Here is a 69,723-nt window from a genome sequence, read left to right as displayed (position 1 = left end):
GACAAAACACACACACACACAAACCAAAAAAACCAATGACCAATAAGAACAAATGGATGAAAGCAAACCCTCCACTGACCTATGGGATCCACCCAGATTCCCAAAGTGTCGTGAGGAATGGTGACCTGGACCGAATCCAGGGCCGGGTCGGCGAAGGCAACGTCCTCGTGAATGACCTTGGCCAGTGCCCCGGCCGCCAGCTGGTTCCCGTTCAGGACTTTGCTCAGAAGCTCTGCCGTCTCCCCCTCTGTCGGGCACAGTCGCAAGACAATCATTTCCCCTGGTGGGAAGACATACACAGAGTTGCGGCATCTCAAGGGAGTCGGGGGGAAGGACCACAGAGGAGTGGGGGAGCAAGGCTGTGCACCTGGGTGCAGTGAGGGCAACAGACCCGTATCCGTGGTCCCGGACCTGGCCCCCGGCCAGAATCGCACGAGGTCCATGGATGGGTTTGGAGTTTAAACCGTGGACCTGAGATGGTCTGCCCAGTTGTGAGGAAGCACATCTTTCTGGGGCATCTGTCACTTCCATTAGATTCCCAAAGGACCACTCAACTTTCCAAAAGGTTAAGTCAAGCCCTGGCCGGTGTTGCTCAGTGGATAGAGTGTCGGCCTGCGGACTGAAGGGTCCCAGGTCGAGGGCACATGCCCGGGTTTCGGGCTCGATCCCCAGTAGGGGGCGTGCAGGAGGCAGCCAATCACTGATTCTCTCTCATCATTGATGTTTCTATCTCCCTTTCCCTTCCTCTCTGAAATCAAGATGTATTTTTAAAAAAGGTTACGTCATCCATTATTTAAATGCCACAGATTTACGTCTAAGATACCACATTTCCCTAAGTTAAATGGCCTGAAGTTCTGAGTGAAGCTTAACATTTGAATATATTGTCGTTTACATGAAAGGCTCCCAAACATCCACTTAAGATGTAAGTTGGAAATTAGAATAGGATATGGTCCCTGACAGTTACAACACCACGTCAGGATCTGTGTACTTACCCAGAGCATTAGTGAACTCGTTCGATTCTTCTCCAAAAATTTTGTCCTCCAAGCCTGGAAACTGAAGAATGCAGGTATGACAACAAACCAAAGCAAGAACAATAAAGGAAAACCCACACGTATGTTCAATTCTAAACAGGTTTCCATTTTCTGTTTCAAATTAAATAGCACAACCAGATCTGAAATTCAGAACTGTACCATCCCAGAAACCCACCTCAGCATAACACCGTGAAGTCCGCGTGGCTCAGTGCTTAGCTTTCGGAGACTTTCCGGCTCCTCGGCCCTTATCAAAAGTGCAAGTCATGGAGAAGTCTGGCTGCCTGCTGTCCTGGTGAGTTTGCAGAAGTATTTCTAGAAACTTCATCTATCTCCTTAAGGACCATAGGATTAGGATGCTTCCAAAGGAAATATTTTAACTCTTGCTCTTAAATAGCACCCTCGTCACTTATATAAGTTAACGTTATTGATCAAGTACCGCAGGTTTTACTTGAGCCTGGATAGAAGGGGTTAGAACAGCGGTTCCCAACCTGTGGGTCGCGACCCCTTTGGGGGTCGAACGACCCTTTCACAGGGGTCGCCTAGGACCATCACAAAACACATATATAATTACATACTGTTTTTGTGATGAATCACTATGCTTTCATTATGTTCAATTTGTAACAATGAAATTGGGGTCACCACAACATGAACTGTATTAAAGGGTCGCGGCGTTAGGAAGGTTGAGAACCATTGGGTTAGAAGATAACATTACTTTCCACCCCCCCCACCCACCCCCATTTTCAAGTGTGTTTTCTGCACCTATTTGAGGTAACGTTCACCTTCAGGGTAGGAAGGAGATACAACCAAACAAGGGGAATATTTTATGAACCAGTAATTTATGCATCAATATAGAATTAAAAAAAAAATAGAGCTGCCCTGGCTGGTTTGGCTTTTGGATAGAGCGTCAGCCTGTGGACTGAAGGGTCCTGGGTTCGATTCCAGTCAAGGGCACATACCTGGGTTGCAGGCTCAATCCCCAGTAGGGGGCATGCAGGAGGCAGCCGATCAATGATTCTCTCTCATCATTGATGTTTCTCTCTCTCCCTCTCCCTTCCTCTCTGAAATCAATAAAAAATATTTTTTAAAATATAGAGCTAAGTAAGAATCTTCTCTCATCTTTGTAGGAAATGAAGCTTTCAGATACATTTTGCTTCTCCAGTAAAGATACGTTTCCCTCAACATATGTGCTGAATTCTGATCTGTGTGATGTTCTCAGGGAACGAAGGCAAGGAAATGCTTCAGATATGTGCCCTCAGCCATTTGCAGGCGGCCAACAGCTTAATAACGCCCACCACCGCTTGGCATCCAATTCTGAAGAACAGGGCGTGTCAGCCAGGGCTGGGGCCCAGCGCCCCGCCTGCTTAAAGCCTGTTCCTGAGGCTGCGGGGAGTGAGTCAGGAAACACAGCTATTTCTTCTCGCCAAAGGTGAACCTCACTTATCCGTCCTCAAGTCCCGGCATCTACCTCCTCCGTGAACCCAGCCTGGACTTGTTATAACGCTCTGGGCAAACATTAACTCATCAATTTTAATGTCGGTACATTGCTAATCCAGTTACAACCAACTATCTTGATCAGGATCAGAAATGAACTTGCTCCATTTAGCGCACTGGGGCAGGTATCACAGGGCACAGAGAAGTGGAGCTTGCAGAGCAGTGGTTCTCAACCTTTAAATACAGTTCCTCATGTTGTGACCCAACCATAAAATTATTTTCGTTGCTACTTCATAACTGTCATGTTGCTACTGTTGTGAACCGTCATGTAAATATCTGATATGCAGGATGGTCTTAGGCGACCCTTGTGAAAGGGTCGTTCGACCGCCAAAGGGGTCGCGACCCACAGGTTGAGAACCGCTGTTGTAGCGGTTTCAAAGGGTTGTTGATTCTTCCTTCCTGTGGTCAGGAATTCACTTAAATGATTCTTTTTTTTTAATGTTTTTATTGATTTTTAGAGAAAGGGGAAGGGAGAGGGAGAGATAGGAACATCAATGATGAGAGAGTGAAATGATTCTTATTGATTCCTATATTTTGAGCATTTCATAGAGAACTATTCCAGTATTATAGTGCCTTCTCTCATAAAGGTCTGTCCTCCTGAATATGTAATTATTAGATCATATAGAAGGCCGCACAGTGATGCAAAGAGCACAGACTCTGCAGCCAGGTGGCCTGTGCTCAAAACTGGCCCGGCCATTCACTTGCTGTGTTACCTCCGGCAAGTGACTTAACCTCTCTGTGCCGGTCTTTCCTCACCCACTCCCCGGGATTACTAGTTCTTCATAAAATTGTTATAAGAGTTGAAAAGTTAAGTAAGCCTTTAGAGCAGTGTCTGGCATGCAATAAGCATTTATAAGTGTCTGTTAGTGTTGTTGTTATTACTATTTATGAATACAGTCCCCCCCCAATCAGTTTAAAATAACTAGAATCACAATCATTGATAGTTATAAACAATATTTTTCTACTAGAATAAAGGGCAACTATAAGTCTCCAGAACTCTACAGGCATTAGATACACGATTATGTCAGAAAGTGAGACTTAATAAATGAAACCATTTTTTAAAGTTACCAAATAGTATTTTCTCATTTCTATTGAAATAAATGATATGTGCCATGCACACACCTACACATAGAAGAAAAACATTCTAACAACACGTAGCCAAACACAGCTGTGGTTTTCTCGAGTGGGGGGATGATATTTGCTTATTTTCCCAAGAACGTGTACTACTTATTCAAAAAGAAACTCAATAAGTGAGAAGGTCTATACCAGCGGTTCTCAACCTGTGGGTCGCCAACCTGTGGGTCCCGACCCCTTTGGGCATCGAACGACCCTTTCACAGGGGTCGCCTAAGACCATCGGAAAACGCATATATAATTACATATTGTTTTTGTGATTCATCACTATGCTTTCATTATGTTCAATGTGTAACAATGAAAAGACATCCTGCATATCAGATATTTACATGACGATTCATAACAGTGGCAACATTACACTGATGAATTAGCAACGAAAATAATGTTATGGTTGGGGGTCCCCACCACATGAGGAACTGTATTAAAGGGTCGCGGCGTGAGGAAGGTTGAGAACCACTGGTCTATACCAACATGCTCCTCTCTAGCTCTGAGAAGGGGGATTTTTATTTCCTTATTTGTTTTCCTGTATTTTCAAACTGTTCTGCAGTGAACATTCTAGAACTATTATAGTCAGAACAAGGGGAGTCAGACCCAGAGGTGTGTGTTTACTTGAATCTGAGGTGCTGGTCCTCTGGGGAAAGGCAGGGGGCGGGAGGCTGTGCTCACAAAGCCACAGCCCCGGCAGGCACCCTGCGGTCCAGGCCATGGCCGCGGCCCCGCCTACCTTGCTCTCCATGTGCCGCTTTATGACTTCCTGCACCAGCACGTCGGCCAGCGTCTTGAAGTCCACGGCGAACTTCTTGTTCTTCTCGCCGCCCTTCTTCTCCTCGATGAGCAGCTGGAAGAGGGCGTCCTGCTGGCGGCAGGCGCGGGCGATGTGGGCCGCCTTCTCGGAGACGCGCAGCAGCTCCTGCAGGATGGCGGACATGGCTGGGCCCTGAGCCCCGCCGCCCGGCCGGGAGGGCGCCCACCCGCTGGCAGCTGCAGAGACACGGGTGCGAAAGAGAAGGCGGCTCAGCAGCGATGCCCTCAGTCCGGCCGCTGCAGGGTGGGCACTGCAGGTCTAGCTCGCGGGGAAAATCACCAGTGAACAGGTACTAGCCCAGGGGCACCCCTGCCACCACTGCCCCTGCGGCCCCCGCCGCCCCACCGGAGACCAGTCCTGCTGCAGCGGGAAGACTGGGCATCACCCAACGGGGAAACTGGTTTTTGCTTGTTTATGTATATTTTATTGGTTTTTAGAAACAGGAAGGGAGAGGGAGAGAGAGAGAGAAACATCGATGATGAGAGAGAATCGTGGATGGGCTGCCTCCTGCACGCCCCACACTCCCCATTGGTGATGGAACCCACAACCCGGGCCTGTGCCCTGACAGGGAATCGAACCCTGACCCCCTGGTTCCTAGGTCAACACCCAACCACTGAGCCACACCAGCCGGGCGGGAACTTGGTTTCTAAATCTTTAAAAAAAATATTGTTAGTCTCAAAAATCCATTAGGCAAAGGATTGGCTTCCCGGTGCCAGAAGGCGTTTGAATGGGGATCTACATTCTATGTACGAACCCCCAGCAGACAGACAGGTGAGCGCGTGGGCACGGAGCTGGACGAAGGCCAAGTTCTCGCAGGGACTAGGATGCCCACTGCGGGATGGAAGCAGGGTTCTCGCTTTTACCCGTGGGGGAGGGGGAGTTGGAGAGGATGTGTCCTACCAGTTCTGGGGCAACTTCCTAAAACACCGAGCACCCGTGAGCACTGTGTGTCCTGCAAGACTGAGGCCACGCCCGGGCCAGCGACCAGGGCAGTCTCCCAGCCCTCCCCCCCTCCCCCCCAGCTAAAGAAGTCCCACTGTGTCTATCTGTGCTGCTCTTCCAGCGAGAAGGCGTTTAGAGAACACAGCGCCCTAGACCATGCTCGTTGCTGGGACTTGAGGGGTTCTGGCTTCCAGGCTGAGAGGACGTCTGCCTCGGGGTGCACATCGCTAGCAGGACAGGCAGCGCCCCCTCCGCCCCCCCCCCCCCCCCAGTAGGAGCCACGTCTGATCGGGAGCGTCAGTAATCGCTCTCACTATTGTGCCGATGGTGGGGGGATTGCCAGGCCCCTTTAAGTTGAGGGAGCTGGAGCTTAGGGAGGGTTAAGTAACTGCAGGTTACACAAGGCAGGCCAGGCGGGGCAGCCGTGTTCTCTGCCATCATCACAAACACTCACTGTCTCTTTTAAAAGTCCCCCCTGGCCGTCAGAGGAGCCGTCAGGGGCGGGGGTCATGGGTAGTTGCCACGGCTGGGCTGAGTTAAACACGTATGCTAAACCAATTGTTTAAATGCTATTTTCTTAAGAGTGTGGGTCACCACCCTGAGAAATATGCCCAGCCTCAACAGTAGTAAGAGGAGAGTGCGCGGAGGCCGCGGCCGGAGCTGCCTGTGAAGCTCACGTCCTTGCAGAAGCGGCGGGAAGCAGCCGGGTCCGGAGGGAAACGCACCAGGGCCGCACCAGGGCCCTGGAGCGGTCGGGCCCTCCCTGGGCAGCCGGCAGCTCCAGGCTGCCCTAAGGCGTGTGAGGAAGTCGGAGTGGAGTGAGCCTACTTCGGGGCAGGAAGGATGGCTGGTCACAGCAGCAAGTGGAGAATAACCTTAAACACGGTGACGTGTGAGATAGACTACTGTGTGGTCCTTAGACGCACGTTCTTGAAGAACAGGTCACCTGGAACTGTGTCCACGCCATCATGCTGAGAGGAAAACAGCCTAAGACTGATTCCTGGCCCTGGCCCGGCGGCGCGGTTGCTGGGAGCATCGTCCCATCCACCGGAAGGTGCTGGGTTTGATTCCCGGTCAAGGCACATCCCAGGTTCGGTTCGAGCCCTGGCCCAGGTGCATGGAGCGCACACCTAGCGGCTGTTGCTAGTCTGACTACTGGAACTCGCTACTTGACACCTGACTCCCTTGTCCTCCCAGGAAAACCTTTCCCAGCGGATCCTGGGCCTCACTGCAGACCTACTGACGTCTCTCTCTCTCTCTCTCTCTCTCTCTCTCTCTCTCTCTCTCTCTCTCTCTCTCTCTCTCTCGCCTCTGGCTGTGGGGCCTCGGGCAAGGGAGGGCTCAGCTCTGCCAAGTCCCCAGTTCCCTTCCATCGCTCCTGGGCTGCCCAACACAATGCCACCACCGGTTAAACTCCAGGATCTGCGTCTCACGGATCTGGAGGCCGGAGGTCCGGGACCAAAGCACTGGGGGTGGTGTCTCCTGAGCCTCTCGCTGGGGCTTGGCCACCTTCTCGCCGTGGCCCGCTGTGGCCTCTCTGCGCTGCGCTCACAGCACTGGTGTGTCTCCTCTGCTTATAAAGACACCAGGCGGGGAGATCAGGGCTCACTCACGTGGCCCCACTTAACGAGTTGCTTCCCAAAGGCCCTGTCTCCACATTCAGTCGCCTTCTGAAGTTCTGGGCTCGGGGCTTCCCCAGACGAACTCTAGGGGAACACACTTCTCCTGACCCAGAGGCCTGAGAACCTTCGCACGCCAGCAGAGCCACTCCTCTGGCCAAGCAGTGAGCTCGGCAGGGTTCTCTTCCCCGAGTAGGTGGTCAGTAAGTCTAATTCCGGGAGGCGGCTTTCCCCGCGTGGAACTACTCTCTCTAGCAGCCCAGTCGTCACGGATGCAGCAAACACTGAAGTCACCTCCTGTCAGCCTTACTTTGTGACAACCTCTTTCAAATCGGCTCTGAGCAGCACAGGTCGAAAGAAGTCACATCCTCCCATCAGAGACCACATGTGCACCCGTCACAACGTCAAGTAGCAAGAGTCTCCAGCTTCTGTGGGACTTCCATGTCCAGGTGGAGACATGGTCACTGAGCTGAAGTAGGTCAGTGAAAAGGGGGTGGGGAGGGAGGCCCTTAAGACTCTTCCGGAAAGCCCAATCTCTCTATACCAGTGGTTCCCAACCTTGGCTGTACATTCTAATGATTAGAATCACCTGGGACTCTTTTTAAAATCCTGATTTCTAGGCCTCATCGTCCGGAAATTCTGTTTCTTTGTTATGGGGTGAGACCACAACATTAGCAACAAAGAAACAGAATTTCAGGAGGATGAGGCCCAGAAATCAGGATTTTAAAAAGATTCCCAGGTGGTTCTAATGTGCAGCCAAGGTTGAGAACCACTGCTCTACACAGATAAAACTCTTCTAATTTCTGACCATCCTATCATCTCGCCCGAACACCAGAGGTTTAAAAGTCATCTCCGTATCGTTTACACGCACTTCAGGTGTGAGCAACAGCAGAGGGGGGGAGGCATAGGCTTTGGGATCCGATAAACCTGGGATCAAACCCAGGCCCTGCCATTAAGGAGCTGTGTGGCACCACGTAACTGACTTGCCCTCTCTGGGCCTCCCTCCTCATCTGTGAAATGGAGAGAATACGCACCTTGCAGAGACTCTGGAGGTCAAGTGAGACATTTCTGGGAAAGGACCCGCACAGAGCTTCGCCCAGAGCCCACAAGTGACAGCGGCGGCTGAGAAGCACCGAGCCCAGCCCCACGCCCTCCGTGAGGAAGCCAGAGGCCTGCAGCCGTCCATGGTCACTGCCCGCTCTCTGGAATAGTCACTCGCCCACTAAATCCCAGAGGCTGGGCACCGCTGGTGATTCTGAGCGGCCGGAACAAAGTTCCTTGGTGCGGCCAGATCTGATTGCACAGTTTCTGGGCGTCGGGCGGAAACTTGGCTCGGGGAGCGGTGACTCCCCGGGTGGAGGAGGCGGGCGAGGCCTCCGTGGGATCTGGAGGGCCATTGTCCTGTTGGGGGATGTTCTGTCAGGCCACGGTGCGGAGATCCTGGGGCCCGGGGTGCCCAGTGCGTGGAGAGCGGTGGGCCAGGGCCGGCCAGGCCCTCTGCGCAGGGACAGGGGCGTGAGGACGGGAGCGCCAGAGAGCAGCTGTCTCTAGGAGCAGGGAAGGGGGTCAGGCGCCCGTGGGCATCCCTCCCGCTGGAGAACCACGGCCTCTGCAGCCCACAGGCCGCCTGGATTCCAGCAGCCCCTCCACGGTTTGCCTCCAGAACCCGGCCTTCCTCCCACCTGCTAAGCCCAAGGGCCTAGGCGTGGCCCTGACGCTGCTGTAGGCGGCCCTGTTGGAGAGGAAAGGCCGCACCCAGGAAACCGCTGGGTGTCTGTCTCACACGAAGGTGTCTGTGCCCTCTCTCCGGGGCAGGTGCTGAGGGGCTGGCCCAAGGCTGGATTTAGCTCCCCCTGCCCGGGAGGGTCCGCCCAGGCCTCGGCCTCCTTCCCCGTGGCCCCATCTTAGGGCTGCTTCAGGGAGTGGGCGAGGGATGGAGGCAGGAGGGGCGGGGAGCAGGCGTGGGCACAGGTGAGATCTGTGGGGGCTCGGGCTGCTCAGCTTGCGCAGCGACCAGGGCTGGTGAGGTGCGACTGGCCAGCAGACGCTTCCAGGACGCCCCAGCCACGCGCTCCCCAGCCAGAGGGACACTGGCGCCTTTTAGCTCATTGGAGATGCAGTCCTTCCCGTGAACAAACCTTGCTCGGCTTTCAGAGTGTGGCCGTCAAACTGCCTGACTTTCGGGTGTTACCTTACTCCAGCGGTTCTCAACCTGTGGGTCGCCAACCTGTGGGTTGGGACCCCTTTGGGGTCGAACGACCCTTTCACAGGGGTCACCCAAGACCATCAGAAAACACATATATAACCAGTGGTTCTCAACCTTCCTCACGCCGCGACCCTTTCATACAGTTCCTCATGTTGTGGTGACCCCCAACCATAACATTATTTTCGTTGCTACTTCATCACTGTAATGTTGCTACTGTTATGAATCGTCATGTAAATATCTGCTATGCAGGATGTATTTTCATTGTTACAAATTGAACATAATGAAAGCATAGTGATGAATCACAAAAACAATATGTAATTATAGATGTGTTTTCCGATGGTCTTAGGCAACCCCTGTGAAAGGGTCGTTCGACCCCCAAAGGGCTTGCGACCCACAGGTTGAGAACCGCTGCCTTACTCTGATCTGCGTGAGATGGCTGTCGTCACGGCCCAGGCTCCGATTAAATTTAGCGTTTTACTAGTAGTAGCTGATTTCCCACTATCTGTCCATGTTCTCCCACACTCCGTACACGCCATTCATTTGCACGTGCTGTCCCGTCTGGTCGGCGTGCCTTCCCTCTGCCGTCTACACTGCACGTCCGCTCTCCTCTCAGGGTCAGCTCGAGGGCAAGAAACTTGAACAAGCTCTTCACAAAGGCGGGCATGCGGATGACCGGGAAGCGGAGGGAGAGAGAGCCTACCTCCTTAGGAATCAGGGAAACGCAACTGGAAATCACAATAGGATTTCAGACTGAAAACTCCAAGCGTGGGGGAGGAGGCACTGCTGGCAGTCAAACCGGCACAGCCCCTTGGGGAACGAGGTGCAGTGTGGAATATGGGCATCACCGCGGCCCAGCAGCTTAGCTTCCCTTGCCGGGCCGGGCCGGGCAGAAACTGATGCACATGTGCATGAAAAGCAGACACAGACATTACAGCATGGGCAGTACCCAACCCTAGAAGTAGCCCACATAACCGTCAATAATAACACGGAATTAACAGTGAAAACCAAAGAATTCCTGCCCTGGGCAGCGACATGGACGAACCTCACGGGAAACACGCCGCCCAGCGAGAGAAATGTGCTGGGCAATGTCATTTATTTGACCTTCAAAACCAGGCAAAGCTAAGGCTCTAAAGAAGCAGCACATCGAGTCCGAGGCCGGGCTAACCCACGGCCGTGCTGGAGGGGGTCCTGGGTGTGCTTCCTGGGGGAGGGCGTTGAAGGGAGGACCCTAAGATTCACCGGGAAGTCTCTCTGGAAGGTCTGGAAGAAAGAGCTCGGCCAGTCCTGATGGTGGTCAGCCTCGCTGAGGCCCGCCTGGCATCAGGAGCTTGGAGTGACCACTGGGGTTATGGGTTTTGTTTGGTTTTCCTGCCTTTGCACTGAACTGGACATGTTGTCCTGGTGGCTGGGAGCTGGTCTTACTATGTTGTTGTAAATCAGGGTGTTGCCTGTTCAAGTAACTATGGAGCGTTTGAAGGGAAGCACAGTACCACCTGCTTTGTATATTTTAAAAAAAATCTTTACGAGGGCCCGGCCGGCATGGCTCAGTGGTTGAGTGTCAACTTATGAACCAGGAGGTAACGAGTTCAATTCCTGGTCAGGGTCAGGGCACAGGCCTGGGTTACGGGCTTAATCCCCAGTGTGGGGCGTGCAGGAGGCAGCGGATCAGTGATTCTCTCTCACCACTGATATTTCTCTCCCTCCCTCCCCCTTCCTCTCTGAAATCAATAAAAATATGTATTTTTTTAAAGTGAAAGGGCTTCTGAATACGAATGCACTGAAACAATGAACTTCCATTGTCTCTGTGTCCCCTATAGTCCCTGCTTAGAAGGCGAGGATGAGGTCGCCGTCCACCGCAGGTGGGGGACCACTGTCATCCTTCCACCGACCGCTGTCACTGCGGGGCACCTGTCCCTATGCGTTTCTTGGGGTTCAAAGCTGCGCACCGCGGAAAGGGGCCAGAAACGTCTCCTTCGGCCTGAGGGACGCAGGTCGCGGACCGTCCACGCAGCCCAGCCCGCTGTCCTTCTGCATGAGATGCCCCTCCCTGTGGGCAACTTCAGGACCAGCTTCAAAACGAGCTTTAAAAGTGGACGCTCGGCCCTACCCCCGGCTGCTGGCTTACGCGTCTTCCTCGCAGGGGCATCACTAACCCGGGGCTCGCGCGCTCTGCGTGGTGACAGCGCCCGGGATGCGTCCGCGCCCAGGACAACTATGTTCTTCCACCCACGGCCCGGCCCCACCAGCTGCACGTCGCACAAACCGCCTTCCACAGGCAGAGAACCGCAAGCCGGGGGCACGACTCCCCTAAACCCAGGCCCGTCGTGTCCCCGTGACACCCTCCGGGGGGTCAGGACCGGGGCCGGGGCCTGGACACGGGCATCGGGCAACGCGAGGGCCAGGGCGCCTGACAGCCGCGCCACCGACCTGCCGATCAGCCGGGGCCTCCGCTCGCAGCCTCTCCCCTGGAAACGCGAGTGACTCCCCCGTTAAACAGAGGCGGTTCGCTCCCCTGTCCTCCCGCTCGACCTCTCCCGGCGGCCGCAGAACCAGGGCCCGGGGACCGCGAGCTCCTCCGCCCGGCGGCTGCAGGGACCCGGGTCTCCCGGGCCGGGCGGCGGCCTCGCTGCAGGGACCCCAGGGCCCTGGTGGGGCATCGCGGGCCGGGCGGGCACCCAGGAGCCCTCCAGGCCGCACCACTCACCTGCGGTCCGCGGGCGATCGGGAGCGCGCCGCCCGCCGGCTCGGGGCGCAGAGGCGCAGAGGCTCAGGGCGGGGAGTCGTGGCGCCGGGCGAGGGCGCAGGAGGAAACCGCGCTACCGACGCGGGGATGCGGAGCCGGGGAGGCTGCAGCCTTACCCCGAGAAACGGAAGGGGCGGGGGAGGAGGAGGAGGGGCGAGGGGCGGCGGCGGGAGGCCGGCCTGGGGGCGCGGGGTCGGCCGGGAGGGCGGGCGCGGAGGGCGCGGAGGGAGGCACCCGGCCGCCGCCTCGCGGGCGCTGCTCGCCAGCCTCCGCCTCCGCTGGGCCGCCTTCCCGCTCCCCCCGTCCCCCGTCCCCGGGCCGCGGCCGGGAACCGCGTGGCGCCGCCCAGGCTCCCCGGGCGGGTGGCACCCACGCCCGCAGGCGTCACAAGCGGGCCGCGGGGTCAGCGGGGAGCGCCGGGGTTGGGGGGGGGAGGGGGACTCCAGTCACCGATCCACCGCGTTTGCCCTCGGGGCTGCCCCCAGTTTGCTTTATTTTATTTTTTTATCTATGTTTTTATTGATCTCAGAGGGGAAGGGAGGGGGAAGAGAGAGAGAAACATCAACGACGAGAGAGAGTCATGGACCGGCTGCCCCCTGCACGCCCCACGCTGGGGATGGAGCCCGCCACCCGGGCCTGTGCCCTGAGCGGGACGGAACCGGGACCTCCTGGGTCATCCGTGGATGCTCAACCCCTGAGCCGCTGCTACAAGCCTCCCCCCTTCTTCTGGGCGCTTTGGGGGGATTGTGGGCCTGACGGGGTGGGCCGCTGGGAAGAGGGTCCCCGGTTCGAATGGAAACGCGGGGTGCGCTGGTGGCGGCGTCTCCTGGGTGCTCGCCCCTAAGGTGCGGGCCTCGCCCCCCGCCAGGGAGCGCGCCCCGGGTGGGAGCCCCCTCTTGAACCCTGTCACCGGTGGCGCTCGGTACACCTGGAAGACGGCCTTAAACCGGGGCGAGGCTCGGATTGGGCGATGCTGGGTGGGCGGGGCAGTAGACATTTTTAAAGGGCAACCGAGTGTTGAGAGGGCGGGGCCAGGCTGGGGCAGGTGGGGGGCTCCCTGGGGCGCAGGGGCCGCCCCTGGCCAGGCGCAGGAAACGGCAGTGTCTGCAGGCGCAGCCAGGAGCGGGGGGGCTGCTGCGGGAGCGACGGGGAGAGGACCCCCGCCTGCAGCCCCTCCGCGGCGGGCACGGGGAGAGCTGCTGTGCCGCCCTGGCTGCAGGCTTCTTACCTGCGCGGCTCCAGACCGCCACCGCCGCCTCCTGGATGTCCGCCCGCGGTCCCCGGAGCAGCGAGGAGCCCCGAGGGAGCCCGGGGCGAGGGGCCTGTCGCCGGAGATGGTGCTGAAAACTGGACCACTGGCTCCGTGGTTGAGCGGCCACCGATGCACCCCGAGGTCAGGGTGCCGTTCCCGGTCAGCGCGCATGCCCCCTGCAGACTCCATTTCCAGTGGGGGGGCGTGCAGGAGGCAGCCGATCCGTGATTCTCTCTCATCCTGGGTGTTTCTGTCTCTCCCTCTCCTTTCCTCTCTGAAATCAATAAAAAAACTTTTTTTAAAAAAGAAAGAAAATATAAGTGAATTGCTCTTACTCTCAAAGTAAGCATGACATTAAGGGCAAAATTACAAAAAAAAAAAGTGGCAGACGACTATAGAATTTTTAACTTCTTTCATCAAAAAGACCCATTAAATAAAATTAAACGATAAGTAAAAAAATCATCAAAATTTTCCAATATATATAAAAGATAAGAGAGTGACATCCTTATTTAACGAAGAGGCCGTACAAAGAAAGAAATATCCTGTGTGTTTTAATGGGCAAAAATGTCAATTAGTTAAATCAAGAAAGAAAATGGCCAACCCTGTTTTTAAGGGAAGTGACAACTTAAACTGCTCATGCAGCTTCAGGCTGAGAACAAAAGAACTCGCAGAGCCAGCTAACCTCTGGGGCAGTGCCCCCACCCCCACCCCCAGGCAGGTGCCTGGCGAATGGCCACTCCCGTCCTGAGCAGGACAGAAGTTGCTTCAATGTTTCCTCAATTTGGCAGAGTGCAGTCAAAGCCTCAAAAAATGTTCACATTCTTTGACTCAAAAATAGCATTTCTTGGAATTCATAATGCAGGAATTGACAAATGTTTTCTATAAAAGCCCAGATAGTAAATACTTTAACCTTTGCAGGCCACATATGTCTTTATTACTTTTCTTCTTTATGTGTGTCCTTTTTTTTTTTTTTTTTAATCTTTAAAAATTATGAAAGCTATTAGCAGCTCGGGGGCTGTGGTCTGAAATGGCCTGTGGGCAGAGTGTGTGCAAAGAGTAGAGAGGCCACAGGAACACGTGCGCCCACAGTGCCTTTGGTAATTGCCCGGAGAGGGAGCAAGCCAAGTGTCTGAAGACACAAATGAATTACCAGAGAGGAGGAACCAAGTTTGTTTGTTTGTTTGTTTTGTTTCAGAGAGGAAGGGAGAGGGGGAGAGAGAGAGAAACATCAGTGATGAGAACCGCTGATGGGCTGCCTCCTGCACGCCCTCTACTGGGGATGGACCCCGAACCCTGGCATGTGCCCTGCCCCGGAATGGAACAGTGACCTCCTGGTTCATAGTTTGACGCTCAGCCACTGAGTCATGTCAGCCGAATGGAAACAAGTTTTTTTAAAAGTTTTAACAAGTTACAGATGATGTTTATTGCATGAGAATTTGTGATTTGAGTGGGAAAAGACAGTTTACCAACAAATATTGTCATTCCAAAGACCGCATAATCATATGTGTATACTGTATATGCATGGAATAAGAGCTAAAGGATATAAACACATTAAGTTGTTGATTGAGCCCTAACCGGTTTGGCTCAGTGGATAGAGCGTTGGCCTGCGGACTCAAGGGTCCCAGGTTCTATTCCGGTCAAGGGCATGTACCTTGGTTGCGGGCACATCCCCAGTGGGGCGTGTGCAGGAGGCAGCTGATCGATGTTTTTAACTCTCTATCCCTCTCCCTTCCTCTCTGTAAAAAATCAATTAAAAAAAAGATGTTAAAAAAAAAAAGATGTTGATCGAGGGCTCAGGCTGGAGCGAGACTGTAAATATTTGTTTTTTTGTTGTGTGTTTGCATTTCTTAGCGTGACTACATATTGTTTTTGCATTCAAGCAAAAATACAAGACACTTTGCTTGGGCGACAACGAAGCACCTTAGTTTTCAGTCTGAGAAAACCTTTTCTGAATCTACTCCCCCAGATGGAGTCGGTCCCGCTCCCTTCTGCGTTCCCCAAGCACGCGCAGGTCTTGTGAGCACCGCTGTGTGCATAATTGGGGAATGATTAATGCCCTCATGCGGTTATGCTTGCCTCCAGTTTGGGGCCTGTGGGCCCCCCTACTGCGTGTTATAAACATGCTGGTCTTTCCAACCTGCTCTTCACCAGAACTGTTTTCCGTCCTTCCTGTTAGACTGGCCCCAAGGGCAGAGCTGCGTGGATTATTCTCTGGGCTCTCGCCAGCTGGCTCTCAGGTAGGACTGGCCAGTGGGAGCCACCAACAGGAGGCTGGAGGGTCAAGGAGAAAAGTCGGCCATTCCTTCCCACCTTTCCTCCTGCTCTCGCTTGATCTTGAAGGCACGGGCAGCATCCCCTGTACGACTCGCTGATTTGACTCCCTCGCCCTGAGCCTTCGGCCCTCGTGGTGGTCACAGCTTCTTACTGTTGTGAGAGCCCGAACACCTCCGTGTCTCCTGTCACCTCCATGTGGAGTTGTTTCCCTTCACCCAACCCAAACCCCGAATCTAACCGAAATTTCTGTAAGTAGTCCCTTCAATAAAAGTTATTCTGCTGAGCCCGGCTAGTGTGGCTCAGTGATTGAGCATTGACTATGAACCAGGAGGTCAAAGTTTGATTCCTGGTCAGGGCCCATGCCCGGGTTGTGGGCTTGATCCCCACTAGGGCAGCGTTTGGGAGGCAGCCCATCCATGATTCTCCTCATCATTGATGTTTCTGTCTCTCCTCTCTTCTTCTCTAAAATCAATAAAAATATATATTTTTAAAAATCTCTTTTGTTGAAACATCTGAGTGGACATGGGTTCTCGTTAGGAGAGATGGAGAGATTGAAGAGCCTGGCAGCCATCCTAGAACACACATTTTTTCTTTATTGTGCAGCAGGCCCTGGATATTCTCAGATTTTATGCCTGAGGCTGTGACTACTTACAAGGGAATTGTAGAGTGACTTACAAGTTTCCTGAGCAGGCATTTGAGTTACTGCGAGGCCAGAGTTTGGGAATGGAACATGCTATGCATGTTCTTCACTTCTCCATTGCACTTTATTTATTCATACACTACAGGACAATGGTGTTCAAATTTTGGAATTTTTAAGAAAATTCTTAAAAATTGAGCCTCACATGTGAATGAGATAAAAGTCACATGCAGGTTAGGGGAGCCTTCTTGCTCATCTTTGAGGCAAACGGTGGGACACCCGTGCAGACCCCCAGCTCCTGGGAACACAATTTTAAAACACAGCTTTGGAGCGTCACAGAGTCTAGAAGAGATGTCCTTCAGAAGTGTCCAGTGCCCTGACCGGGAATCGAACCTGCGACCTCTGGGCCAAAATTAGGTCAATATTCACTTATATTACTCCTAATAATTTTACTATTTTATTTTTAAGATTAAGTCTTCAATACTCTAGACATTATTTTGAGAAGCTCTAAATTGATTTCTCCCCCAAATAGCTAGCCAATTTTATTTTTACATCCTTACTGAACACACATCTTTCCCCCACTAATCCTTTTAAAAAAAGTATTTTATCGATTTTTTACAGAAAGGAAGGGAGAGGGATAGAGAGTTAGAAACATCGATCAGCTGCCTCCTGCACACCCCCTACTAGGGATGTGCCTGCAACCAAGGTACATGCCCTTGACCAGAATCAAACCTGGGACCCTTGAGTCCGCAGGCCGATGCTCTATTCATTGAGCCAAACCGGTTAGGGCCCCACTAATCCTTAATGAACAGCGGATCATGTATTAGGTCCATCTATGCACTAGGCCAGTGATGGCAAACCTATGGCAGAGGTGACATGCGAACTCATTTTTTTGGTTGATTTTTCTTTGTTAAATGGCATTTAAATATATAAAATAAATATCAAAAATGTAAGTCTTTGTTTTACTATGGTTGCAAATATCAAAAAATTTCTCTATGTGACACGGCCCCAGAGTTAAGTTAGGGTTTTTCAAAATGCTGACATGCCAAGCTCAAAAGGTTCACCATCACTGCCCTAGGCCATAGTTATTTCTAGGTCCTTCATTTTCTTCTTTTCATCCTCCTTTAGTTACTGTGCCAATGGGATATCCTTTTTAATAGCAATAGGATAGCTCTTTGCCAGAATTCACTTGTTCAAAATATTTTTAATATTTATACTTTCAGGTGAAATTTATTATCTATTTTTAATTTCTTTTTTTCTGGTTATAAAAGTAATGCATTATGAAGAAAAATTTGTAGAAATTTTGAAAAAAAATGTGAATGTAAAGAAGGAAAAAACATTTTGGATTATAACTTTCCATCTTCTCTCTGTGTGTTACTAAACATATTGTTTGATAATCTGTTGTTTAATCATCATCTATGAGCATTTTGCCATGTATTAAATATTCCTTTGAAATCTGATTTTAATGACACATTAGCCAAGGCCTCTGCAAGGGTCCACCATAGTCGTCTCAGAGCCTTCCTAGACTCAGTCACATCCTGACTGTTATAAACAAGCCTTGAAGTCACCAATTGAGGTCACATAGATCACACCGCATGGCAGCCACTGACATCGGCCCCTGGAACGTGCACTTGGCTTTGATCGTAGCTCACTGGGTGAAAAATAGCTCCGCAGCATTTGCCACCTACAGCTCCTCTGTGAGGCCTGTGGAAAGCTGACCAGGTGGCTCAGGAAGAGGGGACGATGTGGGCCACCCACACGAGGACTGGGTTTGAACTGATTTAGTTGTGAGCGATCCCAATGAAAGGGCGAGGGCTATGCCCTCCATCTTGCCCCGTATCCTCCATGTTGGGGCAGCAGCCATGTGCTCAGGAAAGTACCTTCTTCCCGGAAGCCCAGGCCTCTGCTGGCCACGCCCGGAATCTTTTCCCACGGGCGGTCTCTCTCGCCGTGGCATCGGTGGAGGCTGGGAGCCAGACCTGCGTCTGTGATAAGACTCTTTGCTTTTGCATCGGACTCGCTGGCTCCCTGGTGTGGTCTATTGGGGATCTTGAAATCTGGGCATAACACCCAGCACCACCTTGCACAATCTTACTTTTGTGTTTAAGTCATTAACTTAAGTCATAGAAATCATTTACACTCGCCTTAGGAAAGATTAGATAACTCTCGTGAAAACAAAGCTTAGCTGTGATTTTTAAAAAGATGTAGGGGAGGAGTCTTTAACATTTGTGATCGAATATGTAAAACTCCGAGTTTTTCTTAAGATAGAGTGCAAGTTTACTAAATTATATAAACTAGGGGGAGTTGCATGTGGCATAGAGGACCACAGGTAGCCGAGGTGTCTAAATCGAATGGACATTTCTAGAGCAAGTCATGCAGATATATTTACAGTCACTTTGCAAGGTGTGGGACTATAAGCTTCTCTCTCACAAGTTTTCACTGGACCTGAGTCATTTTCTTTAGCCTATCACCCCCCACCACACACGCGCACACACACAGTGTATATATCTTAAACTTCATACAATTCGAGCTATCTTTTCCCCCACTTATCTTTTCCCAGACAGTATGAAGTATAATACAAGCCTGGAAGTACATGGATCCTTAGGATCTGAGTTTTCCCCTAATTCGGGTGAATTGAAGGCTGGAATCCGGGAGCAAAGAGGTCAGGGAAGGGCCAGTCCCGGCCCTTCATCTGAACATTCTTAGTAAACTCCCCGCCCAGTGCCTGCTGGGTGGGCGTACAGCTCTGAGCTGTTGATATGAAGGTTACCCTTGGGAGCAGGCACATTATCAATGAGTCATTTCCTTCCATTCTTAAGCTTTCCTGAATATTTTCTTGTTTAGCGATCTATGGAAGACCTTAGAATCAACTTATTGTTGGATCCTCCCTGATGACGCCCATTTGTAAAATCATTCTATTGCATACTTTCTTATCTCAAACGTTACATCCTGATTGCTTATTCCTTTTGTGTATTTTGTTTTGGAATGTTTGCCTAGCCTTATGTTCAGAACTGTTAACACTTTCATAATCTGTCTTTTGGATACCACGTGACCAATGTGAAAAGGAAATTAAACAGGGAATAGTGTACTAAGGGCTTTTAATTTCTTAAGCATTCAAAATACAACTTTTAGAGGCTTCCCTAAAATTTGTGATACACAAAAATCCATGTTTTCTAAACCACACCCGTTGTATCTCCACGCCTCACATCACCAAGCCATTCTGGTGAAACCTTAGGCCACAGGAGAGTGGACAGGCGAGAGGAGAGCACATCTCATTATGCTGCGTTTTTTGTTTGTTTTTTTAAATATATTTTATTGATTTTATTGATTTTACAGAGAGGAAGGGAGAGAGATAGAGAGCTAGAAACATCGATGAGAGAGAAACATCGATCAGCCGCCTCCTGCACATCCCCCACTGGGGATATGCCCGCAACCCAGGTACATGACCTTGACCGGAATCGAACCCGGGACCCCTCAGTCCGCAGGCCGACGCTCTATCCACTGAGCCAAACCGGTTTCGGCTATGCTGCGTTTTTAACTCATTAAGCGACTTCCTCCGCGAAAACTCTCTGTGTTGGATTAGGAATGTTGCCGAGGCATTTCATCTGCTTGAGTCCTCAAAGACAAGACTATGAAACTGACCTTTTTAAAAAGGTTAAAGTTCCAGAAAAGCTTTCCATGTCGAATTCTGCTAGTGAAAGGGAACATACCAAGCCTCGACCACGTGGGCTTTTCCCCGAGAGCCTCTGGGAGAGAACCTCTCTCCTGCCAATCACCCCGCGCCTGCTCTCCGCCCCCGCCTCCGCCCCTCCACCGCCCAGACCCCGCCCATAGGCCGCCCTAGACCCCGCCCATCCCTGCCCCCAGCCTTCGCCCCGCCCCCTGGCCGTCCGAGACCACGCCCCGCTCCAGGTCCCGCTTCGCCCCGCCCCCCGGCCACCCAGTCCCCGCCCCCGCCCCCTCCTCCCGCCCCCACCCTCTCTCACGCAGCTTTTCTCGCCCCGCCCTTAGCGCGGCCTCACGCGAGATCCCCGAGGCCGCTCTGCCCCTGGAGAACTGTCATCTGCTTCCGGGGCGCGGGGCGGCCGGGGCGGCGGGGGCGGGCCCGACGGGGCGGAGGAGCCTGTGGGAGCGCCGCCCCGGCCGTGTGGTCGCTGGTGTTTTGGAGCTCAGGCTGCGGGAGATGTCGGGCCTCGCGTCAAGGTGAGCGGGCGGCGGGCGGCGGGCGGCGCGCTCGCGGGAGGAACGTGTCGGCCTGGGCCCTGCGGCCTGAGGTTCCGAGTCCCCCGCGGGGACGCCACTCGGCCCCGTCCCGTCGCGGGCGCCCCGGCCGCCTTCGCGCCCCTGGCCCCTTGTTGAGGCATCACCTGGACCCGGCCCTGAGCCTGCAGCACCTCCTTCCCTGGCCCGCGCTCCTCCCTGTCCGAACATGTCCGCCCGGAGGAACGGGGCCGGGGCGCGCAGGCCGCACTCGCGCGTGCTTGGCCGGGGCGCCCCGGGCGCGAGGCGGGACTTGGCTCAGCAGCCGGTGGTTCCGGGCGCCCGCCGGTGCCGGGAGCCCGGGGGGCGGGGGGGCGGGCAGGCGTCTCAGCGGGGGGGCTGCGCCCTCCGGCCCCGCTCCCCCGGGAGAACCGGCTCGTGGACCGGACAGCGGAGCTCGGAGCTCGGGTTCTTCGGCCTTGGCGCCGCCCGGGGCCGGGCGGGGGCGTGCTCTTGGCCTGGGGAAGGGCGTTGCTCTGCAACATTTGTTGGAGGATGCCCGAGGAACTGCGCTCTTGGTGGTTAAATGCCCTGAAATCAGCGGCCCCGCCTCCGAGCCGCTCGCAGCGGGTTGGCGGCTCTGAGCCTCCAGCCCGTGCTGTCCGCGCTGACCCCCCTGCACTTGCCGGCTAACGGGGGGGGGCGGACTGTTCTTGACAAAGTGAACGGCCTGGGAGGGAGTTTGTCCTTCCCAGCGGTCAGGTGGGCTGTGTCCCACCCTCATGTCAGGGCAGACTGGCCGGGTGAGCTCTGGGCAGTGGGAGGGCTCCGGGTGGGGCCCTAGCAGAGCGGAGGCCGGAGCCCAAGGCCACATCCTGACCCCCAGATGCATTCAGAGCGGGGGCCACAGGCGCGCTCCCCAGAGGAGCCAGGGCTCTGCTGTGGTTGGGTGGTTTCCCGCGACCTCCGGCCTCCCCGATGCCCTGGGGTCTCCCCAATGCCCGGGGGTCTCCCCGATGCCCTGGGGTCTCCCCGATGCCCTGGGGGTCTCCCCGATGCCGGGGGCCTCCCCGATGCCCAGGGGCCGCCCTGATGCCCGGGGGCCTCCGGATTTCCTACCCCACTGCCCTGCTGGGGGAGCCTTGGTGCCACTTCAGCCCTGGGACATTCCTGGTCTTGTTCCCAAATAAAGCACCTCTCTCTGATGATAACTTCAGCTTTTCTTTCTGTAAACCTTGGTGTATTCTGAGCACCCGTGCTAGTCAGACCATCTCGCGTTGCAACCTTTACTTGGCACCCGCACTTTGAGTTCCTGGGCACCTTCCTCCTAGATTCCCGAAGCGGTGGGAGCTCTCCCACATCCCCACTTCTGGTCTCTTCCTGCCGATTGGGCTCAGGCAGTGCTCGCAAATGTGTCACTAGTTCCCGGTTACAGAAACCTGGCTGCTGGCCGTGCCTCTTCCCGTGCGGAGTCCGCACCCACCGCCTGCCTTAGCAACTTGCTCACGTGTCCTTTGGCGCCTGCCGGTCCTCTGCTCGGAAGCTCGCGGAGAGGCGCGCTCCTGCCTTTGGAATGAGCTAGGACGTCCCCGCCTGGGTTTCAAGATTTGGCCCCAGTTTGCTTCATGAATTCAGCACTTACTGATACGTTCTTGTTTCTGAGAGGCACTGTTCTGGGTTCTGTTGCTATCCCCTGGCCCACCTGGATTACTGGATATTCTTTTGTTGTTGTTAATCCTCACCCAAGGATATTTTTTTCATTGATTTTTTGGGGGGGGGCGGGGGAGCATGGGAGGGAGGGGTAAAGACAGAGAAACATCAATGTGGGAGAGACACACTGACTGGTTGCCTCCTGCATGCGCCCCCACCAGGGCAATGGAGGTGCGTGCCCTTGACCGGAATTGACCCGGTGCCGCCAGGACTTGTATGCACATTAGAATCACCTGGAGACTTGCACGCAGCCAAGACCAGTGAAGCCATACACTCTGGAGGTGGGCACAGGCAGAGGTGTTTGGTCCCAAAGTGCTGACAAGTTGTCATTAAAGTCAGTGCTTTTAAAGACGTGTCATTCCCAGAGTTCAGGCTGAAGTGACAGACCCTAGCCTCTCTTAGGACGTTTTCTAAGTAGGGTTTTCATATGGACATTTAAAATCTGAACTACATTTACCCGGGAGCACCATTTCTAACGTTTTTAAAAACTTAACTCTATCTTTTTGGAACCTGTTTTAACCAGCAGAAAATGTAAGTGCTCTCTTCCTTAAGTCCGAACAACTTTGAATTCCTTAATGAGGCCAGTACCCAAATGCCCGCGCAAGGTTAAAGATGTGCTGCCAGATTGGCAAGTTTTATGTAACAGTTCAAATACTTCCTGCAGCACGGAGAGTAAACAGCGAGAGCAGGTCTAGCGTCAAGTCCCAGTTTTATTTGTGAGACAGAATTTTATTTCATTCATAGGAAGTTAATAAAAACCTACAAATGCAAGTGTAACTCACTGAGCGCTGCATTCGTAGGTCACAGAAACCTCTGGACCAAAGCAGAAAGCAAACAAACCAAACTACCACTAAGTTCCTCACCAGATTTTATATCATCATATTACTTCTCTTCCGATTCATACTCGTATTCAAGGATTCAGAGTCCCCAAATAACTCTGAGTTTATGGTCTTCTCCTTCCTTCCCGTTGGCTCCAAACCTGGCACGTGGTTGAGGGGAAGCAGACATACATATCCCAGCCTTCATCACTCATCCAGGGGCAGCTCCACACCTTGGCGTCCACGGCTGTAGTACAAAGGAGAAATGGTAACCCCCTAAGAGACCCAGTGCTGGTCCCAGGCCCCACAGACCCCACATCCCCACCTTGCCCCGCACAAGAGAGCGTGCTCATGCCCTTTGGGGATCTGTGAGTGCGTGGACATTGTCCTCTAGAGTCACTGGGACAAGTTCTGTTTTCACACTCATTGATGGTAAGTGTGCCTGCCTTCTCCACCTCCAGTTGTACGGCCCATGGTCTTCGGTCGGGGACTTGCCGCAGGTGGTCTGCGTCCGCTCATCCTACTGGCCCTGGCCCAGTGGGTGCCCCGAGACACCACATCCACCACCTTGAGGTGGGGACCATGCGAGAGTGGTAGGGTAGGGTCCAGCCTTGTGCTTTGGCAAAGTTCAAAAAGGCAGGGTCCTTCACTTTTAGTTCCTCTGGTATTTCTAGCCCCTCACAGCTCCTAACACAGCTACAAAGAGCAAACAGACTGACGTGCAGGTCGGGTTCCTTCTGTGATGCCTGCTGTTGGGCCTCTGTGCAGTGTGTCTCTGGGAATGACACTTGACCTAGGGCAGAAAAGTAATTTTTGATTAAAGAATTGGCACTGTTTTCTTAGCTGTGCAGGAGCGAACCCTCACGCCTCCAGGCTCCCTCTCACTCGTTCTGTCTTTCTGATGAACGAGTCAGTATTTTCGTGATGATGAAATGTTCGCTGCTGGACATCTGGGCCTATCTGGATGCAGAGGACATTTTTCCGAACCAGCTGAACAGTGTGTCCTAGTGGATGAGTTCCATCTTGGTTTCGTTTAAAGTCCAGCTGCTCTCTCCACCACTGCAGCCACACAGACTCCTTTCACTGCCCAGGCATCCCAGGCATCCCACCTCTTCTCCCCTCTTGCCGGCAGCCTCTGGTCTTTTTCTGTCGCCGTAGTGGCAGTAAAGCGGGACATACAATACAGTGCGCATCTTTTCAGAAAGACTTCTTCTGCTTAGCAGTACGAATTTAAGGTTCCTCTGTGCCTTTTTGTGGAATGGCAGTTTGTTTATCCTTTTATCTACTGAAGGACCTCTGGTTACATCCGTGCTTAGGCTCTTGTGAATAAAGCTACCATAAACACTTAGGCGCTGGTTTTATTGTGAAAATGTTACCAACTCATCTGGGTAAATACAGGGAGTGGAATTGCTGGATCGTATGGTGGAGTATGTTTAGCTTTGTAGAAACTGCCAAACTGTCTTACAAAGTGGCCATACATTTGTTTCTACCATCAATGAATGAGGCTTAAGTCTTTTTTTATTTTTTATTGAATTTATTGGGGTGACATTGCTTTTTATATAATTTATATAATTTATTGGGGTGACATAGGCTTCAGGTGTACAATTCTTTAATACATCATCTGTATATTGTACTGTGTGTTCACCATCCCAAGTCCCAAGTCAGGTCCACTTCGGTCACATTTACCCCCCCCGTTTGCCTTCTTCTACCTAAATCTTTAAAAAAAAACAAAACACTTTTTGTTTTAATACGTTTCAGAAGTGACTAAAGCAATGTGTGTAGTATTTATACATTGAAAGGTGACTTCTCACATTATTGTGTTCATTGTACTCTACGTTTGTTTCAGGTTTAACTCATTCAAAAGGACTAATGTCATCCTGCAACATTTGGTAAGTTTGGACTTGGCTTTGCTGGCATTATTAGATATGAGGTGTAACTTAGAATGCCATTGTTCGGGCAGAAGAGAAGTACTGGCAGGTGCCTTTGACCTTGGTACACCCTGGTTCCCAATCATACAGTGTCAAGATGTGACCAACATAGCTTGCAGGAGGTGGCCTGAGGCAGGCTGTGGATAAGAGCACGGGTCTTCGCGTTGGAATGCCTGGGTTTCATGGGCCCCCACTTAATCGTGGGCAGAGCACTTGGTCTCTCAGCCTCCTCTTGACCATATATAAACTGAGGATAATGGTATCCACCGTAGCGTGCTTATGGATAATAAATACTATACTTCATTTGAAAAACTAGCCTAATGCTTGGCATATAATGAACCAGTAGTTTTCCGATTTTTAAAAAGACAGGAACTTTTCAAGCAGAAAAAAAATCACTCATTTCTTTATATCATTCTAGTGGCATTAACGGTAGAAGATTCTGTAATATTCTTTGCTCAAAGTCTCACCCTCTGTAACTGTCCGCCAAAAATGCTTGGCCCAAGTGCTTGAAGATCCATGCTTAAAGATATCCCTGCATCATTGTAATAGCAGAAGGTGGAAATTACCCAATGCTTTTCAGTATGGGACTGAGAAATTGACATGTAAGACTGCATAACTGTCAAAAATAAATAGGCATCCTGTGCAGCCAAGTCCAACATGAAATATACAACATGATTTTATAAAGGAGGACTTAAACATTGTGTGAGCCCTGGCTGGTGTGGCTCAGTGGATAGAGCAGCGGCCTGCGGACTGAAGGGTCCCAGGTTCGATTCCAGTCAAGGGCACATGCTCAGGTTTACAGGCTCGATCCCCAGTAGGGGGTGTTCAGGAGGCAGCCAATCAGTGATTCTCTCTCATCACTGATGTTTCTCTCCCTCTCCCTTCCTCTCTGAAATCAATAAAAATATATTTTAAAAAGAGATATTGCCTAATACTGTCAAAATATGGGTTTCTGGGTTTTATTAGATTTTTGTTAGTAAGGATTCATTCTCCACTTAAAACTTTCCAGTTTAAGCTGACTCTCAGTTTCATATTGCACTTTGTTCCCATGTGAAGTTTCAAGCACTGTCCTTAAAGGAATGTATGAAGTGGGCGGTGCCATTAGCCTTGATAGTTGTGTGTAGCGGAGACCTGGGAATTGCTATGTAGTTTGAAACGTTAATTCCAGGTGTTACATTAGTTAGTCCTCTATCACATGAGCAGTGAGACCTGGTGATTAAGTCACGGTGTGTGAGGCCCTTATGTGAGCACATGGGCAAGTTCTTCATAACTATGACATGTGAGCCTGTCATTTTATAATCTGGCTTCACACTGCTCCTTCCTGTTTTCCCAGCACTCATTTCTTCAACCAGCCTTTATTCTGCACAGGTTTATTTTCAGTGAATATTTTCAAATAATAATTGCTACGTTTTTGCATGTACTATTCTGTAGCATTCTCACCCCCCACCCCTTTTTTCTTAGCATATATGAAGGCCCAGCTCAAATAACAACTTTTTCCAAGTTGTTGGTAGCCACTGTAGTCTGAATTATTTGCCCTCTGTATTCATCTTTGCTTTATAAGTAGCTAATATATTGGTTGGTATACAGTAATAAAAGATTAAAGAATATTTCATCGTCCAAGTTGACTCATTTTACGTAGAAGTAAAATTTAAAAGATGTAAGAGGTAGGTATAGTTGTTTTAATTTTAGCAATCTTTGTCAGATGTGCTCAGTTCCCCGTGTGATCGGTCACCTTAGCACTGTGTGAAGGCTTTGATTTGCTGTAGCTGTTTCGATGTAAAGCTCCATGTGCTTACACAGAGGCTGTCCGCCCACACGGATGCGGCGGGAGAGGTGCTGCTGGAGAGGAGGGGCTGCGCAGGGGTGATCACCCTGAACAGACCCAAGGCCCTCAACGCACTGAACCTGAGCATGATCCGGCAGATCTACCCACAGCTAAAGGTCGGTCATTTTCTTACAGCCACTGTATCGATTGCTTTAAAAGTGCACCTTATAGTACATTTCTGGCATTCTTTCCCATGGAGTCATTGGACTGCCTGGGGTCAGCGCCCAAGCCCATCGACTCCTAGCTTCAGTGCTGGCCCTGCGTTCGCCTGAAGCACCCAGGCCGGGAGGGCGTTGCCCCAGGAGAGCCCCTCCTCTTCTGTGGCTCTAAGTCTCTTCTTCGTCCTGCCGCTCTTTCTTCCTCCCCCCTTTTACCCCGTGATCCTGGGTCTGCCTCGTAGGGCCCGTATGAAGGTACAGATCTACTCTGCTTCCACATGACAGCAGCCTTTTGATTTGAAGACTACTGTTTCTAACTGCGTGGCCAGCCTTTACTGGGGAAGGTCATACATAAGCTTTTCTATTCTAAGTGAACTGCGGGTGCAGGGAAATCATCACTAAAGTCGCACCGCTTGTGCTTGAAACCTGGGCTTCTGTTTACTAACTGTGTCGATGGAGAGTGCCAGTCGTGTGTACCTTCCTCTGCTCAGCTGTGAAGTAGGGTGCTCGCACCTCAGGATTGCTGTGGAGAGAAGCCAAGCAATGTACCTTGCTTGTACAGTCAGCCACATGGGGTTCCACAAATGCTAGCTCTCCCTGGCCACCTGTTCTTCATTCTTCATTTGACGAGACTCTTCCATTTTGCTGTCTGTTGGAATACCTTGTAATGTGTTCTTAAATGTGACACAGAAATAAGCCAGTGTTCCAGGTCAGAGTGGACAGAGTGGAAGCAAGAAGAGAATTCCTTGTAGAACACCACGTTTCCACTAACTGTCCAGCTCCGCCTCTGCCTTGGGCATTTGTACTTTTATTCTCAGGTGTAGAATGTATAGAGCCTCTGTTAATTTTTCTGTCTTGTTAACTAATATTTTATTGGTCCATTGTTCTAGTCTTTTGAGTTTACATTGGCTCTTGATTGTTTTATCCTACTTAATTTTTAGCTGGCCTTACCTGCCCCCACTTTCAGATTTGGTCTGTGTGTTTTCACTCTGTCACAAATTTGTCAGTAGGACGGAGCCCCATAGCAACACATTAGAAAGGTAATTGCTCTGTTATCAACAACCTTTGGATGGATTTGTTCACTAGATTACTAAACTAACGTAACATGTAGTAGTATTAAGCCTATATATATATAAAAAGCATAATATGCTAATTAGACCAGACTTCCTTCTGGGCCACCTTCTGGACTAAGTTGGGGCTGCGAGGGAAGCCCGGGTTCTGGGTGCCAGAGGGAAGCTGGTGCCAGCAGCCAGGGGAAGGAAGGCCTACTCTTGCACGAATTTTGTGCATCAGGCCTCTAGTGTGTGTGTGTGTGTGTGTGTGTGTGTGTGTGTATATTAATATATATATTTATATATTTTAACCTTTGTCTAAAAGTCATGGCAAAGATGTCAGATGCCATCATGAAAAGTTGGGATCCATTCTTCTAGATATACTTTATAAAGGTTCTGCTATATATCATGTATGGATATATACACAGGGTGGGGCAGAAGTAGTCTATCCATACACTGTATGCCTGTACACATGTAAGTGTGTGTGTCTGTGCAAGTGCATGCATCTTTAATGAGTTTGTGGTCGTAATGTGCTTATTCTGTCGTCTTTTTAGAAATGGGAACAAGATCCCGAAACCTTCCTGATCATCATAAAGGGCGCCGGGGAGAAGGCTTTCTGTGCTGGGGGAGACATCAGAGGTACCAGCCCCTCCTCGCCCTGAGTGCTCCCTCGACAGAACGGATAAAGTGCTAGCAAGCTTTCCTACTACTTCGTCACGTGTGTTACTTTTTAGAATTTTTTAAAAAGTTAATATATTCTCAGCTAGTTAACTTGTCAGTTTAAAGATGGGTGGAGCCTTATGTATTGATTTTTAGCTTCTTTAGACTATTTTTGCATAAAAGCCTACCTTGATATTGTTGTTTGGAAATACAGTACAAATTGTAGAATTATTCTAGTTTACATGAAATAAAACAGGGATTTCAATTCCAAGAAATTTAGCTTCTTGAAAGATCATAGTTTAGAACGATAAATGGGCACTCAGAAAAGTTTTTAAATGATATTGTGAACGTCACTTAATTATTTTATATGGAAGTAATTGATCAGAATAAGACTGGAAGGAGATGTCAGGTCTTTGAGGAAGAAGAGCTTCAGCATGCAGTGCAGGGTACCCTCCTTTCCGTTGAGAATGGCAAGGAGTGGTCAGCACTGAGCGGAGACGGTAGAGGAGTGTTTGGGGCATAAACCAGGGAAAGCTTCAGAATGACAAGAATGTTAAAACTGTCTTTTAATAGCCATGAAAAGAAGTCAAATTTGGAGCATTTTAAAGGAAGATGACATTAGAGTTAGTTTAAAACTATAAACAGTCAACAGGTTTTGTGTGACTTTCCCATAACAGAAGAAACATACCTAGCATACGTTTAATTTGTGTGCTAGTAGGTGAGTCTCATAGGCCTTGACGGCAGGAAGAGGCATGTGCGCTTGCAGTGTGCGTGAGAGAGAGAAGGATCTCATAGTGGTATTGACAGTGACTGCAGAAAACACAGTGGGTGTGAGCTTGGATGATAGGCAATTGCAATAGAAAGGAAACCACTGGTAGTGTTTATAATTCAGGCATTTACTGTGCACCTTTGTATTATGCCAGGCAGCAGTATGCCGTAGCAGCATCTTTGGGAAGATGTATTTCCTTTTGTATTATTAATAAATAAGGGCCTTACTATCTCATTTCCCTCTCTAGCTTCTCCTTTTATGTTTCTCCTTCAGTCTTTTAAAACGACTTCTTTCTTGATTTTGTTCTTTCTGGCCTGTGTGCCTTTGTAGGTACTCCTTCCTCTACTCAGAACTCTGCCACCCCCTCCCCCCATCACTTTCTAGGAAATCCCCATCTATTGTTCAAACTTGGCTCAGACTATGCCTTCTGGGAAGCCGTCTTTCCATGGCACCTCCTGCTCCCGCTCCTGCAGCACCTGCTTAGAGTGAGCATCGCACCAGCACTGTATTGTAGTGTCTTCTCTCTGGTCTGCACTCAGGGCAGACTCTTACACTGCTGTCTTCATAACTGCAGCGCCTAAAACAGCGCGTGGGACTCGGTGGATGCTCAGTGAATGTTTCGTGGGGGAGTGAAAGTGGCAGAAATATTGAATTAGATGGGATATATCTATATTTATTTCTGTGTGTGTATGTATAGTATACTTAAGATATATATTACCACCCTGTCAGGTAGCTTCTTGGTTTAGAGCATCGTCCCAATGCGCCAGGGTTGTGAGTTTGATCCTGGTCAGGACCACATACAAGAGTCAACCAATGAATGTACAAATAAGTGGAACAACAAATCCATGTGTGTTCTCTCTCTCTCTCTCTCTCTCTCTCTCTCTCTCTCTCTCTCTCTCCTCTTTCTCTCTTTCTCCCTTCCTCTCTTTCTCTCAAATCAATAACTTAAAAAAACATATATATTATCAAAAGAAATGTATGTCCACCAAATATTCACTCAGGTGCTACAGAAAACAATCAAAAGAAAGTGCATTTTGTAGCAATATATAACTTCTAAATTTAAGTGAAACATTTTGTAGGAAATTCTTAAGAATTTTTCCCTTGGAGTTGACACGGGACTATGGATCTGGGACTACCTATAACATGTCTGTGGCATGGTTAATTTCAAAATGTTAACAAATCATTTTAGAGTTTTCCCCAGGACTGAGTATTACAGTATTTTAAATTTATTTTATTTGATTCTATTGACTAGAAAACACTTTTTAAAAAATTTGTAATCTTTTTTCTTTCTTTCTTTTTTTTTGTAACAATCTCAGAAGTTGTAAAGGGAGACCGGAAGATAAGTCAGGATTTCTTCAGAGAAGAATATGTGCTAAACAATGCCATTGGTATGTGCTTTGCTGAGAGCTTTGAAAATGGAATCAACAAAAGCAGCATTAAAGTATGAATTATTAAAAATGTAATCAGTAGATAATCTTATTTAATCTTTTATATGCTATGTGTCAGTCATAAATAAATTTGATTAAACTATTCAGACTGCTCATTCCGAAACCACACTTCCATATTAGTAGGCTGTACTCACCTATTTGTCATTCAGTTGATATGAAAACATGATTCTGATCATAGGGCTGGCTTTCTTGGAAAACAAAAGACGTGAGTCCCAGTATTCTCTGTACAAAGAGGTATCATTTGCTAAGTCTTGAAGAATTTGGGATGAAACGTCTCTAGTTGATGTTCCAGAGCCTGGGTTTAGATGTTAAACTACAGGGAATAGTACAGTAAGTGCTTGTGTGCTCACCAGCCCAGAGGGAACAGGCATCAGTACTTTATTTTGCTTGATGTTTTACAATTTATGTAAAAGAAATAGGATTCTACACGTTTTAACATTACAGCTCCGTCTGCCTTGTTGCTTTCCTCTCTCCCCAGAGGCAGCCGCTACCCCTCCGCAGAGCACCGCTGTCGTTAATTCGTAGTTTACCCTCCCAGACCACACTAGATTTTACTCCATGCTTACCTGCTTGTTGCTTACCTATGTGTTATATAGAGGGTGTCCAAAACGTGTATACATGCTTCAGCAGCTGATAACTCAGTTCATTTTCACTCCTTTTCAGGTTTAACAGATTTGAGGTAATGGCTGAAGCCAGACTCATCTTTGAGCAAAGAAAATGTATCCTAAAGTGCCACCAGACTTTTTTTTATGGAGATACATAAAAGATAAAGTTTATGGTACAAATCTGGTGACAGCTGACAAATTGAGGGCACACAAATGCTGAACGAAATGACCCTTGATGTCTGCGATCCCATTGCTTTGCGTTTTCAGCTGTGCCTGGACCAGAATAGTCATCAGTTTGAAAACAGGCATTGGCAAAAAACTTATTCATATCTGTAGTTTTTTTAACTTTTGAAAATGAACTGTATGTTAATAGACACTGAGTTTATAATCATTCAAAGCGTATATACATTTTTTGGGACACCCTATATGATATACACATAAGATATGCATGTAACGTGTAAGTATATTTACACCTAAAGCCGCCTGTATGTCTATTGAACATAGTTGAATTGGCAGTTAATGACGGAGCTGAGACTACAATCTGTGCCTTCCGACTTCTGGTCCGTGCTTTTTCCTTTATGCTTCACTTCTCTTTGTATTCAGTTACTTGAGATTTATAGAAAACAAGTTATGTTCTTTAAAATATAGCTGTGTCTATAAACATCAGTGGCTTGTAAGGCAGTTGTTAGTCCTATTTCTCAGTAGCTGAATTAAACAAAGCTTCCATTTGTTTCAAATTGCAAGGTTGAGTTGTTAAGTGATTATGAACAGATGATCAGGATTGTTTATGGATTGTCATTTTAAGAAGAACATTTTACAGGCCACACATTTAGTCTACCTTGATATTTCTTGCAAAAATTTCCTTGGGAAAATAGTCAGTTCATATAACGTGGTTTTTTTAGGGGGAAAATTTTTTTAAACATTGCAGTTAATTACAATTATTTTTCTTTTAGATTCTTGCCAGAAACCGTATGTTGCATTTATTCATGGAATTACAATGGGTGGAGTAAGTAGACTGTTTTACTCTCATCATTACTATGTGAGTTGTATTAGAAATAAGTTAGTTATTAAACAGAAATAGGTCCTGGCCAGGTAGGTCACTGGTTAGAGCACCGTCCTGATATACCAAAGTTTCAGGTTCGGCCTTCAGTCAGGGCACATACAAGAAGCAACCAGTGAATGCATCAATAAACTGAACAACAAATCGATGTTTCCCTCTCTCTCTCTCTCCAAAAATGATTAAAAAAACCCCCAAACAAACCAGAAATGAAGCGATGAATATAACACAATAAAACTTGTTGAAACAAAGTTATGTTTGGATTGTAGAGCCTTGCAAGTTTGGGATACACTTTTATCACGTTTACACTATCTCCACCCAGAAGAAAATGGTCTTACTTTATGTTATATGCTGTGTTAGCGTCTGGAATTAACAGATTTTTTAACCAATAGAACTCACTGAATCTTGTTTTTAAAAATGTAGAGCCCTTTTCTACTATAAGTAACCGATCGCTCCCAACAGCGTCGGGAGAGAACCTGGGCTATTGGTTTGTTTTGCCTCCGAGTAGTGGGGATGTGGGGCCGGGGTTGTCTGTGGCACAAACTCCCCTCAGTGACAGTGGCTGTTCTGTGACGTTCTCTGAAGTGGCGTTTGTCAGTTGAAATCTTTACTTTGAGTCTACGCTCTTACAAAGAAGTCTTACAGGTCCCTGGCCTTGAATAACTTGATGTGGAGTTGGAGACAACGTAAGATAATTAGCAAGTGGTAAATTGTATGGCACTGACAATAGCAAAGACAAATGTTTCAACAAGTGGGAGGTCCGAGGGAGTCTCCATGGCAGGAAAAGGTAGGCTTCCGGTAGGTGGTAGGAGGCCAGAGGGTGAGGTGGTGAATGTGAAAGATACCGGAAACCCCACAAAGGAATGATAAATACTCCATGGAGTGTAAATCCAATAGTTGCAATAGAAATGATATAATTAAAGATTATTTTCTTTTATTTAAGTAAAAACTAAAAACTCTCAAACCTTTAGGAGGAACTGCCTGGGACTCCAGCAGCCTCTGTGTCACCAGCCACAGCCCCCACTGGTTTTTACAGCCAGAGCTTATGGGGCCGTCTCTTCCCAGTCCTGGAACCCTGGGCGGGGGTCTGGTGTGGGCTTGGGACCCCTTGCTCCTCAGGGTAGACCTCTGCAGCCAAGACATTGTTCCCATTTTCATCCCCACACGTGGGTGTGGGACCAGCCAGGTCTGCGTCTCTGCCTTTCCTACCAGCCTGGGGTGGCTGCTGCTTTCAATCCCTAACAGCCAGATTTCAGGCAGTTCTGAATGATGGTGCTTCTTTAGCTTAGGTGTCTGACTGTGTCTTAATAGAACACCTATAACATGATATTGGCTTTTACAGAGAGTATCAAACATTGTGATTGACTTTATAAACGTTGACATCGAAGGATATAGGTAATAACTGAAGGATTTTATTCATTTCCATTGTCTTTTAAAATATAAGATTGGCATATAGTACATAGAATTTATAGGAAATTGCATGTGTTTTTTAATATTTTCTGAAAAAGGTTTAAAAGTTTCAAGAGCTTTTAAATGGCTGAACTTGAACTGAGGAAATGTAATGAGAAGTTAGAATACTCAGAAAGAAATGAGCCCCTTTCTAATGCGTTCACACTGATAGAACTCTGAGTGCTTGACATTGTTTCAAATAAATTACATGTTTTAACTCAATTAACTGTGTGATGTCAAAGATAGGGTACACTAGTTAGAAAGGATTAAGAATGAGAACTAAATGTAATAGAAGTTTTGAACAATGTGAAGAGAATATAAAATAGGAAATGTATGTTACAGTGTGAACACTGACATAAATTTTATGATACTTTGTCATCACGTGTATACTCCTTATTTATTTTATTCAAATATCTGTTTATTCAACTATGTTTATTCAGAGATGACTGTTAAGTTTGCCCTTCTCAGTGACCTTCACCAAATCAGAGGCTTTCGGCCAGCCTTTTTATTTTCTAAAACTTGTGTCTTAGTAACCATTTTTAAAGAGTTACATGGTTGGCCCCATGGTATCTGAGAAAAATGGTATTGCTAATTTTATCTGATGAAACATGAATAAGTCAGATGTGCTAACATTCTACTTAAAGCTGCGGAGGTTTCCTAGAGTAGCTTGATGGTGCTTTTCTGACCTTGGCCCCACGAAGACACTCAGTGGTCTGGGTAGTCAGTTCCGCAGTTCTTCTCTTTGGAAGGAGAGGGCTTTGGGGGGCTGGGGGGGAAGGACGTGAAGCATGGCACAGAGTGGGAGCAAAAACACCTTCGCCAAAACAAACCCATCGCAGACACAGGGAGGCCTGGGTACTTGTCACCCAGTCAGGTCTTCTCAAGTTGTGTGGTTCAGGGTTTCCCTCAGTCTGTCTCCTGAAGGCAAGTCTCGTGGAATAGAAAGATGATTATTTGCTCATAATATTCTGAGTGTACGCATTTGTTTTTATTCTCTTATAGTATTTTAAAACATGTTTTGCCTTATTTGCCTAGGGAGTCGGACTCTCCGTTCATGGGCTATTCCGAGTGGCTACTGAAAAGTCTCTTTTTGCCATGCCAGAAACTGCAATAGGTAAAAAACAAACCCAAAATTTTCATAATTACTTTTATTTCAACTTATTTTGACTGCACTGTATGTCACACAAGAGTTGGTTAATTCCTTCAACAACAATGTAATCTGAACTACTAGGAAATAGGGGATATTATGAACAATGTTATGCTAATAAACTGGACAGTGCTCCGACCAGCTGAGCGCCCCAGCCAGGGCAGTTCTGGGTCCATTCTGATTGGTTGTTTATCATCTCACTGTGGGCAGCATCTTCCTGCTTTTTAAGATGCTTGGCAGTTTCTAATTGGACTCCAGACATTGTAAATTCACCTTGTTGGCGCTGGATGTTTTGTTTTCTTATAAATATTCGTGAGCTTGCTTTTGGGAGGACTAAAGTCATTTGCAAACAGTTTGATCCTTGTAAGTCTTGCAAGATTTTGGATGATTTGGTGCAGGAGCTGAGCAGTTGCCCAGGCGAGTGCTACTTACTTTCCTCTTTGTATTCTGCTCAGTGCTCCATGCATCATGTGCTTTCTCATCTGACTGGCGGGAACAGGCACTCTTCCAGCTTGGTGCGGGTCCCGGTGCTGTTCTGTGTAATCCTTTCTTCCCTCTTTCTTTAGACTGTCCATTTTTTATTGTCAGATAACACTTCATCTCATGAACAGAGTTCAGTTTGCTCATCCGTTCACTCACTGGCAAACATTGGGTGGTTTTCATCTTGTGTCTGCTATGCGTAATCTGGTAGAACCATTTTTTTAAAATTTATCTTTATTATTGAAAATTACGGTGTCCTCTTTTTGTTTGTTTGTTTTGGTTTTGTTTTCTTTTTCCCCTTTTTTATTTATTGATTTTTTAGAGAGAGAGGAAAGGGCGGGGGGAGAGCGAAATATTGATGTTTTGATTGGTCGCCTCCCATATACACCCCGACCAGGGGTAGAACCCACAACCTGAGCATGTGCCCTGACCGGGAATTGAACTGGCAACCGGTTGGTGATGTGCAACCCGCTGAGCCACACTGGCCAGGCTGTGTGACCCTTTCTTAGGGTTCTTGCCCGAGCCACAGTGGTTTATTCATACACGAGTCCTGCTCAGTGCTGGTCTCACCTAGAGCAGAGAAAGTTACATGCATCTCTCATTTGAACCCCTGCTGTCTCTCTTTGTTACTTAATTACAGGACTATTCCCTGATGTGGGCGGAGGCTATTTCTTGCCAAGACTTCAAGGAAGACTGGGTTACTTCCTCGCGTTAACAGGATTCAGGCTGAAAGGAAGAGATGTGTACAGAGCAGGAATTGCTACACACTTTGTAGATTCTGAAAAGGTGAGTACTTGGAAATTGCATCTTATGTTGTTGGAAGAACTCATTGCATGGGAGGCAGTGGGCGGCTGAGGTCCTAGGCTTCGGTAGCCGGAGGTCTGAATCCTGGACCTCCTGCTTACAGCTCTGTGACCGCCAGGAAGGGTCTCAGCTCCCCAGATGCAGGTCACTGGGTCAGGAAGAAGGGCTCCCTGTACAGAAGGACTGGAGTTTACTCGTGGAGCGCAGCCCCGCTGGGTTTGAGAGAGCGTGGTCAGGGGAGGCCTTCTGGGTGGAGGAAACATTTAACAAACAGGTGGGACATGGGTACTTGGGCAGCAAGCACCGCTATGTTTTGGAGACAGTGAAAAGCCCCATTTGATGGAGCACGGGAGGTGTGTGAGGGGCCAGGGGAGAGCTCGGTGTGGCTGTGTTACAGAGCCTACGGCCACTGTAGCGGCCACAGTTCTGTGGGATCATTTTAGTTCAAGTCAGTTACAGTGTACAGTTCAGATCTTTGGTTGTGGTACCGCATTTCACCTGCTCCGTAGCCAGAGGGGAACAAAGATGAGTGTCTCAATCCCTCCTCTTCAGTTCCCCCACCTTCACTCATTCCTCGCAAGACAACACCTGCTGTGGGAACGTGTGTGCACAACGTCAGTGACAACCTCCCTCAGTAGCTCAGCCGAAGAGAGGGGCATCATCATTTTAAGGCAGGAATTTCAAAAAAGAATAGGTTTCTGAAGTATTTTGTGTTCCCGTGGTGTTTCAAATCTGTTTCCTGTCCCCCTTATTATTGTTATTTTTTACCTTTAGTTGAACCTGTTAGAAGAAGATTTATTATCCCTGAAATCTCCTTCCAAAGAAAAGATTGCAGATGTCTTAGAAACATATCATGCAAAGGTAACCTTGTCACTATTCTAACCTCAGGTTTTAATTCCGGGGAAGGGCGAGTGACTGGAGAGCCGTGATGAGCACTGTGGTGCGTGGATGTGGATGAATGTGCGCAGCCTTCTGAAAGCCACAGAGGAAGCGTCTGCAGAGCTGTCAGGGTGGGGACCTAGTCCAACTCAAATCCGAGGTCGTTCCCCCGGCAACCAGCCCTCCCATCCTCGGGGCTTTCCAGAGTCCCCTCATTAGCAGCATCAGTGCTGTGGCCGAGAGGGACTTGTTACGAAAACAAGACACCCGTCTCACCTTTATTTTGGGAACTGAAGACAAAAGACCAGATATTAACATGGAAGGTGCTTGCTTATGTTTCCAGGCTGTGGGCAGCCGTGAGCCATGAGTGAGACTAAGCCTCTGTGCATTTTAAGTTACGCGGGACGGAGAATGCAGCCGAGGTGGCAGGGGGCAAAAGCTTTAGTGCTGTGCATGGTCATGATTTATGGAGGGCCCTTGTCTGTGGGCCTCATAGTGGACCCATGCCAGAGGAAGTTGCAGCCTCAAACTGCCGGAGTCCAACCCCAGCAGGTCCAGGGGTCCCCAAAGGTGTGGATGGAGTCGGCGAAGAAGGAAGGACACGGAGACAGCATTCAGTTGATCAGCAGCCTAGCCAGGATCTCTAGCCAGGATCTCCAGCCAAGTTCTGGTCTGGATCTCCAGCGAAGTTCTTTATTGTCTTGTTACATCCGTATTTATCCCAGTTGATTTTAATCCTGTCAATTTCTATTACAAAGGTTAGGGCGTTTCTTATCTCCATTCCAGGGAGTAAAGATTATGTAGCTTAAGCATGATTGTTTGTAGTGATTAACTACCCGCCTGGCACTTAGTTAAGGAGTTTCATCCCCTCCCTGACTTCAGGGAAAAATTCCTACCCGGGGAAACAACCTTTCTTGGAGAGGTGACCTTGGTTAAAACACACAGCGCTAAGGGGAGCAAACATATTAAGAACAGTATGCTATATACACCAGGTCCCTTGAAACATATGCTGTGCAGATGTTTCTTTCCTGCAGCGACTGTGTCAAGCAGCAAGGATGGACCGGCTTCCGGCATCAAACCATTTGCCCAGCCTCCTTACCCTTGGGCTGTGAGCACTGAAGGGGGCTGTACAGTGTAGAAATAGAGCGCTCCCTAGCTGAGGGCACTGAACGGAGCATATCTGCTCCAGGAGGAGAAACTTCATAAACACGGAGCCTGTTTCAGAAACCCAGTGATCAGTCCTCAGGCCTTTGTGACACACGCAGAAAACAGGGCACGTGATAATATAACTATTTTATGTAGGAAAGTACAGATGTGTGGAATAAACCAGTAGCACTTGTGAATTTTCTGTGAGGTCTAAGAGATTCTGGACTTTTCATCCATAAAAGAGAACAAAAACCAGTCATCTTTTCATTCCTTATATCTCTTCTACCAAGATTTACAGGAGTCAATTTTTTAAAAAATATATTTTATTGATTTTTTACAGAGAGGAAGGGAGAGGGATAGAGAGTTAGAAACGTCGATGAGAGAGAAACATCGATCAGCTGCCTCCTGCACATCTCCCACTGGGGATGTGCCCACAACCAAGGTGCATGCCCTTGACCGGAATCGAACCTGGGACCCTTGAGTCCGCAGGCTGACGCTCTATCCACTGAGTCAAACCGATCAGGGCTATAGGAGTCAATTTTTAATATTGGCTTAAAGCACATGATCACCCCCAGACCAGTCTTAATAAACCTTGAGTGTGTGGACTATGTTTCTAGAATATACTGTGATCCACATTTTGTTTACTTTGAGGAAAAAAAGCGTTAGTGCTGAGTGTGCCTGCATGGCCCGGAAGGACTGCCCGGGCTGCCCCAGCTGGTCCTCATAAAAGCCTCCTATCCAAAGCAGACGGGCCCGTGGCGTCGTGCTGGCTTTGCTAGGACTCAGCTACACCAGCGAAGGTGTGTGTGCACACTTTAGGAAGGACTGTGAGCCCGACCGATGCACCTCACTGATGGGGCTCATCCGCACCAAGAGGCCACCCGTTCTATTCCCCGTCAGGGCACATGCCCGGGTGCTGGGCTTGATCCCCAGGAGGGGGCGTGCAGGCGGCAGCCGATCGATGTTTCTCATCATCGATGTGTCTCTCTCTCTCCCTCTCCCTTCCTCTCTCTCTAAAATCAATGAAAGCATATTAAAGAAAAATGAATGACCTGGATAAACTGGAATTGGTGCATTCGAGGGCCCTGGGTTGTGAGGACGCTGCAGTGAGGAACGATGAAGGTGGAAGAGGGTGAATTAGAGCTAGAAACATGAGGTCTTATTTTTGGCCCAGAATTAAACACAAGCTCTAGCCACAGCTGCCCCGCACTCAGGGCGCTATTCTATCTCTGCGGCTGCAGGGAGCTGGCGGGATGCCTGCCTCACGTGGCATTGGGCAGGGCGACTTCTCGGTCCTCACAGTCCTTGAACTTCCTGACACACTGTGACGAACATGTGTCACAGAGATGATGTGACATAAAAGTACAGGAGCACTTGGCCTTCGACCCTGTCAGGTGCTGGCCTGGAATAGACACGTCTGAGTTTTGAACACAGTGGTAGGCAGTCAGGAGACGGTTGGATGGAATTGGATTGAAAGCGATAATCTGTCACATAGTGTATCCTTCAATATGAACTGATTGAAGATTTTTAAAGGATTTGAGTTACTTCAAATGAATGTCAATATTTTTCTTTTCAAACAGTCCAAAGCTGATGAGGGCAAGGCGTTCGCCCTGGAGGAGCACCTGGGCAGGATAAACAGGTACTCGAGCCGGGTGCCCCTGTCCCTGGGGGCTGGGAAATGGGACCTGCTAGTGGAATGCCATTGTGTTGAGGATGCACCTAATGCTGCAGCTGGAGAGCACAGTGCTTTTATTTCACTCACCTTTGAAAACAGCTCCTTGGCCACTCTGTTGGGGGAGACCAACCCATTGATTTAGGTGCATCGACTCATGTTATTGAAAAACATTTTTTTTTTTTAAAGTGGGAAAGAGAGGCTAGAAATAAATGAGTTAACTTACCTTTTATCTTTGTAAAGTCATCTTCCCTGAAGGTCCGATGTATCGAACCCCTCGGCCAGTGGTTTAGTGTCATGATCTGAGAGATTAACAGACTGGCTTAAGAACACAGGAGGAGGAAACTACTGGAAAATAAGACAACCGTCTCTACAGTTAGAAGCACCAATTTTTCAGTTTTGATATCATTTACTTACAAATAACGGTGCAGGCGGCCCACAGAGAAGACTTGGGCTCTGCTCTGCGTCACCAAGAGCAGAGCAGCGTTAGCGCCTGCGCCTGTCAGAGGGAGGGAGGCCTGTGCTGGGCTCTGGCTGTCACAGGAGGACGGGATCGTCATGTGACATCATGTGTCTCCTTTCCTACAGCTGCTTCTCCGCCAACACGGTGGAGCAGATTATTGAAAACTTACAGCGAGACGGCTCGCCTTTCGCCCTGGAGCAGCTGAAGGTAACGCCTGGGTCACTTCTGCCCGAGCGAGGTGGGCCCTCGGGCGGGAGGCCGCGAGGGGGCAGGTTTCTGTGGTGGTGGCATAGCCCACTGTTGTTGTTCCCCAAAACCTTACCAAACCCAGGTGCCGGTCACCAAGCCCTTGGCCATCACAGGGAGCCCGGGGCAGCTTCCCCTGCAGGGCCCTCCGGTCCTGGGGAAGCACCAGGGTGTGTGTATTAGAAGGTTGGGCAGCAGGGACGGTCACCTTGCAGCAGGTTGCAGGAGTGACACTGATTGGTAAGTTCTGTTTAATGAGCAGCAGCTCAATATATGGTCTTTCTAGGCAGTAGGTTTAATAAAAAAAAGAAAAATCTTTTAAAACCCGTTGTGCGCCATAAGTATCTGTAGACGCAAGCGCGGACCTTCCCCACACGCCTCGAGCGTCTATAAAAAAACGTTTTCCTTAAGTGGCAGCTCTGATCAACTTAAAATCATTTTTCATGAGAATTTTCAGCTGGAAATATTCAAGAACACCCGGATTGTGAGTAATATATTTATTTTTATAGTACTCATTGCACATTGATTTTTTAAATTAAATTCAAAATATCGTGGCGTGTGGGGATGGTTTCCGTCTTGGACGCGTGGCAGTCAACTGATTCAACTAGCACGGGGCTCCGTCTCCAGCCGCCGCTGAGCCTCAGCAGTTTCTCAGTCTCAGGGACACGATCTTCCACCGCCAGCTCGGCTGGCGACAGCAGGAGGCGCCGCTTTGTGGGAATGCCATGCCGGCAGGTTAGACCCCTGAGACAGCTTTCAGACTCCTAGATGCGGCAGGCACGCGTCAGAGCAGGTGGGACAGTGGTCTCTCTCCCTGACTCACAAAGTCATTAACGTTATTCCAGCTTTTAGGAATGTTTGCATAAATGTAGATGATGGTTTTTTGTTTCAGGGATTCTGACTTCACGTTGGTTCTCTTGTTCCAGAGCAACATAAAAAATAGTATTCCTGTTATCACTGTTCTCAGCGACGTGGCTAAGTGTGCCCTTAGCAGCTCCATTTGCAAACAGCCACGCAGCACTTTGCCTGACAGGCGATCTGGTGTCACTTTACAGCAGCTCAGATGTGCAGGGACCACCTCCCTTGAGAGCACTGCCCCCCTGGCTGAGGGGGCGCTGGACGCCCTCCCGCTGCCTCTGTCCCTCTCGTGTGTGATCGTCCCACACACAGAAAGGGGTTCTGGCAAGCCCATCCGGCGAGGCCACACACACACACACACACACACACACACACACTCACACACACACACACACACACTCACACACACACACACTCACACACACACACACTCACACACACACACACACACACTCACAGGAAGTGCGAGTTTCCTTCTCACTCGGCTCACCTGGAGCTCTGGTGAATGAACGCGGCTCCAAAATGCCCATCTCTGCTGGGAGTGATGTGACATGACATGACGTGACGTGGGATCAAACTCCCGCTGAGGCTTCCTGGCCGAGGTAGACACCCCAGAACCACCCAGAACCACCTGAAGGAGAAGATAGCCGTTGGTGTCAGGTGAAACGTTTGCAGACGAGAGAGATGCTGGACGGATTGTCGGAGGTCCCAGTGCTTCTCTCGGCGAGCCTCTCGGATGGCTCCTCGCCCCGGGTGTCCCCGGGTCCCTGTGCTCTTCCTGCGGGTCCCAGGGGTTTAGCCGCGTTCCTGTGCCAAGCGCTACCACGGCCTCTACATCTCGGGGTCCCTTTCTCTCCAGGATTGACTGTGAGAGAGACATCATTTCTTCAACATCCTTACTAATCGTTGAATAGAAACAGGGTGTTCGGTGCACACCCAGTGATGGCACATTCCACACGCGCTGATGGGCTCCCGCTGAGTCCGTCTCAGCAGTTGGAGGGATGGACTTTTCCTGACTGTCATGGATTAGGGAACGTTTGCTTGGTGCTTGGGCCGGATTAGCCTAAAGCAGTGATGGCGAACCTATGACGCGTGTCAGAGGTGACATGCTCAGTCACTTTTTTTGGTAGATTTTTCTTTGTGAAATGGCATTTAAATCCATAAAATAAATATCAAAAGTATCATTGTTTGTTTTACTATGGTTGCAAATATCAAAAAATTTCTGTATGTGACACGGCACCAGAGTTAAGTTAGGGGTTTTCAAAATGCTGACACGCCGAGCTCAAAAGGTTCGCCATCACTGGCCTAAAGTGTAGCCTAACTTTGCTAGGACTTTGTCATCTAAAAGTGCTGTATGAAGGAGCACATTTTAACATGATTAATACCAAAACTCAGCTGGTTTGTTATAGACAGCAGAGGAACTATTGGTATACAACGAGCAAATGCTTCTTCCTAACAGGTAATTCAGAAGATGTCTCCAACGTCTCTCAAGATCACCCTGCGGCAGCTCACAGAGGGGTCCTCACAGAGCCTGAAGGACGTGCTGACCATGGAGTACCGGCTGAGCCAAGCTTGTGTGGTGAGCATTGGTCTAAGTGTTACCATTCCAGAGCTACCAGCTAACGTATGGTCATTGTGGAGCGTGCAAAACACGGAGCCATCGATAGGAAAACGGCCGTGGATGTCTCTGTAGAAACACAGTGGGCCAGTTAGCTCAGGTGCCGTGGAGACACTTGAGCAGAGGGGATGGGTGGTGGTGGAGTGGGGACCCGTCGGTCCGTCTCTGATGCTGTGGCAGCAGTGGCGTGGGAGTGGGAGCTCAGCGGGTGTAGAGAGAGGTCTCCAGGAGCAAGGGCGCTCACAAGCTCTCCCTCCTCTCGTGTCTTCCAGGGAGGCCATGACTTTCCCGAAGGCGTCCGGGCAGGTGAGTGACAGCTGGCTCCTTCGGCTCTCATGGGAGCAGAATGTGAGCACACACTGTTCATCCAAGATGGTTGCTGTCTAATTAGTGAAAACTAGACTTTTATACAGATTGCAAAGTGTTAAAAAATTACCAACTGGCTTATAGGGGAGATAAGTCATTGCATCCGATATTGTTTTAAAAACTTACATGACTGCTCACTGCTCCCTAATTTATATGCCAGAGGTCACCCTGCTTTTAAAGTCACGGGCAGAGGCAGTGTGAGCTTGTCACTCATGCTGTTGCTGAAGCCTCAGAGAGACGTTTATTCCGCACAATGCAGGAGAAAACCATATACGTAATGAGTAAAATACGGGAATGTTTTTATTTATATTTTTGCTTATCTTCAAAGCCAGTATATTTAGAAGAAGCAAGTGGTTGATTTTTTTCATTCCTAGCAAATTTGCAATAATTTTTATGCATATGCCCATCTCCCTAAAAACATAGCTGTTACTTCTGTGAGTTTCCCTCTGCCTACACTTTGCATGTCTGGTTTCCTCATGTTTTTATTGATCACTTTCATGTAGTAAGACCGGATGCGCTCTGCCTGAATAGAGCTTCGGTCAACACCGGGCACTGCGTGGGGAACTTCTGAGCTTATGGCCTGATCTCCTATCTGAAGTGAGCCTGGGCTCAGACCCTCTCAGAGGCACATCGCGCTGCGTCGGAGGGGGCCATAGGTCATACAGAAACCAGTAAGATAGGCATTTCCCCCACTAATTCCCAGCAACATGGGATCAGAGCCTAGACTTCTGATTTTAGGAGGATCCATGTGATACTTGGGTTCTGCTGCCAAACCTTCATTTTATGTGAGAGCAACCCTTCTTAAACTTAAAAAAGACAGGTGTTGTTTCTAGATACACTGTCATGATTTTAAGGAAAGAGTTGAAACCGAGCTGCATTAACTTCTGATTACAATGCAGGTTCTTATCGGGCTACTTTTTACTGAGGAGAAAGGGTAGCCCCTCGTTAACCAGCATAACCTTTTTATTCGGAAAGTAGCATCTGTTCTCAGGAAAACTGGGCGGTGTTTTTGCATAATCAAATGTTTGCGTTAATTTGCTAATTATAAAATATGTCATCAAATTAAGTAAAGTAGCACATTAGGGGAGTGGTTGTCAGAGGTGTTTGTTGTCAGCATGTAGAGCAGACTTCTGGGCGTCAGGGAAAGCAGAGCAGGTCATTCTAGCAGAGCAGCTGCGGGCGGATTGGTCCACGTCTCAGGGACCTGCGGGCGGAGCTGCCTCCATGCAGGCTGCCTGTCTGCTGACAAAGTGCTCGTTGGGAATAAAATAGACTCCGAGTTGATCACTCTTTCTTCTGCCCTTGAGGGGACGTCTGGGCGGCAGACGGCATTGGCAGGGGGCCCGGGGGTCCTGGCGGAAAGCCTGTCCCAGGGCTGCTTGCACAGGCACTGCCCCGGATGTGCAGCTCAGGTTGGCTGGGAGGATGACATCATGGTCAGCACCCTCACTGGATGCTGATGCTGATGCTGATGCTGATGCTGGGGCCTCAGCCAGGCAGCTGAACTGCACCCCGGTGTCCACACTTAACTATGCATCCACCCCCACCCCCCAGGCAGCCTGCTTCCTTGTCCCAGGTGGCTGCTCTCGTCATTTACCTTGAACCCTAAAGGTGGTGTCTGGTTCATGTAGGGTTTGTCTGTTGATATGTTTCCACTCTTCACAGGGACTGTGCACGTTTTACTAGTAAGCATGGTTCAGACCGCCCGCCACAGCCATGTGAGCGCGGCCCCTTCCCTTCACGGCTTTGCGACAACGTAAGAAACCCCCCAGAGCGGCCCTGCCTGCCCCGTCAGTCCCCAGTGGCAGCATCGGTAGCTGCGCACTGTCAGCCAGAAGCTGACACCCCCCCCTCCCCCCCGTAAAGGGGCCTTACAGACGCCTTGCGCTCACCCTCCTGTGGGGTCTGCCTGGCTGCACTCAGTGATGACACCACTGAGGCTGGAGGGGCTTCTCATGATGCCGGTGGCGTCGGCGCTCTGACTCAGGGCTGTGAGCAGAGGGCTCAGCAGAAGGCAGGGTCCACGCTGAGTTATGCGTAAGCCCCTTCCTCTCCCTTCAGTCATCTTCCCTCACCTCAGCTGGGTGAGGGAGGCCCTCTCCCTCCTGCTGTCCTCCCAGTCACCCCAGCGCTGGTCCAGCTGCTTTATAACAGGAGGCTTCCTTCACGGCTTTGCCGGAAGACGACGAGGCTTCTAGCCCCGAACCCTGGCTCCGCTTGGAGGCCTGGGCTGGTGGCTGCCACACGGTCCTCATCAGCACGTGGCCGCCCCTCCGGAATCTGTGGGGCTTCACTTTTAAGAGGAACAGACACACACAAATTCACGCTTTGCAGAAAGACATGTGCTGGAAAGCCACGCCTCGTACCAGGCGTTTGTCATTCGGTAATTAGAATCGTGACTCAGCAAGGAATGAACTGACGTTTCTTGTTCTTCACTTCAGTTTTAATAGATAAAGACCAGAGTCCCAAGTGGAAGCCGGCCAGCCTGGCGGAAGTGACTGATGAGGCTGTGAGCAGTTACTTCAGGTCTCTGGGGAGCAACGATTTGAAGTTGTGAAGTGCCTGGGTTTGGGAGGCAGTTGGAACAGAGGCTGGCAAACGGAGGCTCGTGCCCGAGTCGGCTGCTGCTTTACATGCCCGCGAGCTGGGCGGCTTCTGCTGTTAATGGGGGGAAGGAGAGCAGAGACGGGCATTTCATGAACCACTGGTGTCCGCAAGTAAAGCGTTGGAGCGTAGCTGGACTCGCCTGTGTGCACTTCCCCTCGGGAGACCACAGCCCAGACGAGGCCTGCCAAGCCCAAGCTGTTTCCTCTCCGCCCTTTTAGAGGACGTCTGCCAGCCCCTGACTGGAGATGGGACACGTGAGGTCCTCAGAGATTGGGTGGGAGAGCTGGTGGGAATGGGAGCTTAATGTCCGGCTTTGGGAAGGCGTTTATATGTTGATTAAGTAGATTATGTACAGATGATAAAAAATAAAATCATGTTTTTGGATACTGTGTTAATGCTTCATAGAGTTTTCTCCATGTATAAGTCTATTTTAAAATGATTATGAGTAACTGTAACAGAAGTGTTCCTTTTATAGCATTAGAAATCTCAGGCAAAGAGAAAGGTTCTCGTGAAGTTCTCTCTCCAGTGTTATTCACTCAGGCTCGGCTTTTCTAAAGTTAACCCTCCCCTCCCTGGGAGAGTGGGGCCTCACTTCCCTCCGCAGCACCCGCTGACCGGCAGGTGGGAGCTGGGAGTCCAGGCTCCGAGATGGGGACGCCCTGGTGCCTGCAGTTGGCATCCAGCGTCCGTGTGGGCATTGCCATTGGTCCTTACCCAGTTCAGTCAGGAGGCAGACGTGAACACAGGACTTCCACTTCGAATAGAAATCCCTTCAATAACTGGTCCTGTTGACAAAACGAGGGTGTTCAGGGCACCAGAAGCCGCAGGGACCTGCAAGTCTAGGTGAGAATAAGTTAAAGGTCAGCTGCTTGTTTATGTTGTAACCGTATAGTTTTTCCTGCGTGGGGAAACCCTCAGAAACTAAGAATTTCCGGGTCGTAAGAACAGAGTGGCAGCGATCCATGATTCTCTCATCATTGATGTTTCTGGCGCTCTCCCTCTCCCTTCCTCTCTGAAATTAATTAAAAAAAATTTTTTTTAAAGGAAAGTGGTAGAACTGAAAATGACATCAAAGGTTTTATCCTGGACCTTCCATAGGTGGGGAGCTGCAGCCCAGAGGACTGGCTTTCCATTCTGTTCTTAGTCTATGCAGCATGAAGGAGCTTCCAGAAACTTCAGGAGCAGAGTAGGAATAAAGGTGCCCCAATAAGGAGCACGCTGACCATTCTGTTCTCAACGCTCTGAGTCGGACCGAATGGCCCACGCAGCCACGCAGCCACGCAGCCACGTGCATTAGTGGGTTCTGCTCACTTTGTGTTTGTGAGAAACACAGGAAATACTAAGACCTCTGTGTTGAAAAGCCTGTAAGTGCGCAGTGTTAAAAGCATTTGCTTCCTGAAATTAAATAGGAACTCATAGCTAGTTAGTTGCAACTAGACCTTTATTGTACAAAGAAGTGTTTCCACAAAAATATTTGGAAAAAATATTCCATTTCATAGCTAAGACTTGGAGGGGAACTGGCTGATAAAATGTCAGTTTTGCCAAATGAGAGGGAGAGAGTGCCTCTGAGCTGTGTGTGTCCCGCGTGGTCACACAAATGCAGGAGGAAGTAAACCTACGTGAGGGCTTTGTTTTAAATGACTGCTGACGGGATTTACAGCGTGTCTCACCTCCAGATTTCTCACATTATACAAGTACAGTCTCTCCATCTCGTAAATGTCCGTGATAGTGACTAGGATGCAGGATCTCATGCTTTGTGCCTTTACTGTGCCTATTTTTAGTGCCAATAAGGCAGTTTGACAAAGGATTCCTTGGGACCGGAGTCATTTCCATCCCCTTCACGCCTGTGCATTCAGAGCTAATAATAAAATGGGGAGTTGGCAGAGAACCTCCGAGAGCGGAGGGAGCTCGCACCCAGGCCTGTGCTGCCCGCGATGACCTGACCTGGCAGGAGGCCAGGCCAGCGGTGGGGGAGGTCACGTGCCTAACGGAGGTGGGCACATTCCCTCTGCCGCCTGCAGGGGGGCGTGGCCCGTGCTGGCCCCGGGCTGGTGTTGTGTGGGGCGCTGGCCTGTCCTCAGTGGGGAACGTGCTTCTGGGGAGCTGGCGTTCGTGCTGCGCCTCACACTCTGCCCCGCTCTCCTCCCTCACTGGCCATCTTAGTTCATCTGCGTGTGACACAAGTTGGAACAGATGTTTTCCCTGTTGTATGTCTCCTCCCTCCAACAGTCCTTTCCCCTTTAAAAGGAAGTAAACCTAATATTTAAAAGTAAGGCCTGACGGAGCCTGAGCTGTCCTATTAAAGAGGGCCTCCTGCATCTCGGCATCAGCGCCAACCACGTGCACCTCAGCGTGTCGGCGGCTCCCTCCCGCCTGCTCCCGACGCAGGTGCATCTCCAGGATCTGTGGCGCAGGACGCACGCCCCGAGAAAGGGCTCGGGAGCCAGGGCGCCCGGCCACGGGGTAAGGGAGGTGCATCGTGTCAGGGTCACACACAGCGACGGGGACCAGGTGGCCTTCCGTGACCCCTGAGCAGAGCAGGAGCGGAGGTTAAACACTTGGCATAAGCCAGCGAGCAGCCTGCGGCCCTCCGTGTGCTGCTGGCATGTGGCTCTTCTCCTCACAATGTTGTTTATGTAACTTGTCTTCCAGCACATGGCCTTGTGCACAGGGCCCCGAGGCGGAGGTGTGGAGTGAGTGAGAACGGCAGCTTCTGGGCTTTGGCCCGGGCTCCCGTCTGAGTCGTGTAAACACTCAGAAACCTGCATTTTCTTCCGTGGAAGCACCTGCCGTGTCGGGAGGGTGTCTGCCTCAGCCTGAGACTCGGTTCCTCATATTCGAGGGGTTTCCTGAGCTGCTAGGACGGCCGGGACCAGTGGAAGGAAGGTGAGTGACAGGCGTCCCGGGCAGTGGGGGGTGGCCCGCCATGCGCGTCGCAGACCTCAGCCCGTGACTCAGACCCCTGTGCTCGCCGGGGGCTCAGCACGGCTGTGAAGTGAGCGGTGGCACTTCCGCCTGCTGCAAGGCCCGCTGCATGCTACCTCACGAGAGGCCACGCCTGTCTCAGCTTCCAGAGGCTTCCGTGAGGAGCCCATTCCTTAACGAAAGGCTCTCACACGGGCTTAGCTCTTTCCAGTTAAACTCAGCGGGGCAGGTCCTGGAAAGACCACCCTAGAGACTCAGTCCCAGTCTTCCTACAAGTTATGTCTGAGCACCTTCCCCTCTACATGTTCTGTCACTAGCGATCTCAAACGGTCCTAAATTCCTTTAAAGAAACTTCCTGGAAAGTCAGCTTTATGAGAACAGCACCGTGTATGGCAGTAAATGCCCTAGGAGTGTCACAATAAGCAGCAGCCTCGAGCCCTGCACCTCGCTGGGAGCAAAGCCTGGTGCACGCTCAGCACCACGCCCAGGCCCTGCCGCCGCCGGTCGCTGTTCCTACCGGCACCCAGCTGGTGTTCTTGTGCGGTTCTGTCCCCGGGCCTTGGTTCCTGCACTAAACGTTACTGCCAGGACTTCATCAACTGTCTTAGGAAGTGCCTTCCGCGGAGAGTCTGGGGCATCCGCTCAGGGCGGAGCCGAGGGTCCTGAGGTTCAAGGCGGAACATGTCACAGGTGAAAGCATAGCACTCTTGTCTCTACCCCTCACTCCAGGATGTTTTTATTGTTTTGAGAGAGAGAGGTGGTGGAAGAGAGAAACATCGATTGGTTGCCCCGATCGGGGATTGAACCCACAACCTCGGTATGGACCCTGACGGGAATCAAGCCACAGCCTTTGGGTGTACGGACCCCACTCCCACCCCCGAGCCCTGGCCAGGGCAGCGTACGTGTCCGAAGGACAGGCTCCCGGGGGCTCTCTCCTCAGAGCTGATTCCTAAAGCGGGGCCACTGGAGATGGGGATCCTGGACGCACATGGTTCTGACAAACAGAACCCACTGTGAATTCCTGTGGCTCGAGCACCACCACTGCCACGGCATTTCCCGAAAAATCCTCTCCGTGCCGTGGGGTTTCGGTGTAAACGAGCACACGTACTAGTTAGTTCAGGGGTGTCTCTAGGCTGCTTGGAGCCTCGGGCATTATTGCGTTTTTATTGATGGCGCTGCTGTCCTGTCTCGGGCACCCTGATGGCGGCGGGACCACAGGCCTGTGGCTCGCCCTCTCCGCTGAACTCCCACCACGGGAGCACCTGCTGCAGACACATTTCACCTGGGGCCTATGCTGTGGCGATTGTCACAGACTGGCCTTTACTTAGAAGGAGTCACATGTGTTTATTCATACAAGGCTTTGCTTCTGTTTCATGTATGTGAACTAGCACCGACCCTGCCCGCGGCCCCGCCGCGTCAGCGCTGGGCCACGCCGAGGCCGTCACTCTCGATGAACGGGATGTCCGCGTACTTGGCGTTGCCGTCTGCCCACTGCTGCAGGGCGCCACTCAGGATCTCCTGCGACAGGCGGTGCGCGAACTCGGACACCACGACTTTGGGCTCTGCGGGCTGTGCCGGCTCCTCCGCCTCCTCCACCGCCTGCACCTTCTCCACCTCCGCCTCCTCCACCTCCACCACCTCCTCCACGCCCTCCACCTCCTCCACGTCCTCCACGTCCTCCCCGTCCTCCCCGTCCTGGGTGACGGGCGTCGGCACCCGCGGCTCACACCTCTCGATGGTGGAGGGGAAGGGGAAGGTCTGCTTGGACTTCATGCAGCCCATGCTGCGCGGACGCCGTGACCGTGACCGTGACCGGCCCGGAGGCTACCTCAGCAGCATCTTGGGAAATGCCTGTCCACGGGATGCTGACCGCTCCCCGGCACCTGGATGGCGCCCCTTCCTCTTCACATGGGGCGTCTGCCTGTGGAGAGAGAGGAGTTTCACGGTGAAGGCCTGGCACGCGGACTCGGCGCCATCACTCCGCCCTTATCCCTCAGCTCCCACGTCCTCCGGGGGCCAGACGCCAGCTCTGTCTCATCAGCAGAAACCAGGAGAACCGCTTGGGGAACGTGGCCAGTGACCAGAGAGGAACACGTTTGTTCAAGGTCAGGAAAAGTTTACGACCCTGAAAACACAGTTCAACCCCTCTAGCTGAGATCCACTGTGGAGGCCGGGACGACGCTGGTCTCTGGGCCCCATAGCCGCCTGCTGGTGAAGGAAGCTCCGGGACATGGTGTGCCCACTGCTCACACACCATCGATGCAACTTCACTTCCTGCGAGTGCTCGGGCGGGCATTAACCCCTCACTCCGCAGGGGTCTCCCGCAGGGTGACCGCAAGCCAGGGGTCACACACGCCACAAATACGCAGTCTTTTTAAAAGGCTTTATTGTTGAAACTTAGATATGTCCCTTCCCCCCACCCCCTCCTAGGCCTTCACCACCTTACTGTCCGTGTCCATGGGTGATGCATATGTGCACCCGGTTTTCTGCTGAATTGGATATCCCTGTGAAAAGCTCAGATTAACTTAAGGTTAAAGGTTCCTTACCTGAATATCTCATTCTCTTATTTGGGATGCTGACAAAAAAGGGGGCTCCAACAAACCACCACTCCTCCTGGGAGGTAGGTGGGCGTCCGTCCCACCCAGGCCTCTCACTGCCCTTTGAGGGGTTTAAGGAGCCCGTCCCTTGCGGCTGTGCGTGTGGGCGCGCGCCTGAAATGCCGAGTGGCGCCCAGGAAGGTGCGCTGGCCTGGCTTTCTCCCTTCCGTCCTCCCGCATCTCAGCGCATCAGAGACAGTGCGACTGTGTTCTGTGGACTGTCCGGCCCTTGGCAGCAGGTCGGCCGTTTCTCTCGCTGCAAGGGGGCCGCAGCCTTGTGATGTGTCTGCTCAGCTTCCGACGGGAGCACTGAATGCAGCTCTTACACAGGCGCCTCCTGGGGGCGGGCAGCGTCGGAGTGCGGCCGGGCTGTGCACCGTCCGTAGTGGTCGGGTCAGACCCGGCTCCAAGAAGTCGCCAAGTAAGCCGGGTTGATGGACGTCTGCGCCCCCCGATCTAAAGGAGTAGCCACGAGCGTGCGCTTAATTATTGCCAACAGTTCATAGTGGAAGCCCAGAACGGTGGCCCTTGCCCAGGCCTCACCGCTGTGCGCGCCGGTTTCTACAGTCTCCCCAGTTCCTCCCGTCGCACGCTGGTGCCCCTGCGGCCCCTGGGAGGAAGCCCAGCCGTCCGCTCTGTGGCGTCCACTCGTGTGCCTGCTCCGAGGTGACGGCAGAACCGGCAGGGAGCGTGGCGGCCCGTTCACGAGACCCGACTTCCTGGAGAGCATGGGTGACGTGGCCTCTGCTTCGCGCCTGGGTGGCTGAGGGGACTGGACCTGGTTGACCTGAAGATGATGCTGGGGACCCAGGAGTGCCAGGTGCAGGCAGGCCAGGAAGCGTCTTTCTGGGTCTTAGGTTTGCAGAAGCGGTTTCATCAGACCTAGTGCCAGGTCTGCCCTCTCACCAAAACCAGCGTTAAGCCTGGACAGAACCACTGTCCGAGCTACAGAGACTTCTTCGGCGTTTACTGAGCCAAACTGAGGATGTGTGCCATGTGCCGTGTGCTGGGGAGCAAGATCTCAGGTGCTCCAGGGAGGGACCGCCTCCCAGCTTCTTCCCGTAGGAGATGGAGGAGGAGCCAAGGAAGATTCCGAGAGGGAGGGAGGGAGCCAGGCGGGGCTGGACGGCCTCTCGCATTTCCAGGTGTGTTAGCCCAGATGCACGGACACCCTGGCCTGGCTGAAGGCAGAGATAAGCCTTTTAGGAAAGTGGTTACTAGCTGGGCCTGACTCCCCACCGGAGCTGCCCAGTTGGGAACTTGTGTTCACGCCGCCCTGTGGGGTCCTTTCCATAGGACCCCTGTTCGCCCACATCGGGCCTTGTCAGGCCCTGCACAGCGGGCAGCACCGAGGGACCCCGAGGGAAGGCGGCAGCTGTAAGGCCACAGCGGATCTGCTCCGGCAGCGCCAGCATGGTCATGGGCGCAGACGCTGGCAGAGGCTGGGGGACGGAAGCAGGACTTTAGAAAGGGGCGGGGGGCTCATCAAGAGGCTTCCCTGCAGGCTGGGAGGGGTGCCCAGGAAGGCTCCGTCCGTCCGTCCGTCCGTCCGTCCGTCCGTAAGACCCAGCGCACCAGGACTGCTGGGCCCCGACACCAGGGGCCAGTGCTGGGCGCCCTGGGGGTTTCACACCAGCCCCAGAGCAGAGGCTCCAAACACATCAGGCCTTTAGCGACGACCTGCTAGTGGGGCCCTAGGAGTCGGGGTGCACGGCAGGGCTGGCCAGCCTTCCCTCGGGGCCACCAGCACGTAATGTGTGAGCTCTGTGCTCTGTTACACCGCTCGGCCCGCTGTTTCACACAGGCCTCATGGACAACACGTGAGGTGAGCCATGGCTGAGTTCTGACAAAGCCTCATTTACGGAAGCAGGCAGCCAGCCACGGCCACGCGGACCAGTGCGGACAAAGAGGCCCATTCTCACGGGGTACAGTTCAGTCCGTTTCAGGGAAGACACCCCGGGCAGGACCCACAGGCCAGGGGCAGCTGTGAGGAGGAGAGGCCCTAGTGCTGGCCCCCGAGGGCAGCCTGTACGTGCAGAGGATGGGAAAGAGCTGAGCAGCTCCCATCGCCTGTCAACTCAACGTTATCCTCTGGGATCCACCTACATGTTCCTTTTATGTTTTCATTGACTTTTTAGAGAGAGAGGCAGGGAGAGGGAGATGGAAACATCGATGGGAGAGGAACGTCGCCCATCAGCTGCCTCCTGCATGCCCCCTGCTGGGGGATCAAGCCTGCCACCCAGGCATGTGCCCTGACCAGGAACCCCACTGTGACCTCCTGGTTCATGGGTTGGTGCTCAATCACTGAGCCACATCGGCCTGGCTAAATATTCTTGACTCTTCCATTCCTGTCTCTATCCACGTCACGGCAGCGTTTTCCCTACCAGTGTAGCTTTGTATTCATCTGCAAGCTGTATGTACAGTATGGAGTTTCCTCAAAAAATTAAATATGGAACTGCCATTTGACCCAGTGAGCCCACTCCTAGGAATATAGCTAAGAAACCAGAAACACCGATCAGAAAGGATATATGCACCCCTATGTTCACAGCAGCGTAATTTACAGTAGCCAAGATCTGGAAACAGCCCGAGTGCCATCAGTCATGAGTGGATAGAAAGCTGTGGCACGTCTACACCAGGGAATGCGATGCAGCTGTGATGAAGGAACCCTGAGCCGCTGGGACAGCACGGAGGCCTGGAGAGCAGGATGCTGGGCGAAGTAATGCATCACATGATCTCACGCACACGTGGGGTCCCATGAACACAATAAACTGAAGAACAGAACAGAAACAGGCATGGCCCCGGGGCAGACAGACCAATCTCAGAGGGCAGGTGGGCGCAGCGGACAGGAAGAGATCAGCCAAAGACCTGACACAGGCATTGCCCGTCCTTCAGCACAGCTAACAGTGGGGGCAGGCGGCAGGTGGTGGGAGGGGAAGCCAGGGGACACTTCAATACTGTCAGCAATAAAGATGCACATAGAAGCAGCGTTGGAAGGGACAGAGCTGGTTGGCCCCCCCAGGCCCGCCACCTTGGCTGAAGGACTGCGGCGCTGAAGGCGGGTAGCCTCTGCTTTCCCTGGTTCTCCAGCATCAGGCGCCCGTTCCCTTTTGTGAAGGGTCCCCTTTCTTAGACCTGAGCAAACCTCACTAGACCCACGGCCGACAGCCTTTCAGGCCTCATGGCCACCAGTGGTCCGCAGACCCCCAGCTGGCAGGCGCTGCACTAAACCACCCTATTTATTACACGTTTCTGGTCACCTTCCCACAGCACCCCTTCCCCCGCCCCCCAGCCCAGACCCCTTTTCCGAGCCTCTTCACACTTGATCCTGTTTGTAGGATGGCATGTAAGTCCTTCCCTCTGTGACCCCCAGGCATAAATAGGTAATTCAGTGGGTTTTCCTGTTAATCTATCATCAGCTTGATCTGCAGGCCCAGCAATGAATCTAGAAGGGTAGAGGAAGGGTTTTGCCCCTTCTCTACAAACTCAAGATCAGTCTCTATGTTATGTAGTAAAACCGCTTCAAACATTTTAGAACGAGTGGAGGCGTAAATAATAAATGAAAAGAGTGCTAAGCGCTGAGCACAGAATTCAGTCCCAGGCAGAGCACAGACAACGCTGGAGACTTGGAAGAGCCATTACTCTTCTGTGGAGGCATGAGAACAGTGTCCAAACCACGTAGACTCTCGGCCAAAGGACCACGAGTTCAGGAAGTTCGCTATTTAAAATTTAACAATTCTTTTGTGATACACACCCCCCAGGCCTAAGGGGCATCTAGAGTTCCTGCTCCGTGGCTGATGGTGCAGTAGTTTGGGGTGTGAGGGGGAGCAGAGGTACATTTAATTTAAACATTGTACAGCCCTGCTTCTTATCTGTTGGATTTCTCACTAATCCAAAGACATTTCCTTACACAGCCGGTTCCTTCTCCTAGGGTTCCCTTCTCCTAGCCTTCCCGTGTGCGGAAACACACCACTGCCCCTTTGCTCCACCAGCACCCTTTCCCCCTCTTCCCTGCCTAAACCAAATGTGCACACCTTCCAGGCTACGGGAAGCCCACCTCCTCCAGGCAGACTTCCTGCGATTCCTCAACCGATTCCTCAACCGTACTCGGAATCCTCCTAATCAGATACCCAGGCTATTTAAGTCTATTTAACGTATAAATGCTGTCTCCCCAAATGAGATGAAAGGTTCCTCAAGGGCAGCAGTCCTTTCTCCTATTTGCACAGAACAGTTCCCCGTGTGGAGGCACTTAACCGATGCTAATTAAGGGCTGGCTATTCATCAGACACCCACGTGCTCACAGTGTGAGGTGCTGGGGATGAAACTGAAATAGACACACTTCTCCCTCTTGCAGGGGACTGCAGGCACAGGCCACAGCCCGGCAGCAGCGTGGCCCGGGTGTCACGTGACCAGGGCACGGGCTCCGTGTCCTGACTTAGTTCTCGGCCCTCAGGCCCTCCCGCCCGGCGCCTGGCACTCATCGCCGCTCTCCTGCGTGGCCGTCAGCCCTGGTGAAACACCGCCTCTCGCAGCTCGGAATCCGTGAGGAGTCAGTCAACTCTTCACGCAGGCGCTTCCCAGCTCAGAGCCGCCGGAGTGCCTGTCACTCCCCTGCTTCCCACGCCCGCGCCGCGGCGGCGTTTCTCCACCCGACCTGCCACAGTTCACGGCACAGCCTCCTGCCGGGAACTCCAGCTGAAAACTCCCGGCAAGGGCAGGTGCACGTTAATTAGACCAGCGGTTCTCAACCTGTGGGTCGCGACCCCTTTGGGGGTCAAAGGACCCTTTCACAGGGGTCGCCTAAGACCATCAGAAAACACATATAATTACATATTGTTTGTGTGATGAATCACTATGCTTTCATTATGTTCAGTGTGTAACAATGAAATTGGGGCCACCACAACATGAGGAGCCGTGTTAAAGGGTCGCGGCATTAGGGAGGTTGAGAACCACTGAATTAGGGGAAGGAGACAGGGCCACTGGTTTGCTTTCCTAAAAGCAAGTGCTCTTTAAGCTGAAAGGCCAGAGGACCCTCATGGCGGGAGAAGCAGCAGAGGCCGCTGGACACAAACGAGGGGCAGGAGGAGCCAGGTGTGAGCACAGGATCCGACAGCCAGTGCAGGCACGCAGAGCAGGAGGCAGAGACTCAAACACCGCCCCCCCAGTTGTACACCCGAGACCCATACAAAGTAATAGGAAGGTGAACTGCAATTGAAAAAAAGGACACTTTTGAGAAATTCTGGATCAATAAACAGCAGTTATCTTTGAAAAAAATAAAGCAAAGCTATAGCAGACGATCAGAATTCCTAGGCATTACAGACCAGTTGTTTAATACCAATCTCTGGCAAAATTCAAAATTTGACCCGTAAACAGGGAACATTTTTGGGGAAAGATTGGGATGTCCAGGAACTAGCAGTTCGCTAAGAAGCAGTGGTTTTTAAACAGTTTACTTCTGGGACGGGGCAGAGAATACTCAAGATCTCGCCGCAAGGGTGATCACGTGTCCTCACGTGTCCTTATGCCGCCGCTGCTGTGAGCACAGTGCTGAGCTCAGCGGCTCCCCCAGTTCCCCTCGGCGCCATCTGCCACGCTGACCAGGCTCCCAGCCTGTACTGCACTCGGCACTCAGCACCCCGACTCCCAGCAAGCACCCCGAAAGGCAGGCAGTACCCCGACTCCCAGCAAGCACCCTGAAAGGTACATGTTACCCTGACTCCCAGCAAGCACCCCAAAAGGTACATGGTACCCTGACTCCCAGCAAGCACCCCGAAAGGCAGGTGGTACCCCAAATCCCAGCAAACACCCTGAAAGGTAGATGGTACCCCGACTCCCAGCAAGCACCCTGAAAGGTAGATGGTACCAACCTAATTTCATTAACATGGAAAAGAAGTTTCTCAAGGTCACGAAGCTGGTAGGGGTCAGGGCCAGGCTCCAAAACTGGGCTCCCAAAGTCAGGGCCGTCTGCGGGGCACAGGCTCCCAGAGGCTCAGCAAAGAGGCCTGTCCCGCTGTCCTCAGCCCCGCACCGCCTGTGCAGGTGACGGCCGCCGGTAGAGTAACACGGTGGCTGATGCCACCACCAGGATTCAGAGACAGGGCAGTGGAAATTGGAGGCTGAACGTAATACCAGGAAAAAAGGTTTGCGCTGAAGAAATGGGCAGATGCATCACTGCATTGGCGACTCCGAGCGGAGGCCGGAACCACTGCCCTCGGCACCGTCCACTGTCCACTGTCCACTGTCCACTGTGGGTGAGGCTGAGGCTGCGCTCAGCGGGGAAGGCCTGCAGCTCAGAGGGCCGAGCGGGAGGGAGACGGGAGGCCGCTCAGTGAGGCAGGGGCTGTGCTGCTCCGTCCCCGCCTGAGCTGATGGAGACCCCCTTCGCCCCCGCCGCCCGGAGCTGAAGCTGTGGGGAGGCCTCGCTGGCTCGGGCCACGTTGGAGCTTCCGTGTCCCACTGTGGTTTCCGCCCTGGACTCTCCTTGGACCAGGCGGCAGCTCTCCCGCAGAACCCGCACGTGGTGCCACAGGTGGGCTGGCCAGGTGCCCGGGGGCAGCCGTGGGGTCCGTGGACGCGGGTCTGCGGGGAGGGGGGGAGGGAGGAGGGGAGGGAGGCTCCCGCGCCGGAGCTGGGTCGGGAGACGCCGAGGGTGGGAGGCGCCCTTCCCGCGAGGCTGTCTCCATCGGTAGCAGCCGTTCGATGGCAAACACGGACGCTGGAGGCGGCGTTCCCGGTGCGGGACGGGCAGCGGCGGCGGAGGGGCGCTCCGCTCCGTCCTGAAAGCGCCCCCTCCTCCCGCCCCGGTGACCCCGGCCCGCCCGGCACAGGCCCGGGAGGAGGGGGTTCGCGGGACTCGGTCCCTGCGGGCGGGGCGCCGGGGCCACCGCGCTCCCTCCGGCTGCTCAGGTTGTAGCTTCGCCAAGGCCAGGGTTTGCCGGCGGCTCGGGTCCGTCCCTGCACCCCAGTTCCTCTGCACCCCAGCTCCTCGGCACCCAGTTCCCTTCCACCAGGTTCCCCTGCACCCAGTCCCCCTGCACCCAGTTCCTCGGCGCCCAGTTCCCTTGTACCAGGTTCCCCTGCACCCCAGTCCCCCTGCACCCCAGTCCCCCTGCACCCAGTTCCTCGGCGCCCAGTTCCCTTCCACCAGGTTCCCCTGCACCCAGTCCCCCTGCACCCAGTTCCCCTGCACCCAGTTCCTCGGCGCCCATTTCCCTTGCACCAGGTTCCCCTGCACCCCAGTCCCCCTGCACCCAGTTCCCCTGCACCCCAGTTCCTCTGCACCCCAGTTCCCCGGCAGCCAGTTCCCCGCCCCGGCCCCGCAGCCCTGACACCCCATCATCTGCGGAGCAGATCGCACCCTGCGCCCGCGGACAGGGACATGCGCACAGGCAGGCTCCCCCGAGTCTCCCTTCAGTCTGGGGGCGGGGGGAGCGGGGAAGGGGGGCTGGTCTCCATCCCGGCGGGCGAGGGGCTCCGTCCGCGCAGCTGCGACCTGGGTCTGCGGGAATCTGCGCCCCCAACTCCCGCGTCTCCCGCGGAAACCACCAGCGAAGCGGACAAGCAGGTGCACCCCGACACCCGACACCCCGACACGCGCGCGCCCAGATGTGCACCTACCCGGCATCTCCGCAGCTGCGCGCGGGCCGCGGGGCGGGGAGGCGGCGGCGGGAGCCCGGGGGCGGCCGGCGGAGGACGGGGTGTCCTTCGGCCGCGCTCGGCCCCTCCTCCCGCCGCGCCCGCCGCGCCTCGCGGGTCCCCGCCTTCCCGCCGCCGGGCGCACGGAGCTCGGGCGGGGCCGCGCAGCCTGGGCCGCGGGGGGCGGGGCCGGGACCCTCACGCCCCCAAACACTCTGCGGGCGCCGCCCCAGCGGGAACGAGACCCCGAAGTCCCGGCCTCCGCGCCCCGCCCGCCCCGCCGCCGGGAACGGTGCGCCCCGCGTCGGGTCGGGGCCGAGCGGCACCGGCCCTGAGCTCAGGCCCGCGTGGGGTGAGCCCGCGTGGGGTGAGCACGGTGCGGGCGGCGCGCACTCAGGACACGCCCACGCCCTCTCTCCAGACACTTTCAGGCCTGTTTCTCCCTAAAACAAGCTCCCCCCCCCCCCAGGTCCCCGCCTCACGAGTCAGCCGGCGCCTCCTGAGCAGTGAGATTCCGACACAAACCCGCTCACAGCATCCCATCCACAGGCGACCTCCTCCGTGCGCTCTGCGCTCAGCGCGCGGTGCTCCAGGGGCGCCCCAGGGATGACCCCCGCAGAGATGCCCTCCCTGACCCCGCAGAGATGCCCTCCCTGACCCTGAGAGATGCCCTCCCTGACCCCGCAGAGATGCCCTCCCTGACCCCGCAGAGATGCCCTCCCTGACCCCGCAGAGATGCCCTCCCTGACCCTGAGAGATGTCCCCCAGGCTGGGACCTGCGCCCACAGCCCGCAGGTGTGAGGGTGCAGCGCAGCCAGATGGCAGGGCCTGGGCCGTGCACGCGACAGACCAGCTGGTCCCTGAGACTTTACAGGGACTGGAGCGTCCGGTCCCTCACGGTGCCGGACTCACCCAGGCAGTGGGCGCACCGCACGGAGGACGGGCCGGAAGGGCTTGGTGAGGGCACTGGAGTGAGCAGCCGACCACACGGTGTGGGCGCCCACGGGCCTGCGCCTCCTCAGTGCGCACCTGTGGGCTCAGGTGGGCACACTCACCCGGACCTGGCCGTCCGCTGCGCTGACCACCTGACCGATCGGCTCCATGCCAGGCCCCGCCTGAGGCCCAGTCCCTCCCTCCAGCTCCAGGGCACAGCCCTCCTGGAGTGGCTCAGGGACCTCGGGCTCCCCCCGGCGCCCCTTGGCCCCTGTCCTGTCCGGCGTGAGCTGGGGCCGGAAGGGGAAGCTTAGAGATGGGTACTCACCTCCCAGCTCCCAGGGCAGAAGCAACCAGTCTGCCGGCCTCCCCAAGCCCGCGGCAGGCCCCTCCTGTCCTCCTGTCTCTCGCCGTCCGCTGCCAGGGGCCGCTCTGCCCCTTCCTCTCAGGCCGCCGGTGGCCAGTGGTTGAGCCTCGACCTGTGAACCAGGAGGTCAGGGCACCTGCCCAGTGTGGGGCGTGCAGGAGGCAGCCCATCAGTGATTCTCTCTCATCACTGATGTTTCTCTCTCTCCCTTCCTCTCTCTCTAAAGTCAATAAAAACATATTTTATAAAATACAGTATACATTGAAACTAATATAATATTGAATGTCAACTATAATTTAAAAATTAAAATAAAAAAGACATGAGTTTGCCCCTCTTCAAAAGAGACTATACAATATATCAAGTCATTATGCTATATGCCTGGAACTAATATAATTCATATGTCAATTATATTTTAATAAAATAAATAAATATTTTTCAAACATTAGCTTAATTAAATGGAAAGATACACTGTGTTCTCTGCTAGGAAGACTCACTATCATAAAGCAGTGTTTTACATTCATAAATTATCAGAATAGAAGTACAGACTGGAATTGGGTAAATTAATCCAAAGTTCCCATGGTCATAGTAAGCGAAGAAAGCGGAGCCGGGAAATTCTGAGGAAGAGCAGTAAGGGCCCTACCCGCTCAGGGGCGTGGACATGGATTAGCCAGTGAAACTAACAAGGTCCAGCGGGAGCGGCTGCGTGGGGGGTTCAGGGTGCATGCCCCTGCGTGCAAGCCAGCAGGGGGGAGAGGGGGGCGCCCTAACAGGGGGTGTCGGGAAGACCCGGCAGAGCGGGGAAAACAAAGCCGGTTCCGTGCCTGCTGTATGTACATCAGGAAGCGAGCCGGCCCCACGGACCAAAGACTTCAGTGTAAGTCAGTGGTTCTCAGCCTCCCTAATGCCGCGACCCGTTAATCCAGTTCCTCATGGTGTGGTGACCCCCAACCATAAAATCGTTTTGTTGCTACTTCATCACTGTCATGTTGCTACTGTTATGAATCATAATGTAAATATCTGATCTGCAGGATGTATTTTCATTGCTACAAATTGAACATAATTAAAGCATAGTGGTTAATCACAAAAACAATATGTAATTATATATGTGTTTTCCGATGGTCTTAGGCGACCCCTGTGAAAGGGTCCTTCGACACCCAAAGGGGTCGCGACCCACAGGCTGAGAACCGCTGCTGTAAGTAAATGAAACCACAAGGTGGGGGAGATGCTCTGGAAGTGGCCGAGGGAGGAGGGTGCGCGAGGGAAGAGGCTGTCAGGGGTCGCGTGGAACTGAGTGGAACTGAGCGGGGAGACTGGACAGGAGACAGAGTGAGCGAGGGAGGGGGGACTCGAGCAGCCGAGGGTCAGGAGTGAGTGGACGACCAAGCGAGTGCGAGGGGGCACCGGGGGCAGGACAGGGCGCCTGGGGCAGGACGGGGCGCCGGGGGCAGGACAGGGCACCTGGGGCAGGACGGGGCGCCTGGGGCAGGACAGGGCACCTGGGGCAGGACGGAGGGCACCTGGGGCAGGATGGGGCTCTGGATGCAGGACGGGGGGCTCTGGGGCAGGACGGGGCTCTGGACGCAGGACCGGGGGCACCTGGGGCAGGACGGGGGGCGCCTGGGGCAGGACGGGGCTCTGGACGCAGGACCGGGGGCACCTGGGGCAGGACGGGGGGCGCCTGGGGCAGGACGGGGGGCTCTGGGCAGAGCTGAGGGGCTGAGCTGCTCGAGCAGCAGGAGGACGCAGCCCTGTGAGCGGGGAGTTCACCACGCTCCCCTGAACCTTCTGGGCATCCTTCTCCCCGAAAGGCTTCTACTCCAGGGATAGGCCTGCCTCCCTCATCAGGTTGGTCCTCCCCGCACCCCAGCCCCCCCCCCGCCCCCGCCCCCGCCCCTCTGGAAACTCCTGCTTTGCTGACCTCTGTCCTGCTGTGAGGGTGGAGGGGGAGATGGGGGACAAGAAAAGAAACCTGTCAGCGCTGGAGGTGGAGGCAGTGGCCACAGAGGGCAGGGTGCTCTTTCAGGAGCGTGAAACGGAGGAAGTGTGGGGGGTGACCCCACATCCCGTGCTCTCAGGAGTGGGGAGAAACGCGTGCAGTCCTCGGGCCGACAGGGAACGGACAGCAGTGGTTTTGGAAACGTGAAAGCTCCCACCGCAGGCCAGTTCCAGCCCAGTGAGCGCCTGTGAGCCTTCAGCGACGGATGAAGAGCCATCCGTGAGGTTCACTGAGTCCATTACTAAAAAGCAGAACATCCCGCAGTAAGAGCTGCTGAGCAAACCGTACCTGAAACTGGAATCCAGAAAACCCCAAGCAGCTGCTCTAGGACATGCCAGGACGCTGTGGCTCCCCGGCCCTTGGCTGGGCGGTTGCTAGGCAAGCCTGGATGTGCTCACAAACGCTCTCCCCCCAGCGACCGGCATTGTGATCACACGGGCTGGGCCGGCCGCCTCCCCTCTCTGCTCCCGGGTCTCCCGGCGGGAGGCTGGCAGCAGCTCCGAGGGGCGATGCCTCAGGACGGAGCCGGGGGCCGCTTCCTGGATGAGATGCCCTTTGCCTCTGGGCCGGGATCTCAGGGCCTGGAGCGCGCACGTCCTCGGGGCGGGGTGAACGGTGTCAGGGCCGGAGAGAAATAAGGGTCTGAGACACATTGTCTCCCAAGTTCTGCTGCTGACTCACCCCCCACACTCCCCGCACGACTGCCGCTCACCCACTTGAATCTCCCTTTAAACTATGCAGTGGCCTTGTCCTGAGAACGTGGGACATAGAGAAAGCAAAGGCATCCCTCCAGGCGGGGAGGGCTCACCTGGGTGTTGCCTTGGTGCTGGCACTGCGCTCAGGAAGCCGGAGTGACAGCCATTGAGGACGGAGCCGGTCCACGCCCCTGCAAACCGCCTCTCCCGCATCGGCCAGGGCGGACGCGCCTCCCTCAGCCTTGCCGCTCCGTCCTCTGCACCCGCCTGTGCAATGCTCTCATTCGTGTATCATCTTGCTGCCTCCGTTTCTTTGCCAGAAGCTGACTTTGTTTTTAGTCTGGAATCAGAGGATCTAGTGTCAGCCCCTCTCGGCCCTCAGCTGCCAGGAGCCTCATGCTCTGGTCCCCCGGGCCTTGCTCAGAAGCAATGCCTTCCCGCTCTTGTCGCGAATCATTTCCAACATCAGTTCCCCATCAAACGATCCTAAACTCCCACCTCCTGCCTGGAGGTGCCCTACAGTCCTGATTCTGTAGCTGATTCTCAGGTGCCCTCACATAGTTCTGTACCCAGGGACTTTTATTATGGATTTTAAGTAATATTAACAACCAAATGAGGATTTTTTTTTCTGTTAGAGAAGCACATAAGATAGAATGCACCCCTTACATTTCCTTTAGAGATATTTAGAATGCGGATGATATAGCTCCTTGAGACCCTGGAAATAAACCTGAGGTTTCTCTCAGATAGGAAAACTAAGGCTTTATTAAGGATTAAGCTTTTTATTTACTTACTAGAGGCCTGGTGCATGAAATCCATGCATGGGTAGGGTCCCTAGGCCTGGCTGGTGATCAGGGCCAATCAGGTTCCCTGCCTCCCCCTTCCTTTGCCACCCGCACCCACCCGCACACCGCCACCGTGCACCTCCCTGCGTCCTCCTTCCCTTGCTCTATCAGCACCCCCCTCCACACCCACCACATTCTGCACCGCCCCCTGGTGGTCAGCGCACTGCACGGTGAGCAATCGAACTCCCGTTCTCCCAGTCGAACTCCCGAGGGGACACTTTGCAGATTAGCCCATTATATAGAGAGGTTTTTATTCATTGACTGATTTTTAGAGAGAGAGAGGAAGGGAGAGAGGTCTATGGTGTTCCACCTGTTCATTCATTTTCCATTCATTGGCTGCACTGCACATGCAGCTTCCTCTGCAGGCAGGCGGGCCTGTGAGGAGCGCTTAGGAACCCACGGGGGCGCCAGCTGCTCCATGGCTTTCCGCACATCTTCTCACAACGGAAAGAGTTCTCCTCCTGCTGGTTGTACATGCACAGCAGGAGTCGTTCCGGAAACGCTGGCGAGGCCTTCCTCTACACCCAGGACTGCAAAGACCCTCCTCATGGCTGACACACAGCCCGGAGGCCTGGCCCACAGAGCCGCGCCCCAGCAAGCACATGAGCAGGAGCAGGATCATGACATGAACATAAAAAAATAAGGTGTCACAGCCGTTAACAAAAAAAGAATGTCAGGTCCCCTTCCTAAACCAGCAGCGAGTGCACACGGAAAATGCGGACTTGGAAGGAGATGTTGTTCGAATATAGGGGCATGGGATCTACAACCACGTCCACAGCGATGAGGAGAGAGGCGAGGAAAAGGTAAACCCCCATGTTCCAGAGCTGGACAGCACCGGGGACCGGAGCAGCCAGCAGAGGGGAGGCGAACGGGGAGCGGACAGAGGCAGGATGAGGTGCGTGCCCGCGGTACCGGTGCGGTGGCTGGAGGTGCGGGAGGAGCTTTGCCCAGAGGAGAAGCTAAAGCAACTCCGTGAAGCTGAACATAGTCCATAGGCTGAGAGCATATACTGGGTGGACCGGTTAATAGTGCGGATTTTGTAATCAAAGAAAACACAATAATCTCAAGAGAAACACCAAAAGTGCTTTGTTCAAAGTAATGTCCGTCGCTAGCTACACATTCCCCCATCTTCCAGGTAATTTGTGGAGACCGTCCCAATAGAACTTTTCTTGTTTTGAGGCAAACCATTCAGGGACCCAGCTTTCCACTTCGTACGTTGTGAAGTGCTGCTTAGAAAGTGCATGTTCCATCGATTGGAACAAGTGGGAATCTGAAGGCACAAGGTCTGGTGAATACGGCGGGTGGGTTAATACTTCCCAGGCAAGATCTTTTAACTTGTCTTTAACTGGTTTGAAGTGTGTGATTGTGTTATCATGAAGCAAAATTACTTTGCCGTGTCTTCTGGCACATTCTGGTCATTTCACCATCAAACAGTGGTTCAAATTGATTATTTGTTGTCGGTAGCGATCAGTATTAACGGTTTCACCTGGTTTTAGAAGCTCATAACACACCTTCCCCATCCCACCAAACGCAGAGCATTGTCTTCTTTCCAAAGCGATTTGGCCTTGCAGTCGATGTTGATGGTTGACCTGGATCAACCCGTGATTTTGTGCATTTGGGATTCTCAAATAAACCCACTTTTCATCGCCAGTCACAATTCGATGCAAAAAAGACTTTCTTTCGTGCCATTGAAGCAACATTTTACTGATGACTTTTCGGTTTTCCATTTGTCTTTTGTTCAGTTGATGCGGCACCCATTTTCCTTCCTTTAAAATCCTTCCCATTGCTTGTAAACGATCGGAAATTGCTGAGCAACATTTAATCTTTCTGCAAGTTGTTTATGAGTTTGACATGCATCTTCATCCAATGATGCCTGTAATTGTTGGTCTTCAAACTGTTTCGGTTGACCTGGACGTGCCTCCTTGCACACATGCTCCCTGTTACTGCAGAACACCTCACGGGCGGGCGCAGGTGTCCCCTCTGCCTGCTCATTAAGAAACGCATCTGAGCCCTAGCTGGTTTGGCTCAGGGGATTGAGCGTCGGCCTGCGGACTGGAAGGTCCCAGGTTCGATTCCAGTCAAGGGCATGTACCTTGGTTGCGGGCACATCCCCAGTAGGAGGTGTGCAGGAGGCGGCTGATCGATGTTTCTCTCTCATCGATGGTTCTAACTTTCTATCCCTCTCCCTTCCTCTCTGTAAAAAATCAATAAAATATATTTTAAAAAAAGAATAAAGAAAAAAGAAACGCATCTGAGAAAGGCAGCCTGGAAGCCCACAGGTGTGGCCACAGGTCCCGTGGCTGAGGCCTCTCCCTCTTCCCAGCCACAGGCCCGCCTTCTCCAAACCTCTGACAGCCTGCGGTCCAACCAGAGCAGCCAGGAGCGCCCTCCTCGTACTGAGGGAGGATGGGAACTCCTGCGGGAGCTTCGGGCTCAGACAGGCCAGGCCCAGCCGCCATCAGAGCCGCTGCCGTGGGAGCTGTCCACGTGCAGCCACCACCCTGGAGGACACAGGGGCAGGGGCAGGCCCTTCCTGCCCGATTTGGAGCTTGGAGTGAGGGGTGAGTAGCTCGCTTGCCTTTCTGACAGCCTCCGCCCTCCCCACCTTCTGTAGGTCCCAGGGTCAGGCTCCCCAGCCGGGGAGGGCAGCCCCAGGGGAGAAACCCCTGACTGCTGTGTTTGGAATCTGTTAGCGACCTTTGAACCATCACACACGGGGCCAAACTTGACCTTGGAATCACAGGACACTTACTCCCAAAAGATAATGAAAAGGAAGAGATCACACACATAAAAATGACCCCAAAATGAAGCAACATCATGGGTGAAGAAATGAAGGCAGGGAGACAAGACATTACCCCACTCCAGGCATCAGTTTAAAAATAGGAGGTGGCGAGTGCAAATCTTCACTCTACAACCTTAACACCCTCTGGCTTCCCCACCTATGTTACCAGGCATCCAAGATGATTTATTTCCTTATTCTTGCCTCATGTATGATTAGTTTAGTTTCATATTTAGCGATCTTTTCTACTGTAAACATTCCTCTAGTGCCCTGATGTGCATGTGTGTCCTGTCTACATCCTTTCAACCATGGCTGTGGCCTCTGTCTACGTGTGGTCCAGAGAGCATCGCCTGTTAAGCACCACTGTGGACATGGAGTGTCATGACGGGGTGCCACATCCATCAGGCCACAGAGCCAGAGAAATTGCTCTTTGTGGCACCAGAGTTCCGTTTCTTTGGCTCCTGGCACAATGTAGCCATCGACAGGTTTTGTATAAACACATGATGGAGTTTGGAGAGAGGCTTTGGGGCAGACGGAACCTCTTTGGAGTTCTAAAGGGTCCCAAGATTCAGGATTTAAGACTAAGGACTTAAAAACAAACAAGCAAGACTAAGGACTGAATTCTAAGACAGGCCTCTGGGGAGTCTCTGACTTTCTGGGATGACCCTGACTTTGCTGGGTGCCTACCTTTCAGCATCATAGACACAGTAGCCCTGACTCTCTACATCAAGCATGTCACACTCGCAGGCTAACAGGGGCCAAATTACAAGGTTTAAGCTTCCATTTTCATAGAAACGTAGGTTTATTTCGATAGTGACATGCTGAATACAAAGGGCTGAAATAAATGAGTCATCATTAACATAAATAGGACATTTTAATAAAAATTATTTTTTCTTGAACATTAACTTACCAGCACTGAATAACTGCACAAATTAACAAGCATAACACAAATAAACCTATTTTTCTGGTTCTCCAAAAGCGAAATATTTCCTGTTGCGCACACCAAACAAGTCAGTCCAAGACTAATGATGTGGCCATCGGCTGCTAGAATATTTGCTGTTAGTATTAGTGGAGATAAATGGTGCACCTGTGCATAAGGGAAATGAATGCAACACGATTATAGTAATCAGTCATTAGCGAGCGTTGTAGTTCATTATTGATAATTATGTATAACAGGATCGCCTCCCCGTCTCCTCCAAGAAAAAAAATAAAAAAATAATTATGTATAACAGGATAATGTAAAAATTAAGTTATGAAATTTTTATTAAAATGTTTCTTACATACCATCATATTGGCTGGGCCGCAAAAATATTAGTTGTGGGCCACATGTGGCCCGCGAGCTGTGAGTTTGACAGGCTTGCTCTATGTTAGATGGATAGTTACTATGTTTTCGGAGCAAAAACGTATAATTTGACAATAGACCGGATATTTGAAGTTAGAACTGTCATTGAAAACCTCACCTGCTCGTGGATGGATGCCTGACTCCCTCGGAGTTCATGTACACAGCAGAATAGCCTGGGGAGTGCGAGCAATGAAGAGAACGCTAGCAACCCCAGGGACGGGGGACCGACTCTAGAGGTGCTCAGAGGCTTTAAGAAAGCCCCCTCCGGAGAGACTTGAATTGTGTGTGTTTGTTAGAATATAATCTCCTACAGTTAAAGACGTAGACACTATTTAATATCCACCACCATTCTCGGAGGTGAAAGAGCCAGCACAGCTAACTGAACAAACACATTATCCAGGAGGACCTCAGAGTCCACGGAGGAAAATGATCTCCCGGCAGGAAAAACAAATAAAATCAAGGAAAAGAAACAAGACTAAGACAGCACTTGGGATGGGTGTTCTGAGTGCATTTAAGATCAAGTCAGATAACCCCCGGGACACAGGGTCTATGAGCCGCTGAGGGGAATCGGGACAAAGGCCCCTGTGATTCCAGGCAACAGGAAGATCAGCCGAGGGCTCCGCGTGCCTGCAGTGACCCCTGCTGGTGCCATTTTTTCATCTATAAACTCAAGAGCCCACAACAAGCAGCGGTTCTCAACCTGTGGGTCGCGCCCACTTTGGGGGTCGAACGACCCTTTCACAGGGGTCACCCAAGACCGTCGGAAAACACATATATAATTACACATTGTTTTGTGATGAATCACTATGCTTTCATTATGTTCAATTTGTAACAATGAAATTGGGGGTCACCACAACATGAGGACCTGTGTTAAAGGGCCGCGGCGTTAGGGAGGGTGAGAACCGCTGAAAGGCTTGGGAAGAGCAACCGCAGTTTCCATAGAATAATTGAGTCTGGAAGCTGGAAGGAGGCTGAGCGGACATTTAGCCTTGTCTCTGATTTCAAATTGATGGAACAGGCCTGTGGCCCGAAGAGGTGAAGTGCCTGCTGTAGGTCGCAGGCCTGGGGTTGCCGGGAAACGAAGACCTCTGCCCGGCTCTTGGCTGTTTATGCAGGTGGGGCTCCCTGTCATAACAAACGACAGGATCTGCGACACACGGAACAGCGAGGCCAGGCAGCGGCGCGGGAGCTTGCGCTGGTTTTAAAACAAACCATCCACTTGATCTGGTGACTCAGACTCACGTTTGCTGAGAAGAGGGATTTCTGATCTTCTAATCGACACTCACATGACACTTTTTCTTCCCGCTTTGGCCCTTTTGAGTTTATACAAACTTCACGCCAGGCTGCGGCTTGCTTTTGGACTGTTAGCGGTTCTTCCTTCCTAGGGTACCGATGGCCCCATCTCTGCGATGTTGTTCTTTTTGAAATGTTTCTTTGGTGTTTAGTTGCTTTTGATGTCCTTCCCTTTCTCCACCTCTAAACGCTCCTGGTACGGCAGTGAGAATGGGGCACACAGGTGG

The 69,723-nt window shown here is 52.0% G+C and overlaps 3 protein-coding genes across 10 annotated transcripts in view; 1 reads left to right on the top strand and 2 right to left on the bottom strand.

Moving 5' to 3' along the window:
- INPP1 (inositol polyphosphate-1-phosphatase) overlaps positions 1-12,122 on the bottom strand; it is a 19,095-nt gene extending 6,973 nt beyond the window's left edge. The window contains exons 1-4 of one of the 4 annotated variants that reach the window (XM_036319560.1): positions 11,932-12,119; positions 4,380-4,636; positions 993-1,053; positions 80-280 (exon numbers count right to left, since the gene is read on the bottom strand). In XM_036319560.1, the coding sequence (XP_036175453.1) occupies positions 80-280; positions 993-1,053; positions 4,380-4,583 (466 nt within the window). In that variant the 5' untranslated portion in view covers positions 4,584-4,636; positions 11,932-12,119. Of the gene's footprint in view, positions 1-79; positions 281-992; positions 1,054-4,379; positions 4,637-8,055; positions 8,380-11,931 lie in introns of those variants that run through there. The other 3 variants (XM_036319557.1, XM_036319558.1, XM_036319559.1) reach the window with 3 other exon arrangements.
- Positions 12,123-20,180: 8,058 nt separating this feature from the next.
- On the top strand, positions 20,181-48,885 carry HIBCH (3-hydroxyisobutyryl-CoA hydrolase). Of its 5 annotated transcripts, XM_036318867.1 has the most exons (15): positions 20,182-20,336; positions 24,708-24,750; positions 26,590-26,730; positions 28,379-28,463; positions 30,570-30,641; positions 32,260-32,312; positions 34,848-34,926; positions 36,080-36,225; positions 37,018-37,104; positions 39,849-39,907; positions 40,529-40,610; positions 42,967-43,086; positions 43,398-43,431; positions 45,157-45,247; positions 45,933-46,489. In XM_036318867.1, exons 1-15 carry the CDS (start codon positions 20,317-20,319, stop codon positions 45,943-45,945), a joined length of 1,125 nt encoding a protein of 374 aa, XP_036174760.1. In that variant the 5' UTR covers positions 20,182-20,316; the 3' UTR covers positions 45,946-46,489. The 5 variants fall into 5 exon arrangements, with proteins under 5 accessions (XP_036174762.1, XP_036174760.1, XP_036174761.1 ...); XM_036318868.1 differs by lacking the exons at positions 45,157-45,247; positions 45,933-46,489 and adding an exon at positions 48,751-48,885; XM_036318866.1 differs by lacking the exon at positions 45,157-45,247.
- Positions 47,522-50,842, bottom strand: CUNH2orf88 (chromosome unknown C2orf88 homolog). Its single transcript, XM_036318871.1, has one exon. The coding sequence runs from the start codon at positions 50,803-50,805 to the stop codon at positions 50,440-50,442; it is 366 nt and encodes a 121-aa protein (XP_036174764.1). The 5' UTR covers positions 50,806-50,842; the 3' UTR covers positions 47,522-50,439.
- Between the last annotated feature and the right edge of the window lie 18,881 nt (positions 50,843-69,723).

The sequence above is a fragment of the Myotis myotis genome, unplaced genomic scaffold, assembly GCF_014108235.1.
Source record: "Myotis myotis isolate mMyoMyo1 unplaced genomic scaffold, mMyoMyo1.p scaffold_m19_p_8, whole genome shotgun sequence".
Classification (NCBI taxonomy): Eukaryota; Metazoa; Chordata; class Mammalia; order Chiroptera; family Vespertilionidae; genus Myotis; species Myotis myotis.
Note: the sequence above shows the minus strand (reverse complement) of the source record. Positions and strands in the feature narration are given on the sequence as shown.

What these genes read in the sequence shown, in the direction of transcription:
- HIBCH (XM_036318866.1), top strand. Translation starts at nt 20,317, where the DNA reads ATGTCGGGCCTCGCGTCAAG. An exon ending in ATGTCATCCTGCAACATTTG is followed by an intron (nt 24,751 to 26,589) that starts GTAAGTTTGGAC and finishes GTGCTTACACAG; the next exon opens with AGGCTGTCCGCCCACACGGA. An exon ending in CACCTGGGCAGGATAAACAG is followed by an intron (nt 39,908 to 40,528) that starts GTACTCGAGCCG and finishes CCTTTCCTACAG; the next exon opens with CTGCTTCTCCGCCAACACGG.
- CUNH2orf88 (XM_036318871.1), bottom strand. Translation starts at nt 50,805, where the DNA reads ATGGGCTGCATGAAGTCCAAGCAGACCTTCCCCTTCCCCTCCACCATC.